This window comes from Bubalus kerabau, chromosome 5 (assembly GCF_029407905.1).
Source record: "Bubalus kerabau isolate K-KA32 ecotype Philippines breed swamp buffalo chromosome 5, PCC_UOA_SB_1v2, whole genome shotgun sequence".
NCBI lineage: Eukaryota > Metazoa > Chordata > Mammalia > Artiodactyla > Bovidae > Bubalus > Bubalus kerabau.
The window spans coordinates 59343666-59415754 of NC_073628.1; the positions used below are offsets into that span (position 1 = coordinate 59343666).

A 72089-nucleotide genomic window follows, 5' to 3' on the forward strand; every position below is an offset into this window, starting at 1 on the left:
GCCAAGTTGTGTCTTACTCTTTGCAACCCCATAGACTGCAGCATGCCAGACCTCCCTGTCCCTCACCATCTCCCTCAGTTTACTGAGGGTTAAATCTGTAAACTTGTTTTTTGTTTGTTATTTGCCTTACAAGTAAAGTATAGAAAATATAATTTGAGGCAAGATTCATTACTAGAGATAAGGAGAGATATATTGTAATAATAAAAGAGTCTATTTACTAAGAAACATAATTTAAAAATATATAAAGGTACATCACTATACATATATAAAAATGTTAAAATATGTATAGTAAAAAAAAAAGAGCAGAGTTAGAAAAATAAGACAAATGTACAATAAATGGAACATTATCTGGTACAATAAGCAGACCCCCACAAATCAGTAAGTATCCAGATGATTTAAACAAATATGATTTTGCCTCACTGATACACCTAGAGCACTGCACCCATTATCACAGACACACAGTTTTTACAAATATATACACATACAATTGTCTCATTTGATCATATACTAAACCATAAAACAAACTCAATTAACCTCAAAGTTTGGTAATAAATATATATCTAAAGACATTTCCTCAAATGTGTATAAATTCTGCAAAACTATTCTAAGTAAACCGTGGATCAATGAAGAAACAATGGTCATTATCAAATGTTTAAATTGAAAAAAAGCACATTATAACTCATGGAATACTGTCAAACTGTTAAAAACACTGCTTTCTTTTTTTAGAAACTATGAACAGCTGAAAATTTTAAAAAGTCTGAGTAATCATCTCAGAGTGTTAGTATCTCTAACACTCTGGCTCAGTGTTAAAGAATCTTCCTGCCAATGCAGGAGATGCTGAGGGTTCAGTCCTTGGGTTGGGAAGATCCCCTGGCATAGGAAATGGCAACCTATTCCAGTATTCTTTGTGGAAGATTCCATGGACAAAGGAGCCTGAGGGACTACATTGTGTGGTGTCGCAAGAGTTGGATGTGACTGAGTGACAGAGCGCATGCACACAGACACACGCACACATGCACGAGGTTTTAAGGTATAGTAACTGAGTCCAATATTTAAAATATGCATTAAAATATTGCTTCATATTTGTTGAGTTTTGTCTACAAACTAAGTGCTGAAATTTCTTTGTGCTGAATCATTGACTTGGCAACAGACTTTCAACAGTGGTTACTGCTACACCTATGAAACACACTGGAGAAAAAAAAAAAAGAGAAAGTATACTAGAAGTTTCTCCACTAACTTTTATGTCACTGTGGGCTTTCTCTCCAGGTCAATGCAAAGCCCCAGTGGTGCTTCCATTCACCATGCTTACAGAACTGATGGACAAAGATGAATTTCCTCTTGGAACAACTTTGAAGTATAAATGCAGCCTTGGGGATTATGGAAGTGTTCTCTATCACCTGCCTAAAAAACTCTATCTGGCCAAGCCCTGAAAACAACTGTACATGTAACAACTGAATACAGGGATTTCCTTTATCTCTATCTGGATTGAGAACTCCTCTGTATTAGTCACTAATCCTTAAGATCTGATCAATTGTTCAAATTTTGAAATGAAGACACAAGTCTTGGTAACTTTGCCTAAAGTATAATACATGTGAGATTTATTTTTGTAGATTGTATCTTGCTACTGCTGAGTCCCTATCATGTTCATTACAAATTCATTTCACAGGAAATGACCATCAGAAGGCATGACTGAGGGAAAATTTGCTAGGGGATGTCCCATTTATACAACTGAAACTAAGTAATGAATGACTCAGGAAAGGAAAGAAAAGTGTAGGTGGGGAGAGAATCCCAAGCTTCAAGTCTTTTGATTTATATTGGTTGAATTACAGAGTCAGCATTTTAGTAATAAAGTTTACATTTTTTTTTTTGACAGGCAAACAATATGAGGATGAGACAGATCTGGAGGTGAGGTCTTTTTGAAAATGATGGGTGGAAGGTACCTGATTCTGAGGCAGTCTTGTGAGTTTCCTCAAGGTAGCAAATCTGTGGAACTACAAATGCCCTTCAGTAATCTATGGCCAGGTTGACATCTTATGTATTATTAGAAGTTCAGAGTATTTTACACCCAAGTTCCCATGTTCTGCTTCTTCCCCATAGGTAAATCATGTGGATCTTTTCTAGAGCCCATAAATGGCAAAATGAAGATCAACAAAGTCACTTGGTTTGGATCAACTTTTAATTATTTTTGTAATAAAGGGTGAGTAGGCAGTAGCATTGTTTTGGATAACAGTTCTAGAATTGTAACAGTAGCCTCTAAATAATAGTCTCAGAGTCAAACTACTTATTCACTCAAAATATAACTTTAAGGTTTCTAAGTAGAGGTGGTGACTTGAACCCAGGCATTTAACTACCCTTGGCAATGACTAAACAAATATTTGAAAAAAATAGAAAAAAATCTGTATCCAAGATAGAAATTAGAGGGGTGAGGATAGTCTTTTCATACTGAATTAAGGTACCTAAAGCAAAGTGAAACATTCACTAGATGAGATCGACCAGCATTCTAAAAATATAAATGAAACAAACATACCTACATTCTTAAAACAATAAGGCTTAGAAATGTTGGAATCAGGAAAAAGTAGGAAAGACCTCTTTATTTGGGATGATGGAGCAGATGTGATGGATGGGCAAATCTTAATTGTTCTAGCACCCCTACAGAAGTGTACACTATGCAGGTATCATGCAGCGGACATACTCTTGGCTTATTGCTACAGGAGACAATCAATTAAGGAAAAAGAAGGAGGACCTTATATCTTAAGTTCTGATCTGCTTTTATTACTTATTGCTTACTTACAATACATACAAAATAATATAACTGAAACATAAAAATAGTAATAAAATGAAATGAATTTCAGTGCATATGCCACCAGCCTTAAAAACATCACTACTCCCTTTGATTACTAAGTACTTGAGTACTATGGAGAAAAGGAAAGATATACCCGATTGAATGCAGAGTTCCAAAGAATAGCAGGAAGAGATAAGAAAGTCGGCCTCAGTGATCAATGCAAAGAGATGGAGGAAAATAATAAAATGGGAAAGACTAGGATCTCTTCAAGAAAATTAGGGATACAAAGGGAACATTTCATGCAAAGATGGGCTCAATAAAGGACAGAAATGGTATAGACCTAAAAGAAGCAAAAGATATTAAGAAGAGGTGGCAAGAATACACAGAACTATACAAAAAAGATCTGAATGACCCAGATAAGCATGATGATGTGATCACTCACCTACACCCAGACATTCTGGAATGCAAAGTCAAGTTGACCTTACGAAGCATCACTACGAACAAAACAAGTGGAGGTGATGGAATTCCAGTTGAGCTATTTCAAATCCTAAAAGATGATGCTGTGAAAGTGCTACATGCAAAACACCAGCAAATTTGGAAAACTCAACAGACGCCACAGGACTAGAAAAGGTCCGTTTTCATTCCAATCCCAAATAAAGGCAATGCCAAAGAATGCTCAAACTACCGCACAATTGCACTCATCTCACATGCTAGTAAAGTAATGCTCAAAATTCTCCAAGCCAGGCTTCAACAATACGTGAACCATGAACTTCCAGATGCTCAAGCTTGATTTAGAAAAGACAGAAGAACCAGAGATCAAATTGCCAACATCTGTTTGATCATGGAAAAAGGAAGAGAGTTCCAGAAAAACATCTACTTTGGCTTTATTGACTACATCAAAACCTTTGACTGTGTGGATCACAACAAACTGTGGAAAATTCTGAAAGAGATGGGAATACCAGAACACCTTACCTGCCTTCTGAGAAGTCTGTATGCAGGTCAAGACGCAACAGTTAGAACTGGACATGAAACAATGGACTGGTTCCAAATCAGGAAAGAAGTACATCAAGGTTGTATACTGTCACCCTGCTTCTTTAACTTCTATGCAGAGTACATCATGCAAAATCCTGCGTTGGATGAAGCTCAAGATTGAAGCACAATCCCACAAGATTGCTGGGAGAAATATCAATAACCTCAGATATGCAGATGACACAACCCTTATGGCAGAAAATGAAGACAACTAAAGAACCTCTTGATGAAAGTGAAAGAGAAGATCTTTTTTTTAAAATTTATTTTATTTTATTTTTTAACTTTACAATATTGTATTGGTTTTGCCATATATCAACATGAATCTGCCACAGGTATATACGTGTTCCCCATCCTGAAACCTCCTCCCTACTCCTCCCTCCCCATACCATCCCTCTGGGTCGTCCCAGTGCACCAGCCCCAAGCATCCAGTACAGTTCAGTTCATTGTTTCAGTCGTGTCTGACTCTGCAACCCCATGGACTGCAGCACACCAGGCTTCCCTGTCTGTCACCAACTCCTGTAGTTTACTCAAACTCATGTCCATTGAGTTGGTGATGCCATCCAACCATCTCATCCTCTGTTGTCTTCTTCTCCTCCTGCCCTCAATCTTTCCCAGCATCAGGGTCTTTTCAGATGAGTCAGTTCTTCTCATCAGGTGGCCAAAGTATTGGAGTTTCAGTTTCAGCATCAGTCCTTCCAATGAATATTCAGGACTAATTTCCTTTAGGATGGACTGACTGGATGTCCTTGCAGTCCAAGGGACTCTCAAGAGTCTTCTCCAACACCACAGTTCAAAAGTATCAATTTTTTCAGTGCTCAGCTTTCTTTATAGTCCAACTCTCACATCCATATGTAACCACTGGAAAAACCAAAGCGTTGACTAGACGGACTTTTGTTGGCAAAGTAATGTCTCTGCTTTTAGTAAGCTGTCTAGGTTGATCATAGCTTTTCTTCCAAGGGGCAAGTGTCTTAATTTCATGGCTGCAGTCACCATCTGCAGTGGTTTGGGAGCCCCCCCAAATAAAGTCTTTCACTATTTCCATTGTTTTCCCATCTATCTGCCACGATGTGAGGGGACCAGATGCCACGATCTTAGTTCTCTGAATATTGAGTTTTAAGCCAAATTTTCACTCTCCTCTTTCACTGTCATCAAGAGGCACGTTAGTTCTTATTCGCTTTCTGCCATAAGGGTGTTGTCATCTGCGTAGCCAAGGTTATTGATATTTCTTCCGGCAGTCTTGATTTCAGCTTGTGCTTCCTGCAGCCTAGCGTTTCTCATGGTGTACTCTCCATATAAGTTAAATAAGCATTTTGACAATATACAGCCTTGATGTACTCCTTTCGCAACTGGAACCAGTCTATAGTTACATATTCAGTTCTAACTTTTGCCTCCTGACCTGTATACAGATTCCTCAAGAGGCAGGTCAGTTACTCTATATTCCCATCTCCTTAAGAGTTTTCCACAATTTGTTGTGATCCATACAGTCAAAGGCTTTGGTATAGTCAATAAAGCCAGAGTAGGATTTTTTCTGGAACTCACTTGGTTTTTTAATGATCCACCAGATGTTGGCAATTTGATCTCTGGTTTCTCTGCCTTTTCTAAATCTAGCTTAAACATCTGAAATTTAACAGTTCATGTAATGTTGAAGCCTGGCTTGGAGAATTTTGAGCATTACTTTACTATCGTGTGAGATGAGTGCAATTGTGTGATAGTTTGAGCATTCTTTGGCATTGCTTTTCTTTGGGATTGGAATGAAAACAGACCTTTTCCAGTCCTGAGCCCACTGTTGAGTTTTCCAAATTTGCTGGTGTATTGCGTGCAGCACTTTCACAGCATCATCTTTTAGGATTTGAAATAGCTCAACTGGAATTCCATCACCTCCACTAGCTTTGTTCATAGGGATGCTTCCTAAGGCCCACTTGACTTCCCATCCAGGATGTCTGGCTCTAGGTAAGTGATCACACCATCATGATTATCTGGGTTGTGAAGATCAAAGTTGGCTTAAAACTCAACATTCCAAAAAGTAAAATATTGGCATCTGGTCCCATCACTTCATGGCAAATAAATGGGAAAGCAATGGAAACAGTGACAGATTTTATTTTCTTGGGCTCCAAAATCACTGCAGATGGTGACTGCAGCCATGAAATTAAAAGACGGTTGCTACTTGGAAGAAAAGCTATGAGCAACCTAGGCAGCATATTAAAAATCAGAGACATTACTTTTCCAACAAAAGTCTGTCTAGTCAATGCTCTGGTTTTTCCAGTAGTCATGTGTGTATGTGAGAGTTGAAGTATAAAGAAAGCTGAGCACTGAAGAATTGATGTTTTTGAACTGTGGTGTTGGAGAAGACTGTTGAGGTCCATTGGACTGCAAGGAGATCCAGTCAGTCCATTCTAAAGGAAATCTGTCCTGAATATTCATTGGAAGTACTGATGCTGAAGCTGAAACTCCAATACTAGGCCACCTGTTGTGAAGAACTGACTCCTTGGAAAAGACCCTGATGCTGTTAAAGATTGAAAGTGGGAGGAGAAGGGGACAACAGAAAATGAAATGGTTGAATGGCATTACTGACTAGATGGATGTGAGTTTGAGTAAACTCTGGGAGTTGGTAATCGACAAGGAAGCCTGGCATGATGCAGTCCATGGGGATGGACAGTGTCAGACACGACTGAGCGACTGAACTGAACTGAACCTATTACCTTTAACGCTGTGTGCTCTTTTCCATTTTCTTTCCTTCACCCTCCAAAACTTCTCCAGAAGTAACCACCATCATTAATTTTGTCTATCCCTTACATTTGTTTTCTATTTCTCTCATATGTAGTCCTAACCATTATATTTTTTATTATACATATTTTGAACTTTATATAAATGACATGATTTTGTATGTACTTTTATGCATCTTGCTTTTGATTTAATGATTTTTTTCTGACATTCATTCAGGTGATTGTGGTTAACTCATTTTCATTTAGATTGGTACTCTCTTTTACACATACAATACAATTTATTTCTTTGTTCTTTTTATTAGATATTTGGATTATTTCTAGTTTGTTTTGATTTGTTTTGTTTGGTTTTTATAAGCATCTTTGATATAAACATTCTTATACAGGTTTCCTAGTGCAAATGGGCAAAAGCTTCTATAAAACAGTGGTTTTCAAACATTTTATCATGATCAACAACTAAAAATATATTTCTATAGTACACAAACACACATAGAGACACATGTATACCACATCACATACACATTTATATAAATTCAAAGTGTCACACAACTATTCAACATTAAACTAGAAATTTTAGCCAGGACAGTTAGTGAAAAAAAAAAAAAAAAGGCATCTATCTTGGAAAGGAGAATTAAAGCAATCTCTGAAATTAAGATAGTCTTTTGGCCTCTGTGGGAGAGGGAGGGGGGGATGATTTGGGAGAATGGCATTAAAGCATGTATAATATCATATAAGAAACAAATTGTCAGTTCATGTTCGATGCAAGATACAGGAAGCTTGGGGCTGGTGCACTGGGATGACCCAGAGGGATGGTATGGGGAGGGAGGTGGGAGGGGGGGTTCAGAATTGGGAACATGTGTACACTCGAGGCAGATGCATATTGATGTATGGCAAAACCAATACAATATTGTAAAGTAAAAAAAAAATAATAATAATAAAATAAAAAAATAAATAAATAAAACTAAGGGAAAAAAAAAAAAAAAAAAAAGACAGTCTGTGTTTGGAGGCCCAGTCAAGACGGTGGAGTAGAAAATTTCTAAGCATGCCTTTTCTTGCTGCTGCTAAGTCGCTTCAGTCGTGTCCGACTCTGTGCGACCCCATAGATGGCAGCTCACCAGACTCCCCCGTCCCTGGGATTCTCCAGGCAAGAACACTGGAGTGGGTTGACATTTCCTTCTCCAATGCATGAAAGTGAAAAGTGAAAGGGAAGTCACTCAGTCGTGTCCGACTTTTAGCGACCCATACCAAGGCTACAACTATATATAGAATAATTATCTCCGAAAACTAATGGAACAGATTGTCAACAACTAAGTATATATATATATATATATATATATATATATATATATATACATGGTCACATTGAGATGCAGAGGAGGAAAAGAGATGTGATCTCATCAGAACCCACATCCCCAATATAGTGACCCACAACCAGAAGAAAATCACAACCATAGGGTTCCCCTCTGAGGAGTGAGGTGCCCAAGCCTCACGTTGAGCTCTGTAGCCTATGGCATCTGCACCAGAAATAAAATTACCATGGTGTCTGGCTTTGAAAGACAGCAGGCTTATGTTTGGGAGATCCAGAGTGCAGTGGGAGACTCTTCTCTTAAAGGGTTCACTTGCTCTGAGTCCCACACAGACAGAGCAGCAGTTTAAAAATGCCTGGATTTTATAAGAAGGTGATTTACTGTCTAGTTTTAGGGCACTAGGGGATGTACAGGGGTACATGTACCAGGGGATGAAAGTGCTGGTAGGTGCCATTTTTTTTCTCTCCCTCCATATAGCTGGCCCAGTACTGGTAGGTGCCTTGCTGTCACTCTCCATAAACATAAGTAACACTGTGTGCCCTATCCCAACATTCCATTAAGAATCTGCTCTACCCAACCCTCCAGCCTCAACCAGTTCCTCTAAAGATGCTCCCACCCCATCCTACCCATTGCATGTCTCTGGTCAGGACAAGTGACCCTTTAAAGTGATTCACATTCTGGGGGCCTAGCCCCTCCCATCAGCAAGCCTACAGTAATTGCAACTAGGCCTCCCAGACTCCTGGGCTGGGGATCAGTCCTTCCCACCAGTGTTTTTTTTAGAAGTCATGACCTAAACACAACAGAAGGATGCAGGTAACCCATGAAGGGGATAGCCTTGAGTGCCTGGCTCTGGTGACCAGGACGGGTTATGTCACTGGGCTCTACAGGACACCATCAACATAAGGCCACTCTTTTAAGATTGGCACATGTAGCCAATGTCCCTAATATATAAAAACAAATGCAGAGAGGTAGGCAAAATAGGAAACAAGGGAATACCTTTCAAGTGAAAGAATAAGACAAAAGCCCAGAAAAAGAAATATATAAAATGGAGATAAGCATTTAGCAGATAAAGAGTTCAAAATAATAGTTATAAAAATGCTCATCAAATTCAGGGAAAGAATGGATGAACATAGTGAGAATTTCAATAAAGAGACAGAAAATACAAACAAGAAATATCAGAACTGAATAATACAATAACTGAAATGAAAAATTAATGAGAGGGACTCAATTACAGAATAGAAAATGCAGAACAGATCAGTGATCTGGAAGACAGAATAGTGGAAATAGACCCAAATTTGTAAACGGGAATCATGTGATATGAAGGTATCATGTAGTGTTTCAAAGCATAAGCAGACTAGTATTTTTTAATAATATTAAATACTTATTGCATTTTATGTACCACAGTAATTTCATATTGATCAAAGAAACAAATGTTATTATATATGACTCCTAGATAAAACTAAATAAAAAGGAATAAATGTGTCAAATTTAAGAATATTCCAAGTCAATGGGTTTATCTCAAGCAAAGGCAGAATCCACTGAGAGATTAATAGAATTGAGACATATATTATTACTAAAAACAAATGAAATGCAAATGAAAAAATATATGGAAAGACCTTATAAACAAAACATGAATATCTAAATAGAGAAATGATCAAAAGATACAAAGTGGCAATTAACAAAAGAAAAAGGTATAAATTGTCAATAAGTGTGGAAGGGTCTAGCCTTGCTATTAATAGAATACAAATGAAAATAACAATAGTATCCTATTTGACACACTTGAGAAATTTGTATGCAGGTCAGGAAGCAACAGTTAGAACTGGACATGGAACAACAGACTGGTTCCAAATGGAAAAGGAGTACGTCAAGGCTGTATATTGTCACCCTGTTTATTTAACTTCTATGCAGAGTACATCATGAGAAACGCTGGACTGGAAGAAACACTGGAATCAAGCTGGAATCAAGATTGCTGGGAGAAATATCAATCACCTCAGATATGCAGATGACACCACCCTTATGGCAGAAAGTGAAGAGGAACTCAAAAGCCTCTTGATGAAAATGAAAGTGGAGAGTTAAAAAGTTGGCTTAAAGCTCAACATTCAGAAAACGAAGATCATGGCATCTGGTCCCATCACTTCATGGGAAATAGATGGGGAAACAGTGGAAACAGTGTCAGACTTTATTTTTTTGGGCTCCAAAATCACTGCAGATGGTGACTGCAGCCATGAAATTAAAAGATGCTTACTCCTTGGAAGAAAAGTTTTGTCCAACCTAGATAGCATATTCAAAAGCAGAGACATTACTTTGCCAACAAAGGTCCATCTAGTCAGGGCTGTGGTTTTTCCAGTGGTCATGTATGGATCTGAGAGTTGGACTGTGAAGAAGGCTGAGCACTGAAGAATTGATGCTTTTGAACTGTGGTTTTGGAGAAGACTCTTGAGAGACCCTTGGACTGTAAGGAGATCCAACCAGTCCATTCTGAAGATCAGCCCTGGGATTTCTTTGGAAGGAATGATGCTAAAGCTGAAACTCCAGTACTTTGGCCACCTCATGTGAAGTGTTGACTCAGTGGAAAAGACTCTGATGCTGGGAGGGATTGGGGGCAAGAGGAGAAGGGGACGACAGAGGATGAGATGGCTGGGTGGCATCACTGACTTGATGAACATGACTCTGAGTCAACTCTGGGAGTTGGTGATAGACAGGGAGGCTTGGCGTGCTGGCATTCATGGGGTCGCAAAGAGTCAGACACGACTGAGCGACTAATCTGATCTGATCTGATCTGAATACAAAAGTATTTATTCAGAGCCCACAAATCCTAAGAATAGCAATAAACAAAAGAGGCAAAAATCCTTACGTATACCTGCTATTGATGAAGTTCAGTGTAATGGGTATTGACATAAACTTCTAATAACAGTACTGTTGTTATTGTTTTGTTGCCCAGTCATGTCCACCTCTTTCCAACCCCATGGACTGCAGCAGGCCAGGCCTCCCTGTCCTTCACCATCTTCGGGGTTTGCCCAAGTTCGTGTTTATTGCATCAGTGATGCCATCCAGCCATCTCATCCTCTAATGCCCTCTTCTGCCCTCGATCTTTTCCATGATCAGGGACTTTTCCAATGAGTCATCTGTTTGCATCAAATGACCAAAACACTGGAACTTCAGCTTCAACATCAGTCCTTCCAATGAATATTCAGGGTTGATCTCCCTTAACATTGACTGGTTTTATCTCTTTAGTAACAGTATAAATTGATATAAATTTATACCATTTAGCACAATTTAGGCAATATATTTTTGCCAAGAAGTTAAACTTATCAGAAGAGTCTGTGTGTGCTGTGCTGAGTCTCTCAGTTGTGTCTGAGTCTTGCAATCCCATAGACTGTAGCCTGCCATGCTCCTCTGTCCATGGGATTCTCCAGGCAGGAACACTGGAATGAGTTGCCATTTCCTTCTCTAGGGCATCTTCCCAACCCAGGAATCAAACCTCGGTCTCCTGTATTGCAGGCTGATTCTTTACCAACTGAGCTACAAGGGAAGCCCTCTGAAGAGTCTAAAAGAATCTAAAGGTTTGGAAAGGTTGGAAAATAAACTAATATTCACAATAGGGCATTATTTGAGTAAATTGTGGTCCATTTTAGGTGATGGAATGGGCTTCCCTGGTGGCTCAGAGATTAAAACGTCTGCCTGCAATGTGGGAGACCTGGCTTCAACCCCTGGGTCGGGAAGATCCCCTGGAGAAGGAAAAGGCAACCCACTCCAGTATTCTTGCCTGGAGAATCCCTTGGGCAGAGGAGCCTGGTAGGCTGCAGTCCATGGGGTCGCAAAGAGTTGGACATGACTGAGCGACTTCACTTTAAGTGATGGAATATTATTCTGCAATAAAATATTGGAGATTGATCATAGTATATTTGCTAGAGCTTGCAGGAAGCATTCCAATGAGCAATTCACATATCTTCACCACCAAATTTCTGGACCAACTGAAGAATCAGACAGATGAAGCTCAAATTATATCTTTATTGCTGAAAGGGATTGGTAGAGAATATAACTTTAGGTCAGGGATCAATGAACTAATTTTTAAAATCCCACAACTAAATGTACTTTCCTGTTCTCAGGCACAGATGAATAACAGTCAGCTTCCCCCACACACCCCCACTCACCACAGGGGTAGGAGAGGCACTTTAGCATATGGCTGGGAATGAACCAGAATGCATCCTCTCTGCAGGCATGAAGAGTGGGAGTGTGGTGCAAGATGAAGAAGTTTGAAATTAATTTCCCTTATCCTTCTCCCAAACTCACCAGTCTGAGAACTCATGATTGGCAGGTAGAGATAAAAAGAGAACCCAGGAGTATCAGTCTCAATAAGGCCCCAAAAGGAAATCTCAAGAGCAAATGTAGGTGTGCTACCCAGCAATATTGTATATAATGAAAACAGTTTTAGGATAGAGGTTATATTTAAAGAAGGCGAGACTCCAAACTCAGGACTAAGGCAACTCCAAACTAAGGCAAGGAGAGAAAGTTGCTTGTTATTTCAGAGAAGAAGGAGGAGAAAGACAAGTGAGGGATGGAATAAAATTACTGATGGCATTCACTTCCCAGGGTAACACTCTCTAAAACTCGCCCAAAATGCAACAAAAATTCTTTGCACAAGTGGATTTGGGGGAGAAACCCACAAAATCCTGGGTTTTGCTGCTAGATGAAATGTAGTACAGAACCCAAAGCCAGCAGGGATAGACACAGCAGAGTGGAAGCAGAAAGAAGTGTGGGAAAATAAGCCCTAAGACACACAGACATCATGCGGGTGAAGGAGGACTCTCATATGGCTGTGAAATATAGGTCCCAGTCCAGTTTAACCACAATCACCTGACAGCTAACATTCATGTTACACATGTATTTCTTCACATAAGAGACTGAAAGAACTTCCTCTAAGTTCTGGACCCAAAGTACGGTGCACAGACCAGCAAGGTCAGCATCTCCTGGAAGCTTGTTAGAAATGCAAAATCTGCATACCCACTGAATCAGAATCACATTTTCACAAGATCCCCTGGTGATTTCCATGCAAATGAGAATTTTGAGAAGCTCTTCTCTAAACCATTAACTATGCTGAAAGAGAGATTTTAGGTAATTTTTTGTCATTACTGGAATTTTCTGTGTCTTTCACTTTTTTCTACAATGACTGATTATTAACTTTTATAAACGGTTTTTAAAGACCTGTTACTGAACTTCTAGTTCCAGCTTTGCTTTTCCCTGCTTCTCTCTCTGCATATGAATAAATACCCTGGAAACTGTTCAACATACAACCATAAGATAACCACAAAAGGTAGAAAGAAAGTGGGCTGGTTAGGGGCCCCAGACCTTAAAGAATGATCTTGTGGTGAGTTCCCTGGATTTTCCTTTTATCTCAAAAGATAAGTGCTATAGAAGACTGTAAGCCAGAATAGTCAACAAGCAGAGAGAAACAGAAGCCTACTCTCCCATTAAAGGACTGGAGGAGGGGAAGCTCAGCAGGGATGTAGTGAAGAAACCCATACTTAGGGATAGCATTGGCCCAGTTTGCCTAGCATAATAGGGAGAAATCAGGGATGGGGGAAGTCTGTCCTTCCCACGTCCCACCCATCAGAAACAGCACATCTCAGTCCACCAGCAGCCATGTCAATAGCAGAACATGGGTGACTGACATATCTCATGCCCTACAATGGCCAACAGCAGTGAGTTTATTCTCTGCTTCCAATAGCACCAGAAGAACCTGGTTGGTGAGACCTAGACTTTGAGATAGCAGGGAGACTCCTCCACTCACATCAGACATGCCAGAAGGCCCAGGGTGCCAGCCTTCCACACTGTAGCAGAAAACAGACCAGGATCAGTATCTCTTGACCCTACACCCATGGTAGTGTACCACTAATCCAGCAGCAGAAGATGAACCGGTCTCAGGGTCTCTTGATCCTCCACATGGTGGGAAAAAGCACCCAGACTCAAGTCTCCTAGTCTTCCGCATACTAAGATGCTCCAGTCATGTCTGACTCTGTGCGACCCTATAGACTGTAAACTGCCAGGCTCCTCTATCCATGGGATTCTTCAGACAAGAATACTGGAGTGGGTTGCCATGCCCTCCTCCAGGGGAACTTCCTGACCCAGGGATAGAGCCCGAGTCTCTTATGTGTCCTATATTGGTGAGTGTGTTCTTTATCACTAATGCCACCTGGGAAGCCCTAGTATTTTACCCAGCAGCAAAAAGCAGCCTCATTAGATGCTTTCCTCCCTTGGTGGCACCAACTCTGGTGAAGTGGGAAGCCCACCCTTAGAAAGTAGCCAGAGAGCAGGCCAGAGAATTTACTCTTTATCTCAAGGTTTGAATAGCCCCGATTCCACACCTAGCAACAGCAGGCAGCCCAGGGAAGCACTTTTATTCTTACAGGCAGCATCAGCAGAGATACACTGAAGATTTACGTGGGAACCAGACAAATAAAGCAGATCAGAATACCATTGAGAGACTTAGAAAACTAAAGCTAAATTGGAACTAAATCTCATAAAAGTAGTCCAGAATCTACACACTAACCTAAGGAAGATGGTTGCCTGATAAAATAGGTTTAAATAAGATCAAGAATCTTATAATATTCAACATGTTTAGGATACAGTAGAAAACTGTCATGTCAAGAACCAGGAAGCTCACAACTTGATTGATAAAAGATATCAACTGATGTCAATACCAAGATGAATTAGATGTTAACACTATTATAAATACTTTAAAGCAGCCATCACAAAATTATTTAAACAAGGTATTATAAACCCTCTTGAAAAGAAACCTTTGAAGCAACCATAGAGAAAGGACACCTTATCTCTAGGGGAACTCCAGTTGGAATGAGAGTGATGGCATTTTCTTATCTGAAAATGTGAGATAAGAGGGATTTGGCACAACCTATTTCAGCTACTGAAATAAAAGAACTTATCACATATGAATTCTATGTCTGTAAAAAATGTCCATTGCATGCCTAAAAACTGCTATTCTGCCTGTATCTCCCATGGCTTTGCCTCTCTCTATATATTAACCCCATCTTCCTTCTGTGCCCAGATTTACCTCTTATTCCTGAGGACACCAGTCCTTGTGGGTGGGGCCCACCTAACCAAAGCCTTAACATATTACATCTGTGAAGACCTTATTTCCAAGTAAAGTCACATTCTGAGGTTTCAGGTGGACACAAATTTGGAGGCACATTGTAAAACCCAGTACAGACACAAATATATATTTCACTGAACAGAATATACACTTGGAAAGCAAGCACATGAAAAGATATTTGACTTCATTAGCCATTAGGAAAGTGCAGATTAAAACAACAGTGGGACAGCATTGCACATCTATCTGCATGAGTACTATAAAAGCAGTAAAAATACCAAATGCTAGCATGGATGTGGAGGAAATAGATGACTTATGCATTGTTGATAGGAATTTAAAATGGGAAATTCTCTCTGGAAAACATAAATGAGCTATCAAACCATGAAAAGAAAATGGAAGAAACTTACATGTATTTTACTAAATGAAAGCAACCGATCTAGAAAGGCTAGCTACTGTATGGTTCTGTTTATATGACATTCTGGAAAAGGCAAAACTATGGAGTAATAATATGGTTTTCAGAGACTGAGAGTAGGGACGGATGAATCAGCTGAGCTCGGAAGTTTTTCGAGCAGTGAAACTAGTCCATGTGATACTACACTGGTGAGCGCGTGTCACTCTACACTTATCCAAACCCATGGGATGTATAGCAACCTCTGAGTGAGAATGATGTATCAGTGTAGGAATGCATAGCTCTGAGGGAGTGAGAGTCGCTCAGTCGTGTCTGACTCTTTGTGACCCATGGACTATAGCAACCTCTGAGTGATAATGATGTATCAGTGTAGAAATGCATAGCTCTGAGGGAGTAAGTGAGAGTTACTCAGTCGTGTCTGACTCTTTGTGACCCCATGGACTATACAGTCCATGGAATTTTCCAGGCCAGAATACTGGAGTGGATAGCCATTCCCTTCTGCAGTGGATATTCCCAACCCAGAGATCAAACCCAGGTCTCTCACATTACAAGAAGTTTTTTGTTTTTTTGTTTTTACCAGCTGAGCCATCAAGGAAGCTTGCACAACTCTAGTGGAGATGCTGAAAATGTGGAAGGATATGCATATGTCAAGGCAGGGAGTCTATTGTAAATCCCTGTACCTTCTGGTCAGTCTTCCTTCAACTGCTCTTAAAAATAGTCTACTAAAAATTGCATAGATATAAATGCACATGCAAGCATGTGCATTCATGCACACAAATTAATACAAATAAAACAATAAATATGAATAAAATTAATGGATCATATCTATGTCAATATCCTGGTTTTAACATAATACCATAGTTTTGCAAGATGTTACCAATGGGAAAAAATGAGTAGAGGGTGCCTGGGCTCTCTCTGTATTATTTCCTACAACTACATATGAATCTATGATTATCTCAAAATAAAAAGGTTTTCTTTAAGTTACTATGAAGTTGCTAAAGAGAGGTTCTTCTTACCAAAGATTTCAATGTCCTAATCTAAATAATTCATAAAGATTTTTTTTTCTTATTTTTTCCCTAACTCATCTATCTGGTTCATGTATGCATAGATTCAGGACATTCTTAAAAAATAAAAAATTATCATTCTGAAAAAAAATAAAAAATAAAAAAGGAAGTGACACAAATACTGAAAGGTCTCTCTGTTCTACTCTTGGCTCTATGTAGAAGATTATCAAATATCTAGACACATTTACTTACAGACTGCTTGTGGCTTCTGGCATTGAATTTGTCATGACTTTTCCTGAACCGTGGCTTAGCTGATATGACCCTACAACTCCCTCTTCCCCAGGTGACCCAAGAAGGTAGGATGGATGTAAAGGGTACAGATTGTTGAAATGGATATAAAAATTCTGGATTCCTCTTTTAAAAAGAAGCGTGAGTTTTACCTCTCTTTCTTTCTCAACATCATGAAAGGGAAGAAATCTGGCTATTATTTACTAAATTGTTTAATGTATTTTTGGGAGACAAATTTAGTACATGAAAACATTCTCTAAGGGTCCCCCTAACCAATGAATACAAGGTTACATTTTGATTCATTCTGTGTTCATTATGCAACACTAAACAATAGTAGCAAAAGGAGAACTGTGGACTCAAGTTAGAACTTCACCATTTTTATCCCCAATGCCGTGATTAGAAAATAAAAAGAGCACTTTGAGAAATAATCTCTGTGAAGGCAAAAGCCAGAAGCGTCTCCATGGTTTCTGCCTCTATGGCAAACAGATAGAAGGAGGGGCACACGTAGTGGAAGGACTGCAGCCTTCCTTTCCTCCATTTTTTGTCTATTTGTATTTCTGCGAATTTGCGGTGCAATTTAGAATATGTTCATTTCTGAAGATGTTCCAAAAGGCATTAGGAAACCTGAAAACAATCCTGAAGGCATTAATAAAGACAACACAATCACTACTTCAACGTAACAATGCTTCAGGTTTTTCCAAGAACTTCCACAGCTGTCACTCTTTTCATTTTATCTCTATTTGATCTATTTTGTTGTTTGAAAAAATTTTGTGCCATAGTCTCTTATCTATTCATAAGACAATATTCTAAGCTACACCAAAGAGACACTTGACTGTTATTTGACACTATTTTTCTTAACCTTTAGTAATATCCAATCTTATTCTCCACCAATTTTCATGAACAATCCAGCCCAACAGTCCATGACTACACAGAATTTCAGTTGAAACAGAAATAAATGTCATCAGTTTTTCTAAATTGTATGGCAAACTTTGAACACCTTTTGGCATACTAATTGAGAATTTTTGCCTTTAACGTTTATGATATGAAATAAGTGCTCAACTAATTTTATCTTCTTTGGATTTCCTTTGCTTCTAATTTGATGAATCTTATTTATCTTAGATGTATATAAAAATGTGCCTTAACCTAATAAAGAAGAGATATCTAATTTAGAAGATCTGAAGAAGAAAATTTGTTGTTCAGTCGCTCAGTCATGTCTGACTCTCTGTGACCCCATGGACTGCAGCATGCCAGGCTTCCCTGTCCTTCATCATCTCCTGGAGCTTACTCAAATTCATGTCCATCAAGTCAGTGATGCCATCCAACAATCTCGTTCTTTGTTGCCCACTTCTTCTCCTGTCATCAATCTTTCCCAGCATCAGGGTCTTTTCTAATGAGTAGGCTCTTCGCATCAGGTGGCCAAAGTATGGAAAGAGTCATCTCCTAGCTAGGTTGATAAGAAGTCCAGGGTTCCTGAGGAGAAGAAAGGAGTCCAGAGCCCTCAAGAAGGAGAAAGAGGTCTGGGGCTCTCAAGGAGAAAAGGACAAATGTTCTTTTCTACACTGTTTTGTCTTAGTCAATATAACAATGTATCTTGCTTGAGGACATGTTTCTCCTTAACAAGAACTTTCTGACTAAACTTGTCATGTTAAAATGTATATTATGGAAGTGGGTCTGGTAAGATCTTTCTATTGTTCATTCTAATCTTGTTAATTTAAGATGTATGTTGTGGAAGTGGGTCTGAAAAAAGTATATAAGGCCTTGATAAGACTATCTGGGGGCATTCTCCATCCCTCTTCTGATATCCATGTCAGAAGCTGTCTCTTTCCCTTTTCTTACTTTAATAAAACTCTGCTACACAAAAGCTCTTGAGTGATCAAGGCTGGTCCCTGGTCCTGAAGCTACATCTTCTTTGGAGATCATGAATCCAACATTGTTCACCTATCAGTATTGGGGCTTCAGCTTCAGCATCAATTCTTCCAATGGATAATCAGGGTTGATTTCCTTTAGGTTTGACTGGTTGGATCTCCTTGCAGTCCAAAGGACTTGCAAGAGTCTTCTCCAACACCACAGTTCAAAATCATCAGTTCTTCAGTGTTCAGCATTCTTTATGGTCCAGCTCTCACATCTATGCATGGCTACTGGAAAAACCATAGCTTTGACTATACGGACTTTTGTCAGCAAAGTAATGTCTCTGCTTTTTAATACACTTTCTATGTTAATGTCCAAATAAAGGCATAACATTTGGGAAAGTGATAGTACTTTGATAAATGGAAATTGTCCTTCTGAATTTTCCAAGATTGTAGTTTAAGCAGGATTAAGTGTTTATTTACAATACAGTATTCATTATTCTTTGTCTCTAGATACCGAGTAGAGTCAATCCTCTGCTGCACTCATCATCTCTGGCAACTCTGTTACCTGGGATAATGACCCACAGATTTGTGAGAGTGAGTTAAATATTCTTGTCTGTTACTTTACCAAGAGATTCTCAATTTTTCCCTGAAGTTATAAAAAATCTTAATTGATTTTGCATCCTGTCATTCAGATAGATGAATATAGTTTAATGGTCTCAGAAATACATGTAAGGTTCTGGCAACTGTTTTTCAAAGTACTTCTTTATTCTGGGTTGAGCCTTTCTGAACCTAGGGACTTAAATGAATAAAAGCCTTCAAATTTCATTTTCATGTCTATTAATTTGAAATTATGTTGGTTCTGCCAATCCCAGTATAATAACCATTCTGCATAGACAATTAGTAAAAAAAAAATTTGAGTCTTTCTAAAACACTCGATTTATTTATTTATTTATAAAATTAAAAATTTTTTTTTTTTGGTCACACCACACAGCCTGCAGGGTTATTGAACCAACCACACCACCTGCAGTGGAAGCTTGGAGTCTTTTTCTTTTTTTTTTTTACACTTGTTCCCCATCCTGAACCCCTCTCCCTCCTCTCTCCCCATACTATCCCTCTGGGTCATCTCAATGCACCAGCCCCAAGCATCCAGTATAATGCATCGAACCTGGACTGGTGATTTGTTTCATATATGATATTATACATGTTTCAATGCCATTCTCCCAAATCATCCCACCCTCTCCCTCTCCCACAGAGTCCAAAAGACTGTTCTATACATCTGTGTCTCTTTTGCTGTCTCACATAAATTTTTAAACTGATACTCTCCAAGGCTGATGAAGCTATGGAGTAATTTGCTTTCATGTACCAAATGTTTAACACACTTTCTTGAAAGTCATAATGTAATATAAGCTTCAAAAATGAGCTTATATTTTGACCTGCTACATAGACTTTATGTTGCTGTTCAGTTGCTAAGCTGTGTCTGACTCTTTGTGACCACATGGACTGCACACTAGGCTTCCCTCTCCTTCACTATCTTCCAGAGTTTGTTAAAATTCATGTCCATTTAGTTGGTGATGCTATCTATATAACCATATTCTCCTCTTATAGACACTTTGCAACCCTTTTAGACTGTAGTCTGCCAAGCTACTCTGTCCATGGGATTTTTCAGGCAAGAATATTGGAGTGTGTTACCATTTCCTTCTTCAGGGGATCTTCCTGACTTAGGGATTGAACCCATGTCCCCTGTGTCTCCTGCATTGCAGATCGATTCTTTACCCTTTGAGCCATCAGGGGCCCTAGAATTTATACTTAGGAAATAAAGCAGATTGTAAATTTTTATTGCAGTATACATTATAATGGCAAGCACATTAATCTAATATAAATGCATTTCACGGTTCGAATTATGGTTTGGAAATAACCTACTGGAAGGAAAAAGACTTATTAAAAATGACTACAGAGAGTTCCCTAAGAAACATAAAATATCCATGCATAATTAGAAGAAATACCTCCATACATTGGAATTATATTCAGTCATAACAGAATATCATGAAGAAACACTTAGTAATATAACGATGACTATTATATAAAAGTAGTATATCTAGACCTATTTTTATATTTTCATCTCTATAATTCTGTAACTTTTTCTATTTTCAACCCTGGCAAATGGCTTTAAGCCTCCTTGATGAAGGGTAGCAAGGAAACAACGGTATACGTTTTGGCTGTGTAGCATATGCTTCCTCAAGAAGAGCTAGTCAGTCTCCCATTTATTGAAGCTGCTCTAGGTCTCCACATTGGTCTCAAGTCTTAGAATTGGTTGATAAATAACTACCGCTTTCTTTTGTACTGATTCAATCAGACTTCTGTTCACTAGATCTAGATCTTCTCTAAAGCTCCAGTACTTTGGCCACCTGATGCAAAGAGCTGACACATTGGAAAAGACCCTGATGCTGGGAAAGATTGAGGGCAGGAGGAGAAAAGGTGGTTGGATAGCATCACTTCCTTAATGGACGTAAGTTTGAGCAAACTTCAGGAAATAGTAAAGGACAGGGAAGCCTGGTGTCCATGGGGTACCAAAAGTCAGACAGGACTTATTGACTGAACAACACCATCTTCTCTGCTCATACAAATCAAATAATACTTTAGACCACTATATATCTGCTTCAGTTTTAGAGACTCCATGATCAACTAGCCAATGCAAAGATCTTTGCAGAAAAATCATTCTGATTTCTCTTTCAATTGTCTCTGGTAGCTAAGTGCTACTATGTGGCCTCTGTGATCCTGAAGTCCTTTCATCTCCATTGGATTCAGAGAACCTCATTTAGTAGCTACCATTCCCACTGTCATTCCTGTCCTACAGAGAATAGCCAGCACAGAGTTCCTCAAGAATGCTGAAACTTCTACATAAATGTGTTTCCCAAAGCCTTGGATAAAAGGTCTCACTTTCAACCTATGCGCACCGTGGAGACAGGGAGTAGATAAACAGGTCTCCATGGGGTCGCAAAGAGTCGGGCACGACTCAGCAACTAAGCACACACATGCAAACGATAAATTCATTCTTGTGTTCCTAAGTCCTCATGCCACAGGGTGTCTTCCTCTGTGGTACAATGATAATGTCCTGGTATTTCAGTTTCATTCTGTTAAGCCACATTCAAGCTAACATATTGAATTTGGAATCTCAATTCTTTTGGTGTATTTTGTTCTGCTCACAAGTCATAAGTGTTATTTCCCTTACTCTCCCTGGTCCTACCAAGGCTCAAATCTGGTTAAAGGACTAGAAACAGTGCAAAGAGGTAGGGGTAGGTTCTGAGGAAAATTAGCAGTCCTTGTAATTTGGGTTACCAGGGTTAGCAAATAAAATTACAAGATGCCCAGTTAAATTTGAATTCAGAGAAGCAACAGATATTTCTATAGTATAAATATGTGCAATGCAATATTTGGCATATACTTCTATACTTAGAAAATTTTCATTATTTTTTTCTGAAATTCAGATTTAACTGAACATTCTGATTCCATGGCAATACTTCTTCAGGAAATAGGAAGCGTCTCTCCTCAGACCAAGGAGGAATGGCTGCTCCTTCTAGTAAAGGAGGCTCAGTAGAATTTCCAGGTTCAAGGTATTCAGTTTAATTAGAATTTTTCCATATATCTCCATCTCAATTTTCAGTCAATCCTTCTTCTAATCAATGACCAAACTTTACTGTAAGAAATTCTGTGAATTTGTGAATTCAATTTGTATTGCAATTCACTCCCAGTATTATGTGGTGTATTTGGTTTTCAAAAATCTTGGTCCTGTGGCTACAGGATACAAGTGTTTCTTTTAGGGTAGATAGAGAAGCTTTCCTACCCAAACCTTGAGCAGTAATTGAAAGCTTTATAACTCACCATTTTCTTTCTCTTAAGTTCTCTGATGCACTTAGAAGCAAGGAGCAATCCCATTATATGCCTTCCCTCAAATGTTATAGGACAGCAGCCACTTGGTCATCCCAAATCTTAATTCTGTTGATTGTAGGTGTCAGTGGGTGTTGACTGAGGTGATTTCCCCCTACATTCCATAAACTACATGTGTGCCTTTTTCTTGGGCAGCTTTAATTCCTTTAAATCTAATTGTATCAAATAACCAATCCCAGACTCCACTGTTACTCTGGGATAAATTTTGGTTCAAATATGAAAGCAGAACTATTATTCTTATTATGCAACAAGAGATTTATTATGGAATTAAACTTTATCCAGTTGCATGAGGAGTTGGTCTAAAAAGATCAGAGAAGTCACTAACCAGCTGTCTTGGAGTTGAGGCTTTTAGCAAACTAAGCACATCTGACAGCTGGGATAGACCTGGGAAGAGGACTGGTGTAGAAATCTATGAAAGATTTTTGCTTTTCCTGATTACTGCTTCTGTAAGCTCACAGTGAAGCATCTGAGAGTGGGATGGAATCACTGTAGGGAAGCAGGACAGCAGTTGAAGTGAGCTGGGTGTAGAAATAAGGAGAGCAAGGACAAATGGGAACCTGACCATTTGTTCTGTGCATTTATCCCCTTGCCTCCACTGACCAAGGATGACCAGAGTGGAATGACTGTTGCTTCATTTCTGCCTCAGAATTTCATGCTGACTTCTAAAGCTCTAACCCCAATCTAGAACCTTCCAGGCAAAGTAAGTCTGGGAAAACCAGCTCCAATTTGACCTGAATGACATTTCAGAAAAACATGAGATAACTGTAAGTTTCCTATTTCCCTCCCTCCTTTTACTCCTACTTCTTTCTTCTTTTTCTCTGTCCCTTCCTTCCTTGCTCTTTCTTTCTGTTTTGCCGTTGCTTTACTTTCTTTCTTTTTCTTTTCTTTTTTTTTTTAATTTTTGGCCGTGCCACATGGCTTCCAGGATCTTAGTTCTTTAACCAGGGATTGGACCTGGTCTCATGTCAGTGAAAGCACTGAGTCCTAATCACTGGATGTCAGGGAATGTCCCTCCTTTCTTTCTTCTTTCCTTTTCTCTCTCTCTTTCTTCCCTTCCCTTCCTTTTGTCCCTTCTCCACCTTTTGTTTTTTCTTTCTTTCTGTCTCCTTCCTACCTCTCTTTCTTTCTTTCTTTCTTTCTTTTGCTAGGTAGGACTGCTAGTATGTTTCACACTGGTGGAATCCTTGTCTTGTTCCTCATCTCAAAGGGAAAAATTCAACAAAATAATTCATTATTAGTCTGATATTTGTTGTAGGCTTTTTGTAAATAGCCATTTTCAGATTAAGGAAGTTCCTTTATATTTTATATTTTTCATTGCTAAGAATTTTTGAAAAAAATAATGGATTCATATTCCAATTTTACATTCTTGAAATAAATCAACTTGGTCATAACATGTTAAAATTTTTATTTGTTATTTAATATGCTTTTGTAACACATATTATATATTTTTGATGTATAATTCACATATTAAAAAGCCTTTTGAAGTATAGAGTTCAATGATTTTTAGTAAAATCACATTTGTATAACCAATACCATTAATTTTAGAACACTTTTATTACTCTATCCTTAATATCTTTTAGGGAGATTAGACTGTAATTTTCTTTCTTGTAATTTAAAAAATCACATTTCAGTATTAAACTTATGATAATCTCATAAAACCATCTTGTAATGTCCCATGTATTTGTTTTCCTATAGAATTTAGGTGAGATTGGCATTACTTCTCTTTTATTTATTATTTTTTTTTAGACTCATTGTATTTATTATAAAAAGCTGTATGTATACAAAAATCAAAAGGAGTTTACACTGAACATCTGTATATTTTTCGTTTAGATTCTACGTTTAAAAGTTTGCTAGATTTTTAAAAAAAATTATTTATTTTATTTTATTTTTTTACTTTACAATATTGTATTGGTTTTGCCATACATCAACATGAATCTGCCACGGGTGTACACGTGTTCCCAATCCTGAACCCCTCTCCCTCCTTTCTCCCCATACCATCCCTCTGGGTCATCCCAGTGCACCAGCCCCAAGCTTCCTGTATCCTGCATTGAACCTGGACTGGTGATTCATTTCTTATATGATATTATACATGTTTCAATGCCATTCTCCCAAATCATCCCCCTCCTCACTCTCCCACAGAGTCCAAAAGACTGTTCTATACATCTGTTTCTTTTGCTGTCTTGCATACAGTGTTATCATTACCATCTTTCTAAATTCCATATATATGCGTTGCTGCTGCTGCTGCTGCCAAGTCGCTTTAGTCGTGTCCAACTCTGTGCGACCCCATAGACGGCAGCCCACCAGGCTCCCCCGTCCCTGGGACTCTCCAGGCAAGAACACTGGAGTGGGTTGCCATTTCCTTCTCCAATGCATGAAAGTGAAAAGTGAAAGTGAAGTCACTCAGTCGTGTCCAACTCCTAGCTACCCCATGGACTGCAGACTACCAGGCTCCTCCATCCATGTGATTTGCCAGGCAAGAGTACTTGAGTGGGGTGCCATTTATACTGTATTGGTGTTTTTCTTTCTGGCTTACTTCACTCTGTATAATCGGCTCCAGTTTCATCCACCTCATTAGAACTGATTCAAATGTATTCTTTTTAATGGCTGAGTAATACTCCATTGTGTATATGTACCACAGCTTTCTTATCCATTCATCTGCTGATGGACATCTAGGTTGTTTTCATGTCCTGGCTATTATAAACAGTGCTGCAATGAACATTGGGGTACACGTGTCTCTTTCAATTCTGGTTTCCTCTGTGTGTATGCCTAGCAGTGGGATTGTTGGGTCGTATGGCAATTCTATTTCCAGTTTTTTAAGGAATCTCCACACTGTTCTCCATAGTGGCTGTACTAGTTTGCATTCCCACCAACAGTGTAAGAGGGTTCCCTTTTCTCCACACCCTCTCCAGCATTTATTACTTGTAGACTCTTGGATCACAGCCATTCTGACTGGCGTGAAATGGTACCTCATAGTGGTTTTGATTTGCATTTCTCTGATAATGAGTGATGTTAAGCATCTTTTCATGTGTTTGTTAGCCATCTATACGTCTTCTTTGGAGAAATGTCTATTTAATTCTTTGGCCCATTTTTTGATTGGGTCGTTTATTTTTCTGGAATTGAATTGGAGGCTAATTACTTTACAATATTGTATTGGTTTTGCCATACATCGACATGAACCTGCCTCGTGTGAACTCATGTTCCCCATCCTGAACCCCCCTCCCACCTCCCTCCCCATACCATCCCTCTGGCAATCTATAGATTCAATGCAATCCCTATCAAGCTACCAACGGTATTTTTTTCACAGAGCTAGAACAAATAATTTCACAATTTGTATGGAAATACAAAAAACCTCAAATAGCCAAAGCAATCTTGAGAAAGAAGAGTGGAACTGGAGGAATCAACCTGCCTGACTTCAGGCTCTACTACAAATCCACAGTCATTAAGACAGTATGGTACTGGGACAAAGACAGAAATATAGATCAATGGAACAAAATAGAAAGCCCAGAGATAAATCCATGCACCTATGGACACCTTATCTTTGACAAAGGAGGCAAGAATATACAACAGAGAAAAGACAATCTTTAACAAGTGGTGCTGGGACAACTGGTCAACCAGTTGTAAAAGAATAAAACTAGAACACTTTCTAACACCATACACAAAAATTAACTCAAAATGGATTAAAGATCTAAATGTATGACCAGAAACTATAAAACTCCTAGAGGAGAACATAGGCAAAACACTCTCCGACATACATCACAGCAGGATCCTCTATGACCCACCTGCCAGAATACTGGAAATAAAAGGAAAAATAAACAAATGGGACCTAATTAAAATCAAAAGCTTCTGCACAACAAAGGAAACTCTAAGCAAGGTGAAAAGACAGCCTTCAGAATGGGAGAAAATAATAGCAAATGAAGCAACTGACAAAGAATTAATCTCAAAAAATATACAAGCAACTCCTGCAGCTCAATTCCAGAAAAATAAATGAGTCAATCAAAAAAATGAGCCAAAGAACTAAATAGACATTCTTCCAAAGAAGACATACAGATGACTAACAAACACATGAAAAGATGCTCAACATCACTCATTATCAGAGAAATGGAAATCAAAACCACAATGAGGTATCATTTCATGCCCGTCAGAATGGCTGTTATCAAAAAGTCTAGAAGCAATAAATGCTGGAGAGGGTGTGGAGAAAAGGGAACCCACTTACAGTGTTGGTGGGAATGCAAACTAGTACAGCCACTATGGAGAAAAGTGTGGGGATTCCTTAAAAAACTAGAAATAGAACTATATAGACTTTTTATTGAAGTTTAACACATATATAGTAAGGCATACAATCTTATTCATTCAGTTCAATGAATCTTTACACAGTGACTCACCCATGTAAATAGAATTCAGATAATATATAGAACATTATCAACAGCTCAGGCTTCCTCTATTGCCCTTTCTAAGTTATTATCTTCCCAAGGTAACTATTATTCTGACTTCTATCACCAAAGTTTAGCTTTGCCTCCTCTTAAGTTTTATATAAAAGGGATCAAAAAATGTTTATTCTTGTGTTCAGCTTCTAATCAGTGTTATACTTAGGAGACTCATTCATGTAAGATTAATTGGATCTTTTCTGTTGCTCTATATTTCATTGTAAGAATTTAATTAATTTCAAAATTTAACTTTAAATATCAGCAGTATTTTTGCAAGTACATATGGAAATCTATATAAATTTGCAAATCTTTGTATATGTCCAAATCTATGCATGCAAAATGTACAAATTTTTTATATTTCTATATGTGGAATTGCTGAGTATAAACCCATTCAGTTTTAGTAGATACTGCCAAAAGATTTTATAAAATGGTTGTACAAATTTACACTCCTATCAGAAGCATATGAATTGTCCAGCTGCTCCACATCCTTGGAAACTATGATGAATGTGCAATCTAATTTATCACTCTTCATCTATTGAGATAATCATATGTTTCTCATTTATTGATATTTTCTATTGTACTGATTGATCATTAGAAAGCTAAAATTGAGTTACTAGAATAAATCCATCTTTCTAATAATGTGTTATAAATGATTGTTGTGTATGATGTGTGTGGTTGCTAATATTTTTACTGCAATATTTAACATTGGATTAATATTTCAAATTTGTCAATAAAAATTCTATTTGACCATTATACTATCCTTTATAAATACTTCTACATTCAATTTCTTAATATTTTGTTTAGAAAACTTGCATTCATGTTCTCAGGAGGTGTTGAACTCTATTTTTTTTTTTTTCTTTCTTTTAATGCCATTGTCAGTTTGGGGTATCAAGATTATGCTGGTCTTACAAAATGTTTTGGAAAGTATTCATTCTTTTCTATTCTCTTGAATTATTTATATAACAATATTATTTTTCTTTATATCCTTGGAATAATTCAGTAGTAAAGTAATCTGGATGGGAGTTTTTGTTATTAGGCTTTTAATTATTGATTTAACTTCTTCACTAGCCATGATCTTTTAAGATTTTTAATATCTTATTTAATAAGTTATGATAGGTTGTATTTTTCAATGAATATATTTCATTTACATTTGCTAAGCTATTGGTATAATATTGTTTATTATAGCTTCTTACTATGCTTTAATAGCTATGAGATATGTAGTGATATTCCTACTTTAATTCTTGCTAATGACAATATTTAACATTTACTTTTTCTTGATTATTTCTACTGAGTTTATCAAGATTTATTGAAAAACAACTTTTAATTTTCTAGAGTGTATAATTATTTTCTATTTTATTGACATGATTTATTAGTACCTTTCTGATACTTTCTTTGAGCTTAATTTGGTATTCTCTGTTCATTAATTCTTGATATACAAGCTTAGATACTTTTGTTTTTGACTCATTTTTTTATAAAAGATACATTTAACTTATAAATTTTTCTCAAAAATTTCTGTATTTGCATCTCACAATCTTTACATTTTCATTATCACTATATGAAAAAATTGCCTAATTTCCCTCTTGATCTCTTCTTCTATCAATAGTTTATTTAAAAGTGTGCTATATAATTTTCAAACACTTGGAGATTTTTTAGTTATTGATATTTTTGTTTAATTCTTTGAAATTTATTGAAAAATGTTTTATAGCCCCAAATATTGACAGTTTTGGAAAAATGTTATGTATGCCCTAGAAAAGAAGGTGTAGTTGTTTTATGACATTTTCTACAACTGTCTCTTAGGGAAATATGATTTACTATGCCTTTTTTAGTATAGTAAAAATACTGTAACCCGTACCCTTGAGTAGGCTCCTCAGACACGGGCCCAACAGTTCTGTGTGGTCAAGCATTGAGCTAACCTAATTAAAAGGTCACTACACCAGCACGTCCCCATTAACAGGCAGACCCACGTGCAAATCCTTCAGAGCAAGAGCTCTTTCTGTTTCCCAGACACGGGGCCTGGAAACTCTGGCCAGTTAAGGGATCTCCACGTCTGTGACCATTAGTTTATAATATAACCCCCATGTCCAAAGAGCCGTGGCTGCGTGGGTGCAGGAGGGCCTAGAGGAGCTATCACACATTGAAGGTCAGGAAGGACGGCAGTGAGGAGATACCCCTAGTCCAAGGTAAGGAGCAATGGCTGCGCTTTGCTGGAGCAGCCGTGAAGAGATACCCCATGCCCAAGATAAGTAAACCCAAGTAAGACGGTAGGTGTTGCAAGAGGGCATCAGAGGGCAGGCATACTGAAACCATACTCACAGAAAACTAGTCAATCTAATCACACTAGGACCACAGCCCTGTCTAACTCAATGAAATTAAGCCATGCCCTTGGGGCAACCCAAGATGGGTGGGTCATGGTGGAGAGATCTGACAGAATGTGGTCCACTGGAGAAGGGAATGGCAAACCACTTCAGTATTCTTGCCTTGAGAACCCCATGAACAGTGTGAAAAGGCAAAATGATAGGGTACTGAAGGAGAAACTTTCGAGGTCAGTAGGTGCCCAATATGCAACTGGAGATCAGTGGAGAAATAACTCCAGAAAGAATGAAGGGATGGAGCCAAAGCAAAAAGAATACCCAGCTGTGGATGTGACTGGTGATAGAATCAAGGTCTGATGCTGTAAAGAGCAATATTGCATAGGAACATGGAATGTCAGGTCCATGAATCAAGGCAAATTGGAAGTGGTCAAACAAGTGATGGCAAGACTGAATGTCGACATTCTAGGAATCAGCAAACTGAAATGGACTGGAATGGGTGAATTTAACTCAGATGACCGTTATATCTACTACTGAGGGCAGGAATCTCTCAGAAGAAAGGAATAGCCATCATGGTCAACAAAAGAGTCCAAAATGCAGTACTTGGATGCAATCTCAAAAACGACAGAATGATCTCTGTTCGTTTCCAAGGCAAACCAATCAATATCACAGTAATCTAAGTCTATGCCCCAACCAGTAACACTGAAGAAGCTGAAGTTGAACGGTTTTATGAAGACCTACAAGACCTTTTAGGACTAACACCCAAAAAAGATGTCCTTTTCATTACAGAGGACTGGAATGCAAAAGTAGGAAGTCAAGAAACACCTGGAGTAACAGGCAAATTTGGCCTTGGAATACGGAATGAAGCAGGGCAAAGACTAATAGAGTTTTGCCAAGAAAATGCACTGGTCATAACAAACACGGTCTTCCAACAATACAAGAGAACACTCTATACATGGACATCACCAGATGGTTAACACCAAAATCAGATTGATTATATTCTTTGCAACCAAAGATGGAGAAGCTCTATACAGTCAGCAAAAACAAGACCAGGAGCTGACTGTGGCTCAGACCATGAACTCCTTATTGCCAAATTCAGAAGACTTAAATTGAAGAAAGTAGGGAAAACCACTAGACCATTCAGGTATGACCTAAATCAAATCCCTTATGATTATACAGTGGAAGTGAGAAATAGATTTAAGGGCCTAGATCTGATAGATAGAGTGCCTGATGAACTATGGAATGAGGTTCGTGACATTGTACAGGAGACAGGGATCAAGCCCATCCCCATGGAAAAGAAATGCAAAAAAGCAAAATGGCTGTCTGGGGAGGTCTTACAAATAGCTGTGAAAAGAGGAGAAGTGAAAAGCAAAGGAGAAAAGGAAAGATATAAGCATCTGAATGCAGAGTTCCAAAGAATAGCAAGAAGAGATAAGAAAGCCTTCTTCAGTGATCAATGCAAATAAATAGAGGAAAACAACAGAATGGGAAAGACTAGAGATCTCTTCAAGAAAATCAGAGAAACCAAAGGAACATTTCATGCAAAGATTGCTCGATAAAGGACAGAAAAGGTATGGACGTAACAGAAGCAGAAGATATTAAGAAGAGATGGCAAGATTACACAAAAGAACTGTACAAAAAAGATCTTCACGACCCAGATAATCACAATGGTGTGATCACTAACCTAGAGTCAGACATGCTGGAATGTGAAGTCAAGTGGGCCTTAGAAAGCATCACTATGAACAAAGCTAGTGGAGGTGATGGAATTCCAGTTGAGCTATTCCAAATCCTGAAAGATGATGCTGTGAAAGTGCTGCACTCAATATGCCAGCACATCTGGAAAACTCAGCAGTGGCCACAGGACTGGAAAAGGTCAGTTTTCATTCCAATCCCAAAGAAAGGCAATGCCAAAGAATGCTCAAACTACCGCACAGTTGCACTCATCTCACATGCTAGTAAAGTAATGCTCAAAATTCTCCAAGCCAGGCTTCAGCAATATGTGAACCGTGAACTTTCTGAGGTTCAAGCTGGTTTTAGAAAAGGCAGAGGAACCAGAGATCAAATTGCCAACATCCAATGGATCATGGAAAAAGCAAGAGAGTTTCAGAAAAACATCTCTTTCTGCTTTTTGACTATGCCAAATCTGTTGACTGTTGGATCACAATAAACTGTGGAAAATTCTGAAAGAGATGGGAATGCCAGATCACCTGATCTGCCTCTTGAGAAATTTGTATGCAGGTCAGGAAGCAACAGTTAGAACTGGACATGGAACAACACACTGGTTTCAAATAGGAAAAGGAGTATGTCAAGGCTGTATATTGTCACCCTGTTTATTTAACTTCTATGCAGAATACATCATGAGAAACGCTGGGCTGGAAGAAACACAAGCTGGAATCAAGATTGCCAGGAGAAATATCAATAACCTCAGATATGCAGATGACACCACCCTTATGGCAGAAAGTGAAGAGGAACTAAAAAGCCTCTTGATGAAAGTGAAAGTGGAGAGTGAAAAAGTTGGCTTAAAGCTCAACATTCAGAAAACGAAGATCATGGCATCTGGTCCCATCACTTCATGGGAAATAGATGGGGGAACAGTGGAAACAGTGTCAGACTTTATTTTTCTGGGCTCCAAAATCGCTGCAGATGGTGACTGCAGCCATGAAATTAAAAGACGCTTACTCCTTGAAAGGAAAGTTATGACCAACCTAGATAGCATGTTCAAAAGCAGAGACATTACTTTGCCAACAAAAGTTCATCTAGTCAAGGCGATGGTTTTTCCAGTGGTGATGTATGGATGTGAGAGTTGGACTGTGAAGAAGGCTGAGCACCGAAGAATTGATGCTTTTGAACTGTGGTGTTGGAGAAGACTCTTGAGAGTCCCTTGGACTGCAAGGAGATCCAACCAGTCCATTCTGAAGATCAGCCCTGGGATTTCTTTGGAAGGAATGATGCTAAAGCTGAAAGTCCAGTACTTTGGCCACCTCATGCGAAGAGTTGACTCATTGGAAAAGACTCTGATGCTGGGAGGGATTGGGGGCAGGAGGAGAAGGGGACGACAGAGGATGAGATGTCTGGATGGCATCACTGACTCGATGGACATAAGTCTCAGTGAACTCCTGGAGTTGGTGATGGACAGGGAGACCTGGCGTGCTGCGATTCATGGGGTTACAAAGAGTCAGACACGATTGAGCAACTGATGTAATGTGATCTGATCTGATGCTTTTTTTTCTTTCCACTTGTATTCTCAGTTATTGAGAGGAATGTGTAAAATATATGTTACCTTTCTAGGACTGAGAAAACAAATTACCACAAATTTTGCTGTTGTTGTTCAGTTGCTAAGTCAGGTCTGACTTTTTCTGACCCCATGGACTGCAGCATGCCAGGCCTCCCTGTCTATCACTAACTGCCTGTGTTTACTCAAACTCATGTCCATTGAGTCGGTGATGTCATTCAACCATCTCATCCTCTGTCATCCCCATCTCTTCCTGCTTTCAATCTTGCCCAGCCTCAGGGTCTTTTCAAATGAGTCAGTTCTTTGCATCAGGTGGCCAAAGTATTGGAGCTTCAATTTCAGCTTCAGTCCTTTCAATGAATATTCAAGACTGATTTCCTTTAGGATGGCCTGCCTTGATCTCCTTACAGTCCAAGGGATTCTCAAGAGTCTTCTCCAACACCATAATTCAAAAGCATAAATTCTTCAGTGCTCAGCCTTATTTATGGTCCAACTCTCACATCCACACATGACTAAATGAAAAACCATAGCTTTGACTTTACAGACTGTTGTCGGCAAAGTAATGTCACTGCTTTTTAATGCTCTATCTAAGTTTGTCATGATTTTTCTTCCAAGGAGCATGCATCTTTTAATTTCATGGCTGCAGTCACTGTTGGAGTGATTTTGGAGCCCAAGAAAATAAAGTTTGTCACTATTTCCGTTGTTTTCCCATCTATTTGCCATGAAGTAATGGGACCAGATCCCATGATCTTAGTTTTTTTTTTTTTTTAATTTAATTTTAACTGGAGGTTAATTACTTTAAATATTGTGATAGTTTTTGCCATACATCAGCATGAATCAGTCATGGGTGCACATGTATTCCCCATTCTGAACCTGCCTCCCACCTCTTCCCCACCCCATCCCTCTGGATTGCGCTAGAGCACCAGCTTTGAGTGCCCTGCTTCGTGCATTGAACTTGCACTGGTCATCTATTTTACATATGGTAACATACACGTTTCAATGCTATCCTGTCAAATCATACCACCCTTACCTTCTCCCACATAGTCCAAAAGTCTGTTCTTTACATCTTTGCCTCTTTTGCTATCTTGCATATAGGCTCATTGCTACTGTTATTCTATATTCCATAAATATGTGTTAATATACTGTATTGGTGTTTCTCTTTCTGGCTTCACTCCGTATAACAGGCTCTAGTTTCATCCACCTTACTAGAACTGACTCAAATGCATGTTTTTTTTTTTTTTTTAATAACTGAGTGATATTCCATTATGTCTATGTACCACAACTTCCTTATCCATTCATCTGCCAATGAACATCTAGGTTGCTTCCATGTCCTAGCTATTGCAAACAGTGCTGCAATGAACGTTGGGGTGCATGTGTCTCTTTCAATTCTGGTTTCCTCAGTGTTTATGCCAACAGTGGGATTGCTGGGTTGTACGGCAGTTCTATTTCCAGTTTTTTAAGGAATCTCCATATTGTTCTTCTTAGTGGATGGACTAGTTTTCATTTCCACCAACAGTGTAAGAGGGTCCCCTTATTCCACAGCATCTCCAGGATTTATCGTTTATAGATTTTTTGATGGCAACCATTCTGAATTGTGTGAGATGGTACCTCATTGTGGTTTTGATTTGTATTTCTCCAATAATGAGTGATGCTGAGTATCTTTTCATGTGTTTATTATCCATATGTATCTCTTCTTTGGAGAAGTGTCTGTTTATTTCCTTGGCCCACTTTTTTTTAGGGTCATTAATTTTTCTGGTATTGAGCTGCTTGTATATTTTGGAGATTAATTCTTTGTCATTTGTTTCATTTGCTATTATTTTCTCCCATTCTGAAGGCTGTCTTTTCACCTTTCTTAAAGTTTCCTTCATTGTTCAAAAGCTTTTTAGTTTAGTTATGCCCCATTTGTTTACTTTGTTTTTTATTTCCATTATTCTGAATGGTGGCTCATAGAGGATCTTGCTGATATTTATATCAGGGAATGTTCTGCCTATGTTTTCCTCTAAGAATTTTATAGTTTCTGGTCTTACATTTAGATCTTTAATCGATTTTGAGTTTATTTTTTGTGTATGGTGTTAGAGAGTGTTCTAGTTTCATTCTTCTCAGGTGGTTGACCATGTTTCCCAGCGCTACTTGTTAAAGAGCTTGTCTTTTCTCCATTGTATATTTTTGCCTCCTTTTTCAAAGACAAGGTGCCCTTAGGTGCATGGATTTATCTCTGGGCTTTCTATTTTGTTCCATTGATCTAAATTTCTGGCTTTGTGCCAGTACCATACTGTCTTAATGACTGTAGCTTTGTAGTATAATCTGAAGTCAGAAAGGCTGATTCCTCGAGTTCCATTCTTCTTTCTCAAGATTGCTTTGGCTATTCGAGGTTTTTGTGTTTCCATACAAATTGCGAAATAATTTGTTCTAGTTCTTTGAAAAATACCCTTGTCAGCTTGGTAAGGATTGTGTTGAATCTATAGATTGTGTTGTACTCATTTTTCAGTATACTGATACTTCCAATCCTTGAACATAGTATATTTCTAAATCTATCTGTGTCATCTATGATTTCTTTCATCACTATTTTATACTTTTCTCTGTGTTATTTTATATCCTGCAATGTTACTATATTCATTGATTATCTCTAGTAGTTTTTAGTTGGTATCTTTAGGGTTTTCTAAGTAGGGGATCATGTGAAATGGTGAGAGTTTTACTTATTCTTTTCCAACTTGGATTCTTTTTATTTCTTTTTATTCTTTGATTGCTGTGGCTAGGAATTCCAAAACTATGTTGAATAGTAGTGGTAAGAGTGGGCATCCATGTCTTGTTCTTGATTTTAGAGGAAATGCTTTCAATTTTTTGCCATTGAGGATAATGTTTGCTGTGAGTTTGTCACACATGGCTTTTATTATGTTGAGGTATGTTCCTTCAAGTTGCCAACATCCGTTGGATCAATAAAAAAGCAAGAGAGTTCCAGAAAAACATCTATTTCTGTTTTATTGACTATGCCAAAACCTTTGTGTGGATCACAACAAACTGTGGAAAATTCTGAAAGAGATGGGACCTGACCTGCCTCTTGAGAAATCTGCATGCAGGTCAGGAAGCGACAGTTAGAACTAGACATGGAGCAACAGATTAGTTCCAAATTGGGAAAGGAGTACATCAAGGCTGTATATTGTCATCCTGTTATTTAACTTATATGCAGAGTACATCATGAGAAACACTGGGCTGCAGGAAGCACAAGCTGGAATCAAGATTGCTGGGAGAAATATAAATAACCTCAGATATGCAGATGACACCACCCTTATGGAAGAAAGAGAAGAACTAAAAAGCCTCTTGATGAAAGTGAAAGAGGAGAGTGAAAAAGTTGGCTTAAAACTCAATATTCAGAAAACTAAGATCATGGCATCTGGTCCCATCACTTCATGGCAAATAGATGGGGAAACAGTGGAAACAGTGAGATACTTTACTTTGGGGGGCTCCAAAATCACTAGAGATGGTGACTGCAGCCATGAAATTAAAAGATGTTTACTCCTTGGAAGGAAAGTTATGACCAATCTAGACAGCATATTAAAAAGCAGAGATATTACTTTGCCAACAAAGTTACATCTAGTCAAGGCTATGGTTTTTCCAGTAGTCATGTATGGATGTGAGAGTTAGACCATAAAGAAAGCTGAGCACTGAAGAATTGATGCTTTTGAACTGTGGTGCTGAAGAAGACTCTTGAGAGTCCCTTGGACAGCAAGAAGATCCAACCAGTCCATCCTAAAGGAAATCAGTCCTGAATATTCATTGGAAGGACTGATGCTGAAGCTATAACTCCAATACCTTGGCCACTTTATGTGAAGAACTGACTCCTTGGAAAAGACCACAATGCTGGGAAAGATTGAAGATGGGAGGAGAAGGGGACGAAAGAGAATGAGATGGTTGGATGGCACCACCGACTCAATGGAAAAGAATTTGAATAAACTCCAAAAGTTGGTGATGGATAGAGAGGCCTGGCGTGGACAGAGAGGCTTGGCATAGACAGAGAGACCTGGAGTTGTGCAGTCCATTGGGTCACAAAGAGTCAGACATTACTGAGTGACTGAACTGAATTGAATTGATGTTCCTTCTATGCCTGCTTTCTGGAGAGTTTTTGGTCATCAATGGGTGTTGAATTTTGTCATAGGCTTTCTCTGCATCTATTGAGATAATCATATGGTTTTTATCTTTCAGTTTGTTAATATGGTTTATCACAGTGATTTGGGAATATTGAAGAATCCTTGCATCTATGCATAAAATCTCACTTGGTCATGATGATCTTTTTAATATGTTGTTGGATTCTGTTTGCTAGAATTTTGTTGAGAATTGTTGCATTTTTGTTCACCAGTGATATTGGCCTATAGTTTTCTTTTTTGGTAGCAACTTTGTTTGGTTTTGGTATTAGGGTGATGGTGGCCTCATAGAATGAGTTTGGGAGTTCACCTTCCTCTGCAATTTTCTGGAAGAGTTTGATTAGGATAGGTGTTAGCTCTTCATTGAATTTTTAGTAGTATTCAATTGTGAAGCCCTCTGGTCCTGGGCTTTTGTTTGTTGGAAGATTTTTTGTTACAGTTTTGATTTCTGTGCTTATGGTGGGTTTGTTAAGATTTTCTATTTCTTCCTGGTTCAATTTTGGAAGGTTATACTTTTCTAAGAATTTGTCCATTTCTTCCAAGTTGTCCATTTTATTGGCATATAATTGCTTATAGTAGTTTCTTATGGGGAGAAGGAAACGGCAACCCACTCCAGTATTCTTGCCTAGAGAATCCCGTGGACAGAGGATCCTGGTGGGCTGCCATCTATGGGGTTGCACCGAGTTGGACACGACTGAAGTGACTTAGCATCAGCAGCAGCAGCAGCAGCTGAAGTCTCTTATGGTCTTTTGTATTTCTGTGTTGTCTGTTGTGATTTCTCTATTTTCATTTCTAATTTTATTGATTTGGTTCTTCTCCCCTTTTTTCTTGATGAGTCTGGCTAATGGTTTGTCTATTTTATTTATCTTCTCAAAGAACCAGCTTTCAGTCTTGTTGATTTTTATTATAGTCATCTTCATTTCTTTTTCATTCATTTCTGCTCTGATTTTTGTGATTTCTTTTCTTCTACTAACTTTGAACTTCTTCCGTTCTTTTTCTTGTTGATATAGGTGTAAAGTTAGGTTGTTTATTTGATGTTTCTCTTGTTTCTTGAGGTAAGCAGGTATTGCTATGACCCTCCCTATTGGCACTGTTTTTACTGAATCCGATAGGTTTTGGGTTGTCGTGTTTTCATTTTCATTCGTTTCTACACATATTTTGATTTCCTTTTTGATTTATTCCATGATCTGTTGGTCATTCAGAAGCATTTTGTTTAGGCTCTATACGTTTGTGTTTTTAATAGTCTTTTTTTTTTCCTGTAGTTGACATCTAATCTTACCACATTGTGATCAGAAAAGCTGCTTGAAATGATTTCAAATTTTAAAAAAATTTACCAAGGCTAGATTTATGGCCCAGAATATGATCTATCCTGGAGAATGTTCCTTGTGCCCTTGAGAAAAAGGTGAAATCCTTTTTTTTTAAGGGGGTGAAAAGCCCTGCAGATATCAATTAGGTCTAACCAGTCCATTGTATCATTTAAAAGCTCGTGTTTCATTGCTAATTTTCTGTTTGGTTGATCTATGCATAGGTGTAAGTGGGATATTAAAGTCTCCCACTATTATTGTGTTACTGTAATTTTCCCTTTCATACTTGTTAGCATTTGCCTTACATATTGTGGTGCTCCTATGTTGGGTGCATATATCTTTATAATTGTTACATCTTCTTCTTGAATTGATCCTTTGATCATCATGTAGTGTCTTTCTTTGTCTCTTAACATGATCTTTATTTCAAAGTCTATTTTATCTGATAGGAGTATTGCTACCCCTGCTTTCTTTTAGTCTAATTTGCATGAAATATCTTTTTGCAGCCCCACACTTTCAGTCTGTATATGTACCTAGGTTTGAGGTGGGTCTCCTGTAGATGGCATATATAGGGGTCTTGTTTTTGTATGCATTCAGCCAGTCTTTTCATTTTGGTTGGAGCATTTAACCCATTTACATTTAAGGTAATTATTGATAAGTATGATCCCATTACCATTTACTTTGTTGCTTTGGGTTTGTTTTTATAAACCTTTAGTCTTTCCTGTCTAGAGAAGATCCTTTAGCATCTGTTGAAGAGCTGGTTTGGTGGTGCTGAATTCTCTCAACTTTTAGTTGTCTGTAAAGCTTCTGATTTCTCTTTCATATCTGAATGAGATCCTTGCTGGGTAGAGTGATCTTGATTGTAAATTTTTCTCTTTCATCACTTTAAGTATGTCCTTCCATTCCTTTCTGGCCTGAACAGTTTCTATTGAAAAATAAGCTGTTATCCTTATGGGGATCCACTTGTGTGTTATTTGTTGCTTTTCACGTTCTGCTTTTAATATTTACTCTGTGCTTAATTTTTATTAGTTTGATTAATATGTTTCTTGGGGTGTTTTGCCTTTGGTTTATCTATTTGAGACTCTCGGGTTTCTTGGGTTTGGTTGGCTATTTCCCTCTCCCTAAAATGGAGAGGGAAATAGCCTCATATATTTATCTCATGCCCTTTCTTTTTGTTTTCTTCTTCTGGGACACCTATGATTCGAATGTTGGGGCATTTAACATTGTCCCAGAGGTCTCTGAGGTTGTCCTCATTTCTTTTAATTCTTTTTTTCTTTTTTTTTCCTCTCTGCTTAACTTATTTCCACCATTTTATCTTCCACGTCACTTATCCTCTCTTCTGCTTCAGCTCTTCTACTATTGGCTCCCTCCAGAGTGCTTTTAATCTCAGCTATTGCAGTATTTATTATTGATTAATCTTCATAATTTCTTCCAGGTTCTTGTTAAACATTTCTTGCATCTTCTCAGTGCTCGTCTCTGGTCTGTTTATCTGTAACTCCATTTTGTTTTCAAGATTTTGGATCATCTTTACTATCACTATTCTGAATTCTTTTCAGGTAGACTTCCTATCTCCTGTTCTTTCGTTTGGTTTGTTGGGTTTTTATCATGTTACTTAACCTGCTGAATATTTCTCTGCCCTTTCACTTTGTTTAGATTGCTGTGTTTGTGGTACACTTTCTGCAGTCTGGGAGTTCATGGTTAATCTTAATTGTGGAATCTGCTCCCTGTGGGTGGGGTTGGACCAGTGGGGTGTCAACACTTTCTGTTTGGAGGAGCTTGCATCTGTGTTCTAGTGGGTGGAGGTGGATCTCTTCTCTCTGGAGTGCAATGAAATGTCCAATGGTGAGTTTTGGGGTGTCTATGTGTTTGGGATGGTTTTGGGCAGCCTTTCTCTTAATGCTCGGGGTTGTGTTCCTGTTTTGCTGAAGAATTAGCATGGTGTGTCTTGCACTGGAACTTGTTGGCTCTTGGGTGGAGCTTGGTTTCAGTGTAGGTATGGAGACTTTTGAGTGAGCTCTTGTCTATTAACATCCTCTGGAGTCAGGAGTTTTCTGATGTTCTAAAGTTCTGGAGTTAAGCCTTCTGTCTCTGGCTTTCTGGCTTTCAGTCTTTTTCTTATAGTAGCCCTAAGACCACTCCTTTTGAAAAGATTGAGTTGCTTTTCTGGGTGCCTGGTGTCCTCCACCAGCATTCAGAAGTTGTTTTGTGGAATTTGCTCAACATTCAAATGATCTTTTGATGAATTTTTGGGGAGAAAGTGGTCTCCCTGTCCTATTCCTCTGTCATCTTGGGAATGCTCCAGATCTTAGTTTTTTGAATGTTTAGTTTTATGCCAGCTTTTCCATTCTCCTCTTCACCTTTATCTCAAGGCTCTTCAGTTCCTCTTCACTTTCTGCTGTAAGGGCGGTTTCATCTGCATATCTGAGGTTATTGATATTTTCTTCTGGCAATCTTGATTTCAGCTTATGTTTCATCCAGCCTGGCATTTCACATGATGTACTCTGCATATAAGTTAAATAAGCAGTGTGGCAGTAAATAGCCTTGATGTGCTACTTTCCTAATTTGGAACCATCCTGTTGTTCCATGTCCAGTTCTACCTGTTGCTTCTTGACCTGCATACAGGTTTCTCAAGAGACAGGTAAAGTGGTCTGGTATTCCCACTTCTTGAAGAATTTTCCAGTTTGTTGTGATCCACACAGTCAAAGCCTTTAGTGTAGTCAAATTTAATAGGTTAAAATGAAAATTTTTTCTCACAGTTCAAAATCCAGAAGTTTAAAATCAACATGTCAACAGGATTGATTCCTTTTCCTGGGAGGAAAAAAAAAAAAAAATGTCCTATCCCCTCTTTCCTACCTGTGGTGGTTGATGCAATCCTTGGCATTCCTTCACTTACAGATATATTTCTCCACTATTTGCTTCCATTGCACATGCTTTCCTCTGTGTATATCTACCCTTCTCTTCTCTTACAAGCTCTCTTTAGATTGAAGATCCACTCTGTTAATCCAAGTTGATCTCATTTCAAGATTCTTTACTTAATTATGTCTTCAAAGACTCTTTTTCCAAACAAATCCTCATTCACAAGTTCCATGGATTTGGACATGAAATATCTTTTTAGGGAGTTGCCATTCAAACCACTATGATTACTGAATATGACTAGATTTGTCTATCTCTATTATTTTGCCTTCTTGCTGAATTGACTCTTTTATCATAATGAAATGTCCCTCTTTACCTTTCATAATATTTCTTTCATTAAAACCTATTTTTTATAATATTAATATAGAAATATTGACCTTTCTTTTCTGATTTATATTACATATGCTTCAAATCTTTTACTTTCATCCATTCTTTGTCATACATTTAAAATTTATCAGGGGATACCCTGGAAGTTCAGAGGTTAGGACTATTTACTCTCACTGCTGAGAGCCTGAGTTCAATCCCTGGTCAGGAAACTAAGTAAGAGCTTGCAAGCTGCCCAGCATGGCCAAAAATAAATAAAAATAAAATAAAATTTATCTCTTGTAAACATCATATACTCAGATTTTGTTGTTTCATTCACTCTGAAAATCTTTGCCTCTAATTGAAATGCTTAGAATATTTCAAATTAACATAGTTACTTATATAGTAAAGTTTAAGTCTAGCATCCCTGTTATTTATTTTTTGTTTAAGTTTTTCCTTTATTCTTCCTAACATTTTTAAATTAATCATTTTTATTACCCTATTTTTTCTCCTCAAGCAAATTTTGTGATTTTATTTATTTGTATATTTTATTTATTATCCTAGAGACTGCAATATAGATCCTTGATTTATTATAATTGAATTTATCTTAATTATAACCTATTATAATTATATAATCTATTATAAATAATGATTTTACCACATCCAAAACAATGCAAGAACCCATAGCAATCTTAACTCCATTTATGTCCTCCTGCCATTTCCTACTATTTTTTACATACATTTTGTATCTCATGAGACATTATAGTTGCTGCTTTTATAAAAGTGGTATTTATTTATATTTATCCACATGTTAACTCTGTTATACTTCTTCCATATTGCATTTCTATCAGTTCTATGTGACACTATTTTCCTTCAGCCTAAAGAATAATTTTTAAGCATTTCTGTATTATAAGTCTTCTGGCAATAAAGGTTTTAAACATTATTCTAAGTATGATTCCTTTGAAAGTTATCCTCTCTGTTTTCTGACTGCTTTTAAAATTACTTCTGATATTTTACAATATTAATAATGCATCTAGGTAGGGATTTCTTTGTATTTGTTTTTTTGGGGTTTGTATTGTGTCTTGAATTTGTGGTTCGATGTCTTTCAACAGTTTTGGAAAAATCTCTATCATTATTTCTTCACATGTTGTTTATGCACTATTATCTCTCTCCCTTCGTTGTGGGATGCCTTATTTTTCTATCTTAAACATGTGCTTATCCTTATTCCTCTATTCTACAAGACTGTTACTCTCCTGTCTGTATTTAGGTTTCTTTTGTTGCCCTATGTTCTTGATGTTTTCTTCTATTCTAATTTCCAATGATTAAATTTTCAACTGTATATAAACTGCCACTAATCTTATCCAAATTCAGAATTTCAGTTAACTGCATTTTATAATTGTAGAACTTTTATTAGGTTCTTTCAAAATTTGCCCTGTCACTTCAATTGTTTTTAATTTTTACCAAAAATTTCCATTTTGTGTATTTTATCCTTTATTAGTAATAGTGATATAATTTTTTCAAATCTGATAACAAAAATTCCAATATCTGGAGTCCTGATGGGTCAGTTTCTATTGTCAGTGACTGTGCTAGGTTTTGTTCTTGTTATTTTACTTGTTCAAGTACCTGGTTACCTTTAATTGTGTATCAGGAATGATATTTGCAAGCTTTTCTGTAGAAATAAATTCAAGGTTTTGGATGACTAATATTCTTCCAGAGAGGGATTTTATTGTTGCTGTTGTTCCTGCCAGGTACCTGGGGACCCTAGCAATCTGACTTTAATTCAATTTCAAAAACTAATTTTTCTGGGCCACCAGTGCCTGAAGAATAATTCCAATAATCTTGAGTCACAGAGCCTGGTTTTTTAAAGTCTCAGTACATATCAAGAGATATTAATAAAATTTCTAATTTGAAGGCCCTGAACTGCAATTTTTGTCCTTTGACTGAAAGTGAAAGTGAAAGTCGTTCAGTTGTGTCTGACTCTTTGGGACCCCATGGACTATACAGTCCAGGGAATTCTCTAGGCCAGAATACTGGAGTGGGTAGTCTTTCCTTTCTCTAGGGGATCATCCCAACCCAGGGATTAAGCCCAGGTCTCCCACATTGCAGGCGGGTTCTTTACCAGCTAAGCCACAAGGGAAGCCCATGAATACTGGAGTGGGTAGCCTATCCCTTCTCCAGCAGATCTTCCCGACCCAGGAATGGAACTGAGGTCTCCCATGTTGCAGGTGGATTCTTTACCAACTGAGCTTTCAGGGAAGCCCTGATATCAGGAAAGCCTTTGACTCAATAAGCCTATCAAATGCCCCCTCCTGAATCAACTAATTTTCCCAAGGGAAAAGCAGCTCAAATGCTAGATTCTTTCCTGGATTTTTATCTTCTATGAGACCATAGTCCCTCATTTGTTAGCACTCTAATACATATTTTATATTTTTGCAGCATTTCTAGTTTTTCTCCAGAGGTAAGTGGGAAATGGGTGGAGAGATAATTGATGTCAATTATTGAAAGTACCAGAAGCAAAAACTTCCTTAAGAATTTTCATTATTAATTTTGTTTTAGAAATTTGGTTGATGTTATTTATTCCAGTTATATAGTGTTAGAAAAATACAACTTTTTCCATGTCCGCTCATGTGTTATGTCCTACTTTTACATTTAAAACTGTGTCTGACATTTCTTGAAGGCTACTATGTGGTCACATTTACAGGGGTACACTATTATGAAATCAAACTTAGGCTTGATAAAATGAATTGGTAAGTTTTATCCTTTGTATCTTGTGAAACATTCAAAATTACATTTAGAAGTATATACTACATGAAACTATGATATAACTTTTTTGTGAATTTTTTTTTCTATTTTTACAAGTTTCTTGGTCTATACCATTTTTCTATATCCACTTTAGTGAATATTAGTAATTTATATTTCTATTTACATCATTTAGATTTTCAAAATATTTAGCATAGTCTACAGCTTCATAAATCTTCTCATGCTTACCCAAATATACTCAAATTGTATTTAGGCATGACCATGTAAATTAAAACTTTGTAAAAGCTTATCTAGGTTAGCAAAGATTCAAATCTAATAATAAAGGTAAAATAAAGATAGTTACCATTTAGTGACTCATTTGATTTCTCTCAATAGTCATTTTAATTCACTGCTTTCCATTTCCCTAGGCATTCTTTGTGGGCCACTCCCAGGCATTACCAATGGAGATTTCAATAGCGCCAACAGGGAATATTTTAAGTATGAAACAGTGGTGACGTACCACTGCAATCTTGGAGAGAGAAGGCAAAAGCTGACTGACCTCATGGATGAACTGTCAATATATTGCAACAGCGAAGACAATCAAGTGGGCATCTGGAGCAGACTTCCCCTTCAGTGCATTATATCTAATAAATGCACACCTCTAGCCATTGAAAATTTAATAAAGATGTCTGAGAACAATGGGCGTGAGTCTGAGTGAACTCCAGGAGTTGGTGATGGACAGGGAGGCCTGGTGTGCTGCGATTCATGGGGTCGCAAAGAGTCGGACATGACTGAGTGACTGAACTAAACTGAACTGACAACAAAAGTTTTTTTTTTCTTATATGAAATCATGAGTTTTATGCGTCAGTCTGGCTTTACCATGAAAGGACTCTCCATTGTTCATTTTCAGGCCCAAAATATGTGGGAATTGGAGCTGCTCAGTTGCTCCAGGGGTGAGTCTGACTGAGGCCATGAAGGTGCCTACAAATGACACGAGTTGTAGGAGGCTAAGGAGATTTGTTCTTGTCCTGGGGAGGGGAGGGAAGATGTGTAATGAGCAGTGTGTAAGAGTACATTTTCTTGGGAGGAAACATGAAATAAAGCAGGTATGTGCATATGTGTACATGTTCAAACTCAGAAGCAAAGATAAATCAGGGCAAAGAATGCACAATCTCCTTGCGATTTTTATAAACAAATGTTCTGCACATATCACCACTGATACTCTCTATAATCTTTCAGTTACTTCTTTTAAGTTAAAATAATATTTAAAAAAAAATGCATTGGTTACTCTTGAGTACTGTAAGTGCTAATACATAATGAGTCCTCTTGTTAAGCACCATTATGTAATCTAAGTGAAGTGAAAGTGAAAGTCGCTCGGTGTCCAACTCTTTGCGACCCATGGACTATACAGTCCAGGGAATTCTCTAGGCCAGAATACTGGAGTGGGTAGTCTTTCCTTTCTCTAGGGGATCATCCCAACCCAGGGATTAAGCCCAGGTCTCCCACATTGCAGGCGGGTTCTTTACCAGCTAAGCCACAAGGGAAGCCCATGAATACTGGAGTGGGTAGCCTATCCCTTCTCCAGCAGATCTTCCCGACCCAGGAATGGAACTGAGGTCTCCCATGTTGCAGGTGGATTCTTTACCAACTGAGCTTTCAGGGAAGCCCTGATATCAGGAAAGCCTTTGACTCAATAAGCCTATCAAATGCCCCCTCCTGAATCAACTAATTTTCCCAAGGGAAAAGCAGCTCAAATGCTAGATTCTTTCCTGGATTTTTATCTTCTATGAGACCATAGTCCCTCATTTGTTAGCACTCTAATACATATTTTATATTTTTGCAGCATTTCTAGTTTTTCTCCAGAGGTAAGTGGGAAATGGGTGGAGAGATAATTGATGTCAATTATTGAAAGTACCAGAAGCAAAAACTTCCTTAAGAATTTTCATTATTAATTTTGTTTTAGAAATTTGGTTGATGTTATTTATTCCAGTTATATAGTGTTAGAAAAATACAACTTTTTCCATGTCCGCTCATGTGTTATGTCCTACTTTTACATTTAAAACTGTGTCTGACATTTCTTGAAGGCTACTATGTGGTCACATTTACAGGGGTACACTATTATGAAATCAAACTTAGGCTTGATAAAATGAATTGGTAAGTTTTATCCTTTGTATCTTGTGAAACATTCAAAATTACATTTAGAAGTATATACTACATGAAACTATGATATAACTTTTTTGTGAATTTTTTTTTCTATTTTTACAAGTTTCTTGGTCTATACCATTTTTCTATATCCACTTTAGTGAATATTAGTAATTTATATTTCTATTTACATCATTTAGATTTTCAAAATATTTAGCATAGTCTACAGCTTCATAAATCTTCTCATGCTTACCCAAATATACTCAAATTGTATTTAGGCATGACCATGTAAATTAAAACTTTGTAAAAGCTTATCTAGGTTAGCAAAGATTCAAATCTAATAATAAAGGTAAAATAAAGATAGTTACCATTTAGTGACTCATTTGATTTCTCTCAATAGTCATTTTAATTCACTGCTTTCCATTTCCCTAGGCATTCTTTGTGGGCCACTCCCAGGCATTACCAATGGAGATTTCAATAGCGCCAACAGGGAATATTTTAAGTATGAAACAGTGGTGACGTACCACTGCAATCTTGGAGAGAGAAGGCAAAAGCTGACTGACCTCATGGATGAACTGTCAATATATTGCAACAGCGAAGACAATCAAGTGGGCATCTGGAGCAGACTTCCCCTTCAGTGCATTATATCTAATAAATGCACACCTCTAGCCATTGAAAATTTAATAAAGATGTCTGAGAACAATGGGCGTGAGTCTGAGTGAACTCCAGGAGTTGGTGATGGACAGGGAGGCCTGGTGTGCTGCGATTCATGGGGTCGCAAAGAGTCGGACATGACTGAGTGACTGAACTAAACTGAACTGACAACAAAAGTTTTTTTTTTCTTATATGAAATCATGAGTTTTATGCGTCAGTCTGGCTTTACCATGAAAGGACTCTCCATTGTTCATTTTCAGGCCCAAAATATGTGGGAATTGGAGCTGCTCAGTTGCTCCAGGGGTGAGTCTGACTGAGGCCATGAAGGTGCCTACAAATGACACGAGTTGTAGGAGGCTAAGGAGATTTGTTCTTGTCCTGGGGAGGGGAGGGAAGATGTGTAATGAGCAGTGTGTAAGAGTACATTTTCTTGGGAGGAAACATGAAATAAAGCAGGTATGTGCATATGTGTACATGTTCAAACTCAGAAGCAAAGATAAATCAGGGCAAAGAATGCACAATCTCCTTGCGATTTTTATAAACAAATGTTCTGCACATATCACCACTGATACTCTCTATAATCTTTCAGTTACTTCTTTTAAGTTAAAATAATATTTAAAAAAAAATGCATTGGTTACTCTTGAGTACTGTAAGTGCTAATACATAATGAGTCCTCTTGTTAAGCACCATTATGTAATCTAAGTGAAGTGAAAGTGAAAGTCGCTCGGTGTCCAACTCTTTGCGACCCATGGACTATACAGTCCAGGGAATTCTCTAGGCCAGAATACTGAAGTGAGTAGCCTTTCCTTTCTCCAGGGGATCTTTCCAACCCAGGGATTAAACTCAGGTCTCCTGTATTGCAGGCGGATTCTTTACCAACTGAGTCACAAGTGAAGCCCAAGAATACTGGAGTGGGTAGTCTATCCTTCTCCAGTGGATCTTCCAGACCCCGGGATGGAACTGGAGTCTCCTGCATTGCAGGCAGATTCTTTACCAACTGAGCTATCAAGTCAGCCCTTGCACTTAATTCTTAAAATAAAGGCATGAGGTAGTTAATATTCTTTTTTGTTTTACAGAGAAACTGAGTCTTAGGTTAGATAACTGTTCAAGATTATTAAAATAGCAACTATGGGGCTGACTGTGGTTCAGATCATGAATTCCTTATTGCCAAATTCAGACTTAAATTGAAGAAAGTGGGGAAAGCTATGAGACCATTCAGGTATGACCTAAATCAAATCCCTTAGGACTATACAGTGGGAGTGAGAAATAGATTTAAGGGACTAGATCTGATAGACAGAGTACCTGATGAACTATGGACAGAGGTTCATGACATTGTACAGGAGACAGGGATCAAGTCCACCCCTAAGAAAAAGAAATGCAAAAAAGCAAAATCGCTGTCTGAGGAAGCCTTACAAATAGCTTTGAAAAGAAGAGAAGCCAAAAGCAAAGGAGAAAAGGAAAGATATACCCATTTGAATGCAGAGTTCCAAAGAATAGAAAGGAGAGATAAGAAAGCCTTCCTCAGTGATCAGTGAAAAGAAGTAGAGGAAAACAACAGAATGGGAAAGACTAGAGATCTCTTAAAGAAAATTAGAGATATCAAGGAAACATTTCATGCAAAGATGGGCTCAATAAAGGATAGAAATGGTATGGCCCTAACAGAAGCAGAAGATATTAAGAAGAGGTGGCAAAAATACACAGAAGAACTGTACAAAAAAGATCTTCATGAGCCAGATAATCACGATGGTGTGATCACTCACACTCACCTAGAGCCAGACATCCTGGAATGTGAAGTCATTCACATTAGGGCCTGAGGAAGCATCAGTACAAACAAAGTTCGTGGGGATCTTGGAATACCAGTTGAGCTATTTCAAATCCTAAAAGAACATGGTGTGAAAGTGCTGCACTCAATATGCCAGCAAATTTGGAAAACTCAGCAGTGGCCATAGGACTGGAGAAGGTCAGTTTTCATTACAATCTCAAAGAAAGGTAATGCCAAAGATTGGTCCAAGTACCACACAATTGCACTCATCTCACATGCTAGTAAAGTAATGCTCAAAATTCTCCGAGACAGGCTTCAGCAATATGTGAACCGTGAACTTCCAGATGTTCAAGCTGGTTTTAGAAAAGGCAGAGGAACCAGAGATCAAATTGCCAACATCTGCTGGATCATCAAAAAAGCAAAAGAGTTTCAGAAAATCATCTCTTTTTGCTTTATTGACTATGCCAAAGCCTTTGACTGTGTGGACCATAATAAACTGAAAAATTCTGAAAGAGATGGGAATACCAGAACACCTGGCCTGCCTCTTGAGAAACCTGTATGCAGGTCAGGAAGCAACAGTTACAACTGGACATGGAACAACAGACTGGTTCCAAATAGGAAAAGGAGTATGTCAAGGCTGTATATTGTCATCCTGCCTATTTAACTTATATGCAGAGTACATCATGAGAAACGCTGGGCTGGATGAAGCACAAGCTAGAATCAAGATTGCCAGGAGAAATAGCAATAACCTCAGATATGCAGATGACACCACCCTTATGGCAGAAAGTGAAGAACTAAAGAGCCTCTTGATGAAAGTGAAAGTCGAGAGTGAAAAAGTTGGCTTAAAGCTCAACATTCAGAAAACTAAGGTCATGGCATCCGGTCCCATCAGTTTGTGGCAAATAGATGGGGAAACAGTGGAAACAGTGTCAGACTTTACTTTTTTGGGCTCCAAAATCACTGCAGATGGTGATTGCAACCATGAAATTAAAAGACGCTTACTCCTTGGAAGGAAAGTTATGACCAACCTAGATAGCATATTAAAAAGCAGAGATATTACTTTGTTAACAAAGGTCCATCTAGTCAAGGCTATGGTTTTTCCAGTGGTCATGTATGGATGTGAGAGTTGGACTGTGATGGAAGCTGAGCGCCGATGAATTGATGCTTTTGAACTGTGGTTTTGGAGAAGATTCTTGAGAGTCTCTTGGACTGCAAGGAGATCCAACCAGTCCATCCTAAAGCAGATCAGTCTTAGGTGTTCATTGGAAAGACTGATGTTGAAGTTGAAACTCCAATACTTTGGCCACCTGATGCAAAGAGCTGACTCATTTGAAAAGACCCTGAGAAAGATTGAAGGAAAGATTAAAGGCAGGAGAAGAAGGGGACGACAGAGGATGAGATGATTGGATGGCATCAACAACTCAATTTAAATGGATTTTGGTAGACTCTGGGAGTTGGTGATGGACAGGGTGGCCTGGCATGTTACAGTTCATGGGGTTGCAAAGAGTTGGACATGACTGAGCGACTGAACTGAACTGAACTATGGGGAGGACCAGAACCTAAGTCTACCTGATTCTAGAGCCGTGAAACAAACAAACAAACAAACAAAAAAACTAGTCTATATATTTCAAGGAGTGAGGGGTTTAGTACAGGTAGTAAGTGTTAAAAGGGCAGGAAGAGCTAAAGGAGGCAGGAAATGTTACCAGAGCTCAGAAACCTGCCATTTCCTCTGGACTAGAGCACAGGTGCCTGAAACTGTCAGTGAATAGGTATTTCCTTCAGCTGCTCATGTTGCAGAAGCTGCCACTGCTGCCAGAAGGTAGCTGAGGTTGCTGGAGCATGCAGTCATTGCCATTGCTGGAATTAAAGTTGCTGCTACTAAGAAAGAGCCATCAATTGCCACTTCCTGAGCCCATCTACAAGAATGACTTCTATTATCTTCCTGCCTTTTAATTCAGTATGTATGCCTTCAACTGTCAGCTTAACCAGGACACAGCTGGCAAGAAAGACAATCAATTTTAGCTTTCAGGCTTGTAGCCTCAGCAGTCAAAGGAGAATGCAGAAGTGTGAGGCTTAGGCAACAGAGATTTAACAGCATGGTACTTAAATATCACACCACAGTGCACTTATTAATCAAGGGAAACAAGGGACTGATGAGCCCTGAAATTCGATATTACAACATCAGAGTATTTACAAAGTCCTTAAAGGGGTAATTTATTCTAGTGCAATGCCCCATTTTATTCTTGAGAAAGCGAAAGTCTAGGCTGAGAAACTGACCTGGTTTAAGCCAAGCTGAAATGACTTTTCACGTTACTACAGTTTTATGTAATTTAAGAGATTTAAATGTATTCTGATTCTGGGTTCAAACCAACTGTATATAGAGACAGAGACTCAGATACGAATTATGGTATAGAATATGCAGTCTTATTGTGAGGACTGTAGGCTTTTCAGAAGATTTCACTCAATGATTCTCTTTTCATTGGAATGAAATGAATGGTTGAGGAGGACTTTGCTCTATAGAGTGCAGAGAGGAGACCGATTTTCTCTGCCAAAACACGGCAGGTGGCCACTGCAGAGTTGGAAAGAGATGTCTGAATTTTGTTGGTCACAGCATAATGTGACAGGTGATTGGGCAACATGTTGGATGAGATTTGGGCACAAGCATTTCTTACTGCCAAGAAGGTGGATGTAAATTGGTGATGCCTTTCTAGAAAGGAGGTATGAAGATATAAAAATCCATCAATCTAACAACTGTGTATTGAGTGAACAGTGATATCAATAGAACAAAATGTGGATGGGACCTGTCTGCTATGTCATTTCAGGAGTATACTTTAGGTGGAAAACCATGAACCGAGGATGTCTCAGTTCTAGTCACTGGGCTGCAATGTATCAGTTCTTTTAACAAGACTCTCTTTCTCTCTCTGTTTAAATTTGCCATCAATAAAATGTTAGTCTACCACAACTATTAAAACATATAGACATATGGTTATGAGTCTCTTGGCTAGCTCATCAATGAGGAAAAGTTATTTTCACACAATTAAGAGCACTTTGTTTCTCTTTCTCCAGTATGTCAGCCACCTCCAGACATTCTGCATGGTAAACACACTCCAAGCCACAAGGATGACTTTTCTCCTGGACAGGAAGTGTTCTATAGCCCAGCTATGATCTCAGAGGGACTGCTTCTCTGTGCTGCACATCCCAGGGAGATTGGGGCCCGGCAGCCCCCCAGTGTGCCTATACTCTCTGGTTTGCAGATCAATCTCTTTGTCCCTCATGGGAAAATCTCATTCCTGTTTTTTTTTTTTTTTCCCTAGGGAAATTTTGTGCTGACTTTCTGTACTAATTTCCTAATGGAAGTGTACTCTTTGCACTTAATTTCCACCTTGGAGCAAAAGTATCCTTCATTTGTGATGAGGGATGAGTGTGAGCTGATTGGCCTGCTGAACACTGAAACTGAACTTCATTTAAAAAAGGGTTTAGTGTGATTTGGAAAAAAAAAAGGAAATATTCAGAGGTATTAAGTTTGGGAAGTGTATATGAAAAGTAAGAGTGAGGAACAGGTGGAACTAGTAACATGAGATATGAAGGAAAACCTGAAACATAAATTAAATGGCAAGTTCAAAAACACAAGTACAGCTACTAGTTATGAACATATATAGGTGACACATTAAGTGAAGAAATGATAGTCTCCAAGCATTAAAGAAAAAGAGCAATTTTCAGAGATCCAGAAAAAGATTTATATGTGGGAAAAGCTTATTAAAAATAACTGAGGTCATTTAAGAATTATTTTAGAAATCTTTTAACCATCAAAAGTAAATTTTGTAGTAGGAGTGAAGGTATAAATATAGTTCATCCAATCATACGTCACGTGGTTAGTAACAGGCTAAGGGCTCTGAAATGGGATTATGGTGGCTGATGTTAATGTTTTAACTAAAGTCATTCACTTGTTTATCAGAATCTTAGGCCCATCACAGCATGCACATCTCTACATGGGAAGTATAAAGCATGAGCCATACAGCACCTGATCTCAAAATGTTCCAAAGAATCCTTGCCAGAAGCCAAATACCAGCACCTAATAAATTTAGGAACCATAATAAATTTAAGCCACCAGTCTTACCTGGTGTCTCAGTGCTAAAGAATCCACTTGCAATGCAGGAGATGCAAGAGACATAGGTTTGATCCCTGGGTCAGGAAGATCCCTTGGTAGAGGAAATAGCAACCCACTCCAGTATTTTTGCCAGGGAAAATCCCACAGACAGAGGAGCCTGATGGGCTACAGTCCATAGGGTTGCAAAGAGCTGGACATGACTGAGTGGCTGAGCACACACACACTCAAGGGTTCAACATACATTGAGAATTTTGGAGGATTTTCCAATCTCCTTTCATTTTTGCTCCCAGGATATTCACAGTTACTCTTTTGTAGCCCAACATGCTGTTGTGAACTTTCTACACCACCACCACAAATATAGAGATAAACGAATAGTCATTGTTCTCTTTCCAGATATTCTTTGCTTTATTAATCCAAACTGGCAGCTGCTTTACTAGCTGTTCCAGTGCCTACACTTGGAGGATGTTTTATTCTAATAATGACTATGAGATGATTTATCAGCATGGGATGCTCAGAGAGAGACTGATTTCTTTGAGTCTGGATCCAGGATCAAGGAGATGGCAGCTATGCTACAAATGCCTTCCTCATCTTTGGCTGGGTCTGTATAATGTGACCATTCAACTGTGCTTTGCTGTTATCCCTCACCATTCCGGAAGCTGTGACTTTTCAAGACTGATGTGGTGTCTGCACCCCTGCCACCTGCTGGTTTCGGATCCTCAAAATGATGAGATTTTTGCAAATAAAATGGCATTTTGGTTGAAACTGTTCCCATATTCACAAATATTTACTTCCTTAGATTCCAATTAAAAGGCAGTTCTGCTAGTTACTGTGTCTTGGTTGGAATGGAAAGCCTTTGAAATAGCAGTGCTTCAGTGAATGTTCGTAGAAGGGATAACAGGGAAGGCCTATCTCTCCCTTTAATCTGTTTGTAACTTGACTCCTGGCCTCTCCAGCAGTTGTTTCTCTGTTTTCTAATTCTAATTATTGACAAGTATTTGCTTGTTTTATGAGTATTTTATTGTGATTCAATTTTTTGTAATCACTTTCAAGTTCATCACATGTTTTGGGAACCATCTGACCAGGCTCTGCCATTTAGAATTCTTTGTTTAACATGATAAATCCTGCTGTAGTTTGCCTCTAAATCAGGAAAGATTAGCTAATGTGAAGCTTTGACCAATTTATTATTTTCTTCTTTCTTTTGTTTAATGTCATTTAAGTACTCTATGGTTTTTGCATTTGCTAATATACAAGTATAAAACATTCATTCATTTAATTCAATTTATTGAGTGTATACTCTGTGTTTGCTGTTCTTCCAGGCACTGGTGTTATAGCAGTGAACAAGATGAGCAAACTCCCTGTCCTGTGTTATTTATACTTAAGTGGAGAGGTGGCACAAGAAAGAGAGAAAAAAAATTTTTTTAAGTAATTTTTATGGAGATGGTAGATCAAAGCAGTGCAGGAATAAGGGGAAAATGGGGAACAACATTACACAGGCTGAGCTGTTTGCTGCTGCTGCTGCTAAGTCGCTTCAGTTGTGTCCGACTCTGTGCGACCCCATAGACGGCAGCCCATCAGGCTCCCGAGTCCCTGGGATTCTCCAGGCAAGAACACCGGAGTGGGTGGCCATTTCCTTCTCCAATGCATGAAAGTGAAAAGTGAAAGTGAAGTCGCTCAGTCGTGCCCGATTCATAGCGACCCCATGGACCGCAGCCCACTAGGCTCCTCCATCCATGGGATTTTCCAGGCAAGAATACTGGAGTGGGTTGCCATTGCCTTCTCCGGGCTGAGCTGTTTAAGACTCCTTAAATTCTCAGAACTTGTATCTAGGTAATTATGCTGAAAGATTCAGCAACAATAAGCTGATTATGAGTCTCCAATATGCAATGATTAGATGATTAGTATATGTGGAATACATATGTAGAAATCTTTCCTGAGAATGTAAGCTCCTTGGAAGACAAGGAATTTATCTATGTTTTTCACCATTTTATCACCAGACCCTGATGAATGGCTTACACAGAATAAGTACTCAATTAATATACATTGAGTAAATGAATGACTTATCCTCCAAGAGATCCTTTTGCTTCTTTAAAAGTTTTGGTACTTAACTAAAGGTGTAAATTATTTTATATAGTTTTGATTAAAACCTGAGATTGAAATCTCAGTTGATCTAGTCCTTTCTGTGTTTTTAGGTAGTACCAACCATAGCACCCTATGACTGCAGATTACCTCTGGTGAAAACTCTTCAATAAAACATACCTTTTACTTTCCAGAAATTTTATGTCCAAATCAACCTGATATCCTTAGTTGGAGACACAGAGGAAAACCTCTGGAAGCCTTTCCTTTCGGAAAAGAAGTAAGTTATACATGTGACCTGCACATAGAAAGGGATGAGCTTCAGCCTCACTGGAGCGAGCACCATCTGCTGCACCAGTTACAGTCAGGGGAAAGGAATCTGGAGAGGTCCTGCCCCTCGCTGTGCACTTCCAGCTTAGTGCACACTGCCCCACGTTCCAAAAGGCTTCAGAATATCTAAACAAGACTCTTCAAATTTCCGTAATTACAATGTGGTGTTTATTTGTGCACTTAACAAAATTAAATACCAAATCAATAATAAATAGTTTTAAGAGACATCAACATGTAAGATTCTGATGATGGTTAGTTCTAGTCACTCAGTCGTGTCTCTCTGTGACCCCATGGACTATAGCCTACCAGGGTCCTCTGTCCATGGCATTCTCCAGGCAAGAATACTGAAGGGGATTGCCATTTCCTTCTTCAGGAGATCTTCCTGACACAGGGATCAAACTAGGCTTCCTACATTGCAGATTGAGGAAGCAGGTGTTGTGCTATACAATACATCCTTTTAGATTATTTTATTTATATATTTAACTCTATCAGGTGTTGGTTGCAGCATGAGGAATCTTTGTAGGGTCAGGTGGGGTCTTTTTCTGCTGTGCACAAGCTGTTTAGTTGTGAAGCCACGGCTCAATAGTTGCTGTGCTTGGGCACCAGAGCACAAGGTTTCAGTAGCTGTGGTATGCAGTCTCTCTAGTTGTGGCACGTGGGCTCCAGAGACACATGCTCAGCAATTTTGGTGTTCAGCCTTGTTGTTTCATAGTATGTGGGATCACAGTTCCCTAATCAGGGATGGAACCTGAATCCCCTGTATTGCAAGGATAATTCTTAACCACCAGACCACGAGGAAAGTCCATCTAATTAGGATTAGAAGCAAAATGTTGTCAAAGAATAGGAACTGAAAGAAAATATCATTGAACCTAAATTGGGGTAAATTGACCATCTTCATAGATTTTGGAGAGAAACACAGACCAGCAGAAAACAAAGCATGCAAAATTGCTATATATAGCCTATTTGGCTGGAGAATGCTGTGCATTCCTTATGGAAATTGGGCTACATTGTAAACTAAACACAAAGATTGTTTTAGCCAATATGGGCTATGTGTGTGCATGCTCAGTCATGTCTGACAGACTGAGCCAGACATTCTTCTGTCCATGTAATGTTTCAGGCAAGAATACTGGAGTGGGTACCTATTTCCTTCTCCTGGGGATCCTCCTGACTCAGGGACAGAACCTGAGCCTTTTGCATCTTCTGAGTTGGCAGGCAGGTTCTTTACCATCTGAACCAAATTCTAAGTGAATAGAAGGCTGACTTGCTCCTTGCTGCTGCTGCTGCTGCTAAGTCGCTTCAGTCGTGTCCGACTCTGTGCGACCCCATAGACGGCAGCCCACCAGGCTCCCCCTTCCCTGGGATTCTCCAGGCAAGAACACTGGAGTGGGTTGCCATTTCCTTCTCCAATGCATGAAAGTGAAAAGTGAAAGTGAAGTCGCTCAGTCGTATCTGACTCTTAGCGACTCCATGGACTGCAGCCCACCAGGCTCCTCCATCCATGGGATTTTCCAGGCAAGAGTACTGGAGTGGGGTGCCATTGCCTTCTCCAGACTTGCCCCTTAGCTTTACACTAATTTCAGATGTTGAAGTTTTCCTTCTCTGGTGAAAAGAAAAAACAAAAAACAAAGAAACATAAACTCAATGAGAATATGCAAAAAAGTGTATTTCTAAGGTCTGGAGAAGGTTTCCTAAGGTAACCAACACCACAAAGACATGAATGTTCAGAAAGTGAAGACAGAAGGAGAAAGGAAATTGTTGAAGTGACTCTTTCACATAACATATTCACTGCTGGAAATCTCTGAAAGAAAAGAGTGGTTCTCGAAAGAAACAGACCAAGAACAGACACTCAAGTCATTTTTGTCCTCACTCTTCTCCAGAAACACCATGGTTTCAACTTGGGGTTTTCTAATGTGCCTGTTTACAAATACAGAGACTTAGTTTAGATTCACTGAATTAACAGAGAGAGGCAATCACCTAAATTCTGAGATTTTTTTTTTTTTTTCACCAGACTGAGGGTAAAAGGAGGAGAGGGAGTTGCAGTATGAGATGGCTGGATGGCATCACTGATGCAATGGACATGAACTTGGGCAAACTTCGGGAGATGGTGAGGGACAGGGAGGCAAGGAGTCAGACATGACTGGATGGCAGAACAACAACAACCTGTACTGAGATGGCAGCCATAATTTTATCAGGTAGACTTTTTAGACTGGAGATCTGCCAGACCATCTTCATATTCATTTGGCCTTTGGTAGTGGTGGTTTAGTTGCTAAGTCATGTCTGATTCTTGTGACCCCATGGACTAGGAACCTACCAGCCTCCTCTGTCCAGTAGGTTTTATTTATAAGGTGAAACTTCTTGAGCTAGAATCTAGTTATATCTAATATTCAAGTTCTAAGTTAAAAAAGAAACTGGCAATACAGATCAAAATATATCCTGTAAAGGATAAATAAATTTAAATATATTGAAAATAAATCAAATTTTCATATTGAGGATAAGTATTTAATTATGTTGAAGAGATGATAAATTGGTTTGCAAATCAGGCAGAATTGTCTGGGTGCAGAATTGTATCTAGCATAACTTTCACTATATGAAAAAAAAATTGAAAGGGAAGAAGAGGAGAGCTCAATAGAAACTAAAGGATAAATTATCAAACCAAAGTGGAAATGATTTCTATTTTTCAAAGTATATATATATTTTTTGATTTCCTGCTAATTGAATACAAAATGAGTCTTTACTCATTGAGCCTAGAGCTATAGGCACAGGGTTTTAAAGCTAAAGCTAGACTTTTATTCAACATACATGTCAAACCATGTTTTCTTATAATAACTGTAGATTTGTTGTTGTTGGTTTCATTTTGAGGAGATATTTATTACCTCATTGTTTTGCAATGCCCTTCCTAGGAATCAGACCTAGAGAGCTAGTGATTGCTTCTAAGTTTCAGAAAACATCTTGAGTTCTGCATTCATGCTTATAAGCCCTCTACTGTTTTTTTTTTTTTTTAATTTAAATTTTTTTTACTGGGGTTTTGATGCACTGAAGTACACAGACACCAAACCAAGTGGAACCTGGGCAGAAACACTCTCTCTGTCTCCCTGAAAATGTGAAATATTGAATGGGAGCTGTCTTTTACAGTAAATGCTATAAATAGAAGGTCCAGATAGCAAAATAGACTTCCAGATAGTTTGCTTTCTAATGGATACATGCTAATGGAAATTTCCCTTCAAAGATTACAAGGACATTATCTTTCCAAAATAAAAGTTTATTTTGTGTGACCTCAAATCTAATATTAGAGAAAGAAGAATGGCATTAGGTATCTTTTTTTAACTCTTAAGTTCTTGAGTTTTTGGTCCCTAGGTCACTGTAATGCCCTAGATCATTTCCAATTTGCTAAATTGAATATCCAAACCAATGAAACTGAGTTTCCCATTGGGACATCATTAATGTATGAATGCTATCCTGGATACCACAGGAAATCATTCTCTATCACGTGTCTACAAAATCTCACATAGTCGAGTGCCAAAGATGTCTGTAAATGTGAGTAAACTCATCACTGGAGTGTTACCATGGTGTCAAAGTATCAATAAGATCATATATAATTTTTCCAAATTTTAGCAATAAGGCAATTTTGTCAAACATGTGCAATCAGGCAGATGTAAGAGTTGGTCTTACAGGTTATCTCTAATAATTGGTTGAAATGCCTATTTCATAAGAAAGTTTCAAGGAATATTTGCAGGAAAACTCCATTTGTTACAGGGAAGTAAATAATGAATTACTCAAGATAAGGAAAAAAAAATATTTCAGGAGATGCAAACTGTTTGAATAACCAAGAAAGAAAAATTATACTGGTGGGACACAAGTCCACAAGTAACTTTATATTTTAATAAGAAATTAGAGGCAAATCTAGAGTGGAGATCTCTTTGAAAGTGAGGCTTAGTGGATGCCTAATTCTGAGGCAATCTGGTGAGGTTCTGCAAAATGTAAAAAATCTACAGAACCATCAGAATTGCATGTGCTCTTCTGAAAGTAATAGTCAGATGGGAATAACTTGTTATACACTATCAAAAGTTCAGATTATTCTGCTGCTGCTGCGAAGAGTCGGACACGACTTTCACTTTCAGATTAGTCTACCTGACTCCAATTCTGTTTCTTTCTCAAGGAAAATCATATTAAACTCCCATGAATGGTGTGGCTCACATAGATGTAGACACCTACTTGGATCCAGAGTCAATTTTTCTTGTAATAGAGGGTGATTTGCAAGCAACAGCTCTTGGTTCAAGAGTTGTAGGACAGAAATTCTACTTTCTGGGCATATCTCAGAAAGGAGGACTAGGCTGTTTTCATTTGCTCTTAAAAAGGTTGAAGACAGATTTTCAACACCTAATTGAAATGAAGAAAGTTATGATAAGATCTGAGGAAAATTCTGTATCCTTGCTGGAAACCAGAGCAGTGCATACAACAAAAGTTAGGTATTCACTAGGTAGAAAGCAAGAAAATGAGAAAATGTGGAGAGGGCACAGGCAAACCATACATGGAGCCCGAACCCAGAGAAGACATTGCTGTAAGAAAGAGAAGATCATGAAGCAGCTGTGTAGAAAGCAGATCTTAAAGGTGATGTCACTGCTTGTTTGCTAGGGATGCCATAACAACGTGTGACAAACTGGGTAGCTCAGAACAACAATAAATTTTATTCTTTTACAGTTTTGAAGTCTAGAAGTAAAAAATCAACATGTCAGCAGAACATATTCCCTCCAAAGCCTCTGAGGCAGGATCCCTTCTTGATTTTTTTTTCAGATTATGTTAATCTCAGGCCCTCCTTGGCCTTTTACACATCACTCAGGTTTTTGTCTCTGTCTTCCCATGGCCATCTTTTCTCTGTGTCTGTATCTTCACATGGCACTCTCCTCTGTGTGGGTCTTGATGCCCAAGTTTCTTTTTTTTTTTTTTTTTATAAGTACTCCAATCTTTTCAATTAGGGCCCATCCTAATGACATCATATTAATGTGATTATGTCTACAACTACCTTATTTCCAAATAATGTCACATTCACGGGCATTGGGGGTTAGATTTTCAACACACATTTTTAGGGAACACTATTCAACCCACAACAGAGATCCTGTGAAAATGTCAGACCTTATGTTTACTGGGCAGAAGTCACACCTTTGGTGTTTTGCCGGGGTCCAGCCCCGGCTGATCCAGGGTATTCGAAGGAGAGACGGCTAGGCGACCTATTCAAATGTTAATTAGAGATAATAAAGAGGAATAGAATGAGGATAGCTCAGTAGGAAAATTCAGTGGAGAAAAGAAGCTGAGTGGCTTGGTTTACGCGGAAAATCAATATAACCCGTGACACCAGGTTAGCTCTGACCACGGAGGCCGCAGGCGCCCTCTCGAATAGCGGAAGGTGCCCCACCTTAGACACCTTCTCGAGTGGGTCTTAGAAGCCCAGGCAAATAAATGGTCGCAGAGGATATCCACGCTCCAGATGGACACTCAGCTGGAAGTTAAAGGGAAGAATGACATGGGGAGACCAAGCGTTGGTGAGCAAGGCCCATAGCTTTATTTTCAACAGGGGCTTTTATACCCTAAGTTACACATAGAGGATAATAGGGGATGCAAAATCAGCAGTCTTTGATGCTTATCAAAAACCAGGGTTTCTTTCCTGCAGATTTATCGTATACAAATGGTTTAGGTGATTTACATCATCTTCTGGCCAGAGGCCTATTAACATTTTATGACTCTTGACAAGGACTTATCAACAAAGACTTATTTTCTCTAAGAGTAATTATTTTAAGGTTTGGCGCCATCTTCCGAAGATAAGATTACGTTCCTATAGGGTGGATGTGTAATGGGTTTACAAAGGAAAGAATTTACTACCTTAAGGGTCTAAAGTTACTAACACTAAGGCCACTACTTATTTTTTCTACATACCAACTATATTAATTAATGCACATTCAAGGATACAATTCAGGGGATGTGAAAACTTGGCAACAAACATTGGCTCATCAATGAAATCTTTTACTAGTTTTATTCTGACAGTTTCTAATTCTCTGAGAGGCTCTAAGCTATTTGAATATCTTAAGCTTCCCGTGCCTCTGGAGGCTGGGAGACTGTAAACAATCGTATGCATAGCTGTAGGTGTCCGGGTAAACTTGTCAGGCGAGTTAGAGAGCCATCTGAAGGGTTTGGATTTAAACACTCCCAATTGCCCAGGAACTTTATTAATTGGAGCTGTAAGTTAACTCTTTGACAGAGAGAGTGAGATGGTGGTGGGGGACAGCCCCCAGTAAAGTCAGAGGTGAGAGCACAAAGCAATAAAGTAGGCAGACTCTGGTTTTTTGGGGGGTAGATGCTCGAGAATATCCGGGGGCACTCCCGAGGCTCGATCCCGCCTTTGCGTATGCCGAGCCCCCTTCCTCATGACCTTTGTCACGAGTGGAATGTCTCTCGCCGGCTCCCGGCAGTGTTTACTGTTGCTCAGCATATGGTGCAATCTCAATCTCACTCCCAGTGGGAGCCGCTGAACTAGTTAGAGAAAATTGGTGAATCTATACTGTCCTGATGAACACCCCAAAATAGCTTATGGCCTTCAGCAATTTTGCTAACAAAGACTTTACTGATCATAGAATCTATAACCCAATAAAATAAAATTAGGATAAATGTAAACACTTCTTTCTTCAAGTGCAATGTATACATTCCCTGACAGTACTCTCTCTTTTTTGTGTGTTAGTGAATAAGAGTGACCTTCTCAATGGTATAAAATAAAAACCATTGATCTTATGATATATTACAGGTTTGCATATGAACAAAAAGCACAAATGTCAGACTAAAAAAATCTAAATAAACACACTGAATATTGTAGAAAATTGAAGACTAATAAAAAAATTAATCAAATTCTCCTAGAATTAAGCAAAAGGAGAAATAAGAAAAGAGGTTATGTATAAAAGAATAAGGTGATTCAAAATATATGTAACAAAAGTTCCAGAAGGGAAAACAGTAAGTCCATACCTAGCCATTACTAGAGAATATTCTGTATTTCAGGGAAAAATGAGAAAAAAAAATTGAGTGCAGATGGGAAATTAATAAGAATAATATCTGCAAAAGAAATTAATATACATTGACATCACATCAATCCTTCACAGCACTAATTTGCAGAAGATAGATTTTCTAATGTTTTATTAACATCTAGAGACTACACTTGTACATCAAAATATAAGCAAGGACCCAAAAATAACACCTGTATACTTTCCAGGAAGCATACTTCCTGGGAGAAAGAAAGATAAATTTATGCAATCATAAGTATTTTTAAAGGATAATGATGAGTACTGGTGAGGTAGAAAATTGGCAAAAACAAAACTGGCAGAAACAAATTTCAAAAAATGTTATATTTTCGACAAAGTTATAGAAGTAAATACAATAACAGAACTAGTTGTTAAATAGTGAAGCTTTGCAATGTAATCATAATTTAAAAACAATTTCTAAAGTCTTAAACTATATCCGTAAAACTAAAAAATGAAAGAAAAAAAAAAACCCACAGGCTACACTTTTATTATATAAGAGATGGATTGTTGCTGATGTTCAGTCACTGAGTCATGTCTGGCTATCTGAGACTCCATGGAGTGTAGCACACCAGGCTTCCCTATCTCTCATTATCTCTCCAAGTCTGAACAAGCTTATGTCCATTAAATTGGTGATGCTATCCAACTATCTCTCATCCTTGGTCACCCTCTACTCTTTTTGCCTTCAATCTTTCCCAGCATCAGGGTCTTTTCCAATGAGTCAGTTGTTCTCATCAGGTGGCCAAAGTACTGGAGCTTCAGCTTCAGCTTAAGTCCTTCCAATGAGTATTCAGTGTTGCTTTCCTCTGGGGTTGACTGGTTTGATCTCCTTGTTGTGCAAGAAACTCTCAAGAGTCTTCTCCAGCATCACAATTCAAAAAACATCAATTCTTTGGTGCTCAGCCTTCCTTATGGTCCAACTCTCATGTCCATATATGACTACTGTAAAGACCATAGCTTTAAATAGAATGGACCTTTGTCAGCAAAATGATGTCTTTGCTTTTTAATATGCTGTCTATGTTTGCTAGTTTTCTTTTTCTTTTTTCCCCCCTTTTTTAAAAACTTAAATTTATTTATTTTAATTGGAGGCTAATTACTTTACAATATTGTATTGGTTTTTCCATACGTGAACATGAATCGTTGCCTATGTTTGTATAGCTTTCTTTCCAAGAAGCAAGTGATTTTTAAATTTCATGGCTGCAGTCACCATCCGCAGTGGCTTTGGAGCCCAAGAAGAGAAAATCTGTCATTGCTTGCCCTTCCCCCCCTTTTATTTGCCATAAAATGAAGGGACCAGATGCCATGATCTTTTTTATTTGAATGTTGAGTTATAAGCCAGATTTTCACTCTCCTCTTTCACTTTCATCAAGATGCTCTTTAGTTCCTCTTTGCTTTCTGACATTACAGTGGTGTCATCTATATCTGAGGTTATTGATATTTCTCCCAGCATTTTTTTTTATAAATCTATATAGCTTAATAAAGACAAAAAACTGACAGTGTTGATATGAAGTTTACTTTTAAACAAAAGTTTTCACAGAAACCTAACACATGTTGCTCAGATGGTAAAGCATCTACCTGCAACATGGGCAACCTGGGTTTGATCCCTGGGTTGGGAAGATCTCCTGGAGAAGGAAATGGCAACCCACTCCAGTACTCTTGCCTGGAGAATCCCATGGACAGAGGAGCCTGGTAGGTTACAGTCCATGGGGTTGCAAAGAGTCAGACATGACTGAGAGACTTCACTTTTCACTTTTTTTTTTTTCCCTAGATGCAGCTCTAGACAATGTCAAGAATTGATGGATCTCATGATTCAAGACAGCATTTTGAATTTTAGTTCATTCTTAGGAGGGGAGGGAGGAGGGAGGAGGGTTCAGGATGGGGAACACATGTATACCTGTGGCGGATTCATTTCGATATTTGGCAAAACCAATACAATACTGTAAAGTTTAAAAATAGAAAAAAAATAAAAAAAATAAATAAAGTGAACCACTGCCCCAGTATGAAAATTAAATCTTCTCCTGAGACCGGGGCTTTTGAAACTCTTGAACTTGTGCTGTCAGCGACTGAACCCTGCCACCAATAGTTTCAAAGTTCAAAAAACAGAGGCTCCAAGAGTTTTCCACCCTATGAGCAATGGCCCTTGTCTTTCCCTACTTTCCTCCCTCTTATACCACTCTCTGCCCTTCCCTAAATACTTCAACAGTGGCTTGGATGGAGAAGCTGATATTTATAACTTCAAAATAGGAAAAGAAAGGCTTGTCAATTTCATAAATTAGTACCTCTAAGACAGAATGTTCTGCCTGTGTATACACTCCAATAAGACTTTTTCTCCTCAACCAATTTCCATCCCCCAAAATGGCACCTTTGGTAGCTTCTTAGTCCTTTGTTGGGAGCAGCATTAAGCTCAGGCAGGGAATACCTTGGCTTCTAAGTTTCAGGCATTCACAGCTTTTAAACAGCCTCTCACAGTCCTCATTTAGGTTGCCATTGACATTTTTTGAAAGGATACAATATTATGGACACAGAACCCAATTATCATTAGTTGTTCTTTCCTTTGCTTCACCATTTCCCCAAATCTTAACAAGAATTATCCTAAGCCATCTCCCTTCTTTTCCACCCCATCCCACCCACTCCAAATATTACACCAGTAATAGACAAAAAGATACACATGCCACGCTGTAAAAATGTGGAGTTAACACTATCAGGAAGAAGGCTGTGTGGGTTGTGGAGACGCTCTTTGAAGATCTACAGTGTCTCTTGCTCTCCCATATCCCATTCTGCATTTTGTCCTTCATAGGAGGCCCTCTGCTTTTTTCTTAAGCAAAGTTCAGAACAGGTTGCCTTGAAACAGTCACACTCCTTCCCCTCCACCAGGATGGGTGTGCAAACTATACAGCACTGAACGGCTTTAAAGCACCTGGGCTGCTGTAGGGCACAGAAACTATACTGGCTCTTCAAAGGACATCTTCTCAAGCCACCTTTATGGTGTCAAGACAAGTAGAACTCCTTCTTTCCCCGCTTGAAACCCACAGTTGGATGTGACAGGGGCTGGTATTCAAGAGAGTTAATTCTTGTCATTGTTTTGTTATCATCCTCTGAGGGGTAAGAATGTCATGTCAGCCTTTCCTCATAGAAGGGTACAACAACTTGTGCACACTTGACATTGGCTTCCTTTGGCAGGGACCAGGTCATCCTCATTAGAGTTCATTTCATCAGGAACATGAATTCTCCACTGGAGTCTGTGTCTCCAGTAATCCACTCTGGTTTCAAACCCCAGCCACAGCCTTGTGGCTTTTCTGACTCTTTTTTTTTTTTTCTTCTTTGGTTTGCTCTCCTCCCCCTTATCTTCCGAATCAGAATCAGCTTTGTGCTTGCCTCCTTCTGATTTATCTGTCTTGTGTTTTTTGTGACTGCAGAAACTCAACAATGAGGTCAGGGCAATCTGGGTTCTCTTCTGGCTCCCAATATGTTTTCCTCATCTGAGAACCCCTTCCACTTTAGGAGATACTCCTCTTTGCCCTTTACCACTCAACGATCTAGAACTTTTTCCACCACATATTCTTCTTCTTCCTCTTCTTCTAGCACCTCCTCCACTTTCTTCTTGTTTTTTTTTTTTTTTTTTTTTTTTTTTTCCCCATAGTGCCCGCTAGCTTTCTGGTATAAAGGATGCTGCTGCTCGGGTCTTGCAGTCATCAACCCTCCCTATGCTGGTTCAAGCATCCAGACTGTCCCGTCCATCCCCTTTCCAATTTACTATGTCTCCTCTCCAGCCCAATCCCCCAGCTGTCCACCCAACCCAAGTAGCATTGTCTTGGTCTACTCAGGCTAAAGAGTGGCCCTCCTTCTCCCAGGAATCTTGATTCCAACTTATAACTCTTCCAATCTGGCATTTTGCATGATGTACTCTGCATATAAGTTAAATAAACAGGGTGACAGCACACAGCCTTGTTATACTCCTTTTCCAGTTTTGTACCAGTCAGTGTTCTATGTAGGCTTCTAACTGTTGCTTCTTGATCTGCATACAGGTTTCTCTGAAGACAGGTAAGATGGTCTAGTACTCCCATCTCTTTAAGAATTTTCCAGTTTGTTGTGACCCATAGTCAAAGGCTTTTACAAGTCAGTGTAACAGAAGTAGATGATTTTCTGGAATTCCCTTGCTTTTTATATGATCCAACGGATGCTCGCAATTTGATCTCTGATTCCTCTGCTTTTTCTAAACCCAATTTTTACTTCTGGAAGTTCTCGATGCTAGTACTGCTGAAGCCTAGCTTGAAGGATTTTGAGTATAACCTTACTAGCATGTGAAGAGAGCACAATTGTTCATTAGTTTGAAAAATCTTTAGCACTGCCTTTCTTTGAAATTGGGATTAAAACTGACTTTTCCTGGTCCTGTGGTCACTGCTGGGTTTTTCAAATTTGCTGACATACTGAGTACAACACTTTAACAGCATTAGTATTATATAATACTTTTAGTATTATATTTCAGTGGGAATTCCATCACTTCTACTAGCCTTATTCATAGTAATACTTGCTAAGGCACACTTAACTTCACACTCCAGAATGTCTGGCTCTAGGTGAGTGATCACATCATTGTGTGTGGTCTTTAACACTTTTCTGTATAGTTCTTCTGTGTATTCTTGCCACTTCTTCTTAATCTCTTCTGCTTCTTTTAGGTCCTTACCATTTCTGTCCTTTATTATGCCTGTCCTTGCACGAAATGTTTATTTGATATCTCCAATTTTCTTGAAGAGATCTCTACTCTTTCCCATTCTATTGTTTTCCTCTATTTCTTTGCATTGTTCATTGAAGAAAGCCTTTTTATCCCTCTTTGCTCTCCTCTGGAACTCTGCATTCAGTTGGGTATATCTTTCCCTTTCTCCTTTGCTTTTCACTTTTCTTTTTTCTTAATCTATTTGTAAAGCCTCCTCAGGCAACCACTTGCTTTCCTGCATTTCTTTTTCTTTGGGATGGTTTTGCACACTACCTCCTGTACAATGTTATGAATCTCCACTCATAATTCTTCAGGCACTGTCTATCAGATCTAAGCCCTTGAAACTATTTGTCTCCTATACTGTATAATCATAAAGGATTGATTTACATCAAACCTGAATGGCCTAGTGGTTTTCCCCACTTTCTTTGGTTAGGTTTGATTTTGCCATAAGTAGCTGATAATCTGAGCCACAGTCAGCTCCCGGTCTTATTTTTTTCTGACTGTATAGAGCTTCTCCATCTTCAGCTGCAAAGAATATAATCAATCTGATTTCAGTATTGACCATCTGGTGATGTCTGTTTGTAGAGTTGTCTCTTGTGTTGTTGGAAGAGGGTGTTTGCTATGACGCACGTGTTCTCTTGGTAAAACTCTGTTAGCCTTTTCCCTGCTTCATTTTGTACTCTCAATCCAGATTTGCCTGTTACTCCAGGTATCTCTTGACTTCCTGCTTTTGCATTCTGATCCCCTATGATGAAAAGGATATTTAAATATTTTACTGTTAGTGGTTGGGGCGTAGACTTGGATTACTGTGGTGTTGAATAGTTTGCCTTGGAAATGAACCAAGATCATTCTGTCATTTTTGAAATTGCACCCAAAAGTGTATATTTTGCTGTCTTGTTCATTATGAGTGCTACTCCATTTCTTCTATGGGTTTCTTGTCCACAGTAGTAGATTTAATCCTCATCTGAATTAAATTCGCCCAATAAATTCTCACCCATTCCCCATTCACCCATTAGTTCACTGATTCCTTTTTTTTTAAAAAATTTATTTTATTTTTAAATTTTACATAATTGTATTAGTTTTGCCAAATATCAAAATGAATCCGCCACAGGTATACATGTGTTCCCCATCCTGAACCCTCTTCCCTCCTCCCTCCCCATTCCATCCCTCTGGGTCGTCCCAGTGCACCAGCCCCAAGCATCCAGTATCGTGCATCAAACCTGGACTGGCAACTCGTTTCATACATGATATTTTACATGTTTCAATGCCATTCTCCCAAATCTTCCCACCCTCTCCCTCTCCCACAGAGTCCATAAGACTGTTCTATACATCAGTGTCTCTTTTGCTGTCTCATACACAGGGTTATTGTTACCATCTTTCTAAATTCCATATATATGCATTAGTATACTGTATTGGTGTTTTTCTTTCTGGCTGACTTCACTCTGTATAATAGGCTCCAGTTTCATCCACCTCATTAGAACTGATTCAAATGTATTCTTTTTAATGGCTGAGTAATACTCCATTGTGTATATGTACCATAGCTTTCTTATCCATTCATCTGCTGATGGACATCTAGGTTGCTTCCATGTCCTGGCTATTATAAACAGTGCTGCGATGAACATTGGGGTACACGTGTCTCTTTCCCTTCTGGTTTCCTCAGTGTGTATGCCCAGCAGTGGGATTGCTGGATCATAAGGCAGTTCTATTTCCAGTTTTTTAAGGAATCTCCACACTGTTCTCCATAGTGGCTGTACTAGTTTGCATTCCCACCAACAGTGTAAGAGGGTTCCCTTTTCTCCACACCCTCTCCAGCATTTATTACTTGTAGACTTTTGGATTGCAGCCATTCTGACTGGTGTGACATGGTACCTCATAGTGGTTTTGATTTGCATTTCTCTGATAATGAGTGATGTTGAGCATCTTTTCATGTGTTTGTTAGCCATCTGTATGTCTTCTTTGGAGAAATATCTATTTAGTTCTTTGGCCCATTTTTTGATTGGGTCATTTATTTTTAACCTTAAAAGCTTCTGCACATCAAAGGAAACTATTAGCAAGGTGAAAAGACAGCCTTCAGAATGGGAGAAGATAATAGCAAATGAAACAACTGACAAACAACTAATCTCGAGAGTATACAAGCAATTCTTATAGTTCACTGATTCCTAAGATATTGATGTTTACTCTTGTCCTCTCTGGCTTGACCACATTCAATTTGCCTTGATTCATGGACCTATCATTCCAGTCATGAATAGAAAATAAATATTTGGACACCAAAATGGAGAAAATACGTCAATACCTGTGTCATTTGTGTATATAACATACATGAAATAAATTCCTAATGGAACAAAAAATTGGTTATTTATCTTTCAAATTATTAGAGCAACTAAAAGAGGTTCACCTATTTGCTTCAGGTAGGAAATAAGAAAAAAGAAAAGAAAATAGCATGGATAGTATCTGTCACTTTTGCCAGAAATAAGCCCCTTTATTATTTGGGGACAAATCTGCTTTTCATTGCTACAAGCTTACCATTGACTGTTATTCAGGAGCATAATGAAGTGATGACAAAATCAAGGTAAAACATATTCAGTTCAGTATATATGTATGGTTTAAAATCATTTTTGAAAAACAAAATTTTCAAATAGGATTAGAAAAGCATCACCAATCTTGTTGCATTTACAAGAAACTTGCCTAAAATCAAATGATATAGCAGTGTTAATATACAACATATCCAGAACATGCCAAAAAGAAAAAAAAATAGTGCCAATTCTACTGTAAGAAAAAACAGATTTTAAGGAGAAAATTATCAGAGAGGTCTATCTACAAAAGGATTGTGTTATTTTGGAACTGGAACCAATAAATTAAGAAACAGAGTGAGCCATAAGAAATTAAAGATGAAATATTTCTTTCAGTAATGAGAGGATAGAAAAAGAGAAATAAGAAAAGCCAGATAAAATACATGGAGTTCAGTCTAGTCCTTGAACTTCTTTCAGACTGTAGCCTTTCACATTTGTCATGGAGGTATACATGCTGAGGAAGTTAATGGAATGTGTACAACATAGTTATTTTTTATCTTTGCCTCCAGCAATCAACTCATTGGCTCATCAGCTGCTGAATGTATTCTCTCAGGCAATACTGTCTTTTGGGATTCGGAGACACCAATTGTGAACATAAGTTGAAACCCTTACCCCTTTTTATTCCATGCTCTATTCTAGAGTTTCCCTCTTGGATTACAAAAAATAAATTTCATTCCTTTTGGCAATAGTATCTTTCTGATATTTGAAGAAAACACTCACATTCTTAAAGGTGCTCACAATGTCCGTAGCATCTAGTTCCTCCTGTTTTTTTGTTTTGTTTTGTTTTTTTCCTACATTCTGGGGTATCATTTATTTTAAACAAAGTCTTGAACTTATTTAGAACAGTCCCCAAATTCCTGTTTTGTTGGTTTAACACCTTCTAGTTTGAAACTTATTCTCTCTAGTGAAGGAAATGAATCCAAGATTAGTGAAATTGTCTTGCCTCCTCTCTGTCAACTCTTAACCCCAAGTCATCGGTTCAAGCCCTGGGCTCTCCCTCCTCTCTTATTCTTTGTCTAAACAGTGACATGATATCTCTCCTATGAGCTGTTTGAAGTATGAACTCTTTACACTTTAAGACATATAAAGGAAGAAGTACTTAGCAAATTAACAAAGAGTATAAAGAGGATATAAGCCTGGGCTTCGTGATAATGTAAAGAAATCAACATTATCTAACTCATCTGGCAGTAAAATGATTGGTGATGAATTTTCTAACAGACCAGGACACAGTATATATCAAAAACCTTAACTGTATGGCTGCTGTTAATCCAGATATTCTACAATCTATAACTTTAAGAAATCGCTATGAGTTTTTACAAGGACTAATGTACAAATTTTACCTTCATTATTATTTTATGATAATGAAAAAATAAACAGAATTGAAATATTGTGCACATTCTAAACAATGTCTGGAAATGATCTGCTAGAAGAAACAAGGCACATGTTCTAATAAAAATTAAAATATATATGTATGTTCACTGTTCACCTGAAACTACCACAACATGGTTAATTGGCTATACCCCAATATAAAATAAAAAGTCTAAAGTTTGGAGAAAAAATAAATAAATAAAAATGAGACTTTAGAAGCAGCCCTTAAAAAAATGAGAAAATTCGCTAGACGAAATAGAGAACTATTTCAAATGTAATCAGACAGTATGATTGTACTCTTAAATAGTACACCAGTTCAGTTCAGTCGCTCAGTCATGTCCAACTCTTTGTGACCCCATGGACTCCAGCACTGCCAAGTTTCCCTTTCCATCACCAACTCCTGGAGCTTACTCAAACTCATGTCCATTAAATTGCTGATGCCATCCAACCATCTCTGTCATCCCTTTATCCTTTTGCCTTCAATATTTCCCAGCATCATGGTCCTTTCCAAGGAGTCAGTTCTTCGCAAAAGGTGGCCAAAGTATTGGAGTTTCAGCTTCAGTATCAGTTCTTCCAATGAATATTCAGGACTGATTTCCTTTAGGATTGACTGGTTGGATCTCCTTGCTGTCCATGGAACCCTCAAGAGTCTTCTCCAACAGCACAGTTGAAAAGCATCAATTCTTTGGAACTCAGCTTTCTTTCTAGTCCAATTCTCACATGACTACTGGAAAAACCATAGCTTTGACTAGACAAACCTTTGTTGGCAAAGTAATGTCTTTGCTTTTTAATAGTCCTTAGGTGAAAAATATATTTTAAACAATATGTTATCTGTATATGTTTGTCTATTTAAGATTACACATTTATATATATATGATTTATAAATAAGACTGCACATTATGTAATATGATATAATAGTTAGCAATGGTTCTGTCTAGACAATGGACTTAACATTGATTTTTATTTAAATTAAAAAAAATCAACAGTAATTATGAAATTTTTTCACAGTATAAAATATTTTCTTAACCAAAAATAAACAAATGTCTACTTTAAGATATTCATACCAAATGTGATAGAAATATTTTATATGCTCTTGAATAATTTAAATTAACTAAGAATTGCCTGTTACTTAAATATTACATGAAACCTGTTCATAGTCTTATCTGTGATTCATATCTTTTTAGCAGTAGTTTTTGATGTAATTTTTTCTGTCTTTTTATATGCTACCTTATCTTGAGTCAATACTGGCAAAATATATTTTTATTTCTAACATTCTTATTTTGAAAATTAAGCAGGGTAGAAACATTCAATCAGTTTTATTATTCTGAATCTATGATTGCTGTGTTTGTCCTGTATAATGTTGTGTATTTGTGCTTTATCTATTTTTATTAGTTGTGCTAGAACTTTTGATTTTTATTTATTTGATAATCTATCCTGTATGTTATACATATTAAAAACCAATAGAATAAATCCAAATGCTCTCTAAAGAGAAATAATTAAATTTTAAAAAGTTAACA

The 72089-nt window shown here is 38.1% G+C and overlaps 1 protein-coding gene and 1 pseudogene across 1 annotated transcript; one reads left to right on the top strand and one right to left on the bottom strand.

The window, feature by feature from the left end:
• The first annotated feature begins 1301 nt into the window (after positions 1-1301).
• CR1L (complement C3b/C4b receptor 1 like) lies at positions 1302-54957 on the top strand. Its single transcript, XM_055583752.1, is given in 12 exon segments — positions 1302-1384; positions 1386-1444; positions 1874-1905; positions 19016-19088; positions 44228-44503; positions 44627-44752; positions 51424-51507; positions 51510-51595; positions 51674-51780; positions 53262-53347; positions 54736-54844; positions 54846-54957. Coding segments are annotated over 12 exon segments (1233 nt in total).
• A 9954-nt stretch (positions 54958-64911) lies between these two features.
• Positions 64912-65532, bottom strand: LOC129654236 (chromobox protein homolog 1-like; annotated as a pseudogene).
• Positions 65533-72089: the final 6557 nt, after the last annotated feature.